The sequence below is a fragment of the Hordeum vulgare genome, chromosome 5H, assembly GCF_904849725.1.
Source record: "Hordeum vulgare subsp. vulgare chromosome 5H, MorexV3_pseudomolecules_assembly, whole genome shotgun sequence".
In the NCBI taxonomy this organism is placed as follows: domain Eukaryota; kingdom Viridiplantae; phylum Streptophyta; class Magnoliopsida; order Poales; family Poaceae; genus Hordeum; species Hordeum vulgare.
The window spans coordinates 393101770-393173858 of NC_058522.1; the positions used below are offsets into that span (position 1 = coordinate 393101770).

At 44.9% G+C, this 72089-nt stretch overlaps 2 protein-coding genes across 2 annotated transcripts; both read right to left on the bottom strand.

The window, feature by feature from the left end:
• Positions 1–12498: 12498 nt before the first annotated feature.
• Positions 12499–14160, bottom strand: LOC123396064 (UDP-glycosyltransferase 90A1-like). Its single transcript, XM_045091095.1, has one exon. The coding sequence runs from the start codon at positions 14075–14077 to the stop codon at positions 12599–12601; it is 1479 nt and encodes a 492-aa protein (XP_044947030.1). The 5' UTR covers positions 14078–14160; the 3' UTR covers positions 12499–12598.
• Positions 14161–24881: 10721 nt separating this feature from the next.
• On the bottom strand, positions 24882–54120 carry LOC123398853 (ankyrin repeat-containing protein At2g01680-like). The gene is made up of 3 exons (XM_045093301.1): positions 53374–54120; positions 25872–26416; positions 24882–25759 (listed from the first exon to the last, which is right to left on the bottom strand). The coding sequence occupies exons 1-3, from the start codon at positions 54059–54061 to the stop codon at positions 25058–25060; spliced, it is 1935 nt and encodes a 644-aa protein (XP_044949236.1). The 5' UTR covers positions 54062–54120; the 3' UTR covers positions 24882–25057.
• Between the last annotated feature and the right edge of the window lie 17969 nt (positions 54121–72089).

The window sequence follows — 72089 nt, forward strand, 5'->3', positions numbered from 1 at the left end:
TTGGTTGAGTTAGTATGGATCAAGACTGGGATTTGTCACTCCGTGTGACGGAGAGGTATCTCGGGGCCCACTCGGTAATACAACATCACACACAAGCCTTGCAAGCAATGTAACTTAGTGTAAGTTGCGGGATCTTGTATTACGGAACGAGTAAAGAGACTTGCCGGTAAACGAGATTGAAATAGGTATGCGGATACTGACGATCGAATCTCGGGCAAGTAACATACCGAAGGACAAAGGGAATGACATACGGGATTATACGAATCCTTGGCACTGAGGTTCAAACGATAAGATCTTCGTAGAATATGTAGGATCCAATATGGGCATCCAGGTCCCGCTATTGGATATTGACCGAGGAGTCTCTCGGGTAATGTCTACATAGTTCTCGAACCCGCAGGGTCTGCACACTTAAGGTTCGACGTTGTTTTGTGCGTATTTGAGTTATATGGTTGGTTACCGAATGTTGTTCGGAGTCCCGGATGAGATCACGGACGTCACGAGGGTTTCCGGAATGGTCCGGAAACGAAGATTGATATATAGGATGACCTCATTTGATTACCGGAAGGTTTTCGGAGTTACCGGGAATGTACCGGGAATGACGAATGGGTTCCGGGAGTTCACCGGGGGGGCAACCCACCCCGGGGAAGCCCATAGGCCTTGGGGGAGACACACCAGCCCTTAGTGGGCTGGTGGGACAGCCCACAAGTGCCCTATGTGCCAAGGAGAAGAAAATCAAGAGAGAAAGAAAAAAAAGGAGGAGGTGGGAAGGAAGGGGGACTCCCTCCCACCAAACCTAGTCCAACTCGGTTTGGGGGGGGGGGAGAGTCCTCCCCCTTGGACTCGGCCGACCCCCTTGGGGCTCCTTGAGCCCCAAGGCAAGGCCCCCTCCCTCCCACCTATATATACGGAGGTTTTAGGGCTGATTTGAGACGACTTTTCCACGGCAGCCCGACCACGTACCTCCATGGTTTTTCCTCTAGATCACGTTTCTGCGGAGCTCGGGCGGAGCCCTGCTGAGACAAGGTCATCACCAACCTCCGGAGCGCCGTCACGCTGCCGGAGAACTCTTCTACCTCTCCGTCTCTCTTGCTGGATCAAGAAATCCGAGATCACCGTCGAGCTGTATGTGTGTTGAACGCGGAGGTGTCGTCCGTTCGGTACTCGATCGTGGGACTAATCGCGGGATTGTTCGCGGGGCGGATCGAGGGACGTGAGGACGTTCCACTACATCAACCGCGTTATCTAACGCTTCTGCTGTACGGTCTACAAGGGTACGTAGATCACTCATCCCCTCTCGTAGATGGACATCACCATGATAGGTCTTCGTGCGCGTAGGAAATTTTTTGTTTCCCATGCGACGTTCCCCAACAGTGGCATCATGAGCTAGGTTCATGCGTAGATGTCTTCTCGAGTAGAACACAAAAGTTTTTGTGGGCGGTGATGTGCGTTTTGCTACCCTCCTTAGTCCTTTCTTGATTCCGCGGTATTGTTGGATTGAAGCGGCTTGGACCGACATTACTCGTACGCTTACGAGAGACTGGTTTCATCGTTACGAGTAACCCCCTTTGCTCAAAGATGACTGGCAAGTGTCGGTTTCTCCAACTTTAGTTGAATCGGATTTGACCGAGGAGGTCCTTGGATGAGGTTAAATAGCAACTCATATATCTCCGTTGTGGTGTTTGCGTAAGTAAGATGCGATCCTACTAGATACCCTTGGTCACCACGTAAAACATGCAACAACAAAATTAGAGGACGTCTAACTTGTTTTTGCAGGGTATGATTGTGATATGATATGGCCAACGATGTGATGTGATATATTGGATGTATGAGATGATCATGTTGTAATAGAAATATCGACTTGCACGTCGATGGTACGGCAACCGGCAGGAGCCATAGGGTTGCCTTTATACTAACGTTTGTGCTTGCAGATGCGTTTACTATTTTGCTAGGATGTAGCTTTAGTAGTAATAGCATGAGTAGCACGACAACCCCGATGGCAACACGTTGATGGATGATCATGGTGTGGCGCCGGTGACAAGAAGATCGTGCCGGTGCTTTGGTGATGGAGATCAAGAAGCATGTGATGATGGCCATATCATGTCACTTATGAATTGCATGTGATGTTAATCCTTTTATGCACCTTATTTTGCTTAGAATGACGGTAGCATTATGAGGTGATCTCTCACTAAAATTTCAAGACGAAATTGTGTTCTCCCCGACTGTGCACCGTTGCTACAGTTCGTCGTTTCGAGACACCACGTGATGATCGGGTGTGATAGACTCAACGTTCACATACAACGGGTGCAAAACAGTTGCACACGCGGAACACTCGGGTTAAGCTTGACGAGCCTAGCATGTGCAGACATGGCCTCGGAACACATGAGACCGAAAGGTCGATCATGAATCATATAGATGATATGATTAGCATAGGGATGCTTACCACTGAAACTATACTCAACTCACGTGATGATCGGACTTGGGATAGTGTAAGTGGATCATGCACCACTCAAATGACTAGAGAGATGTACTTTTTGAGTGGGAGTTTAGCATATAATTTGATTAAGTTAAACTCTAATTATCTTGAACATAGTCTAAGTCCACTTTGAATATATTTGTGTTGTAGATCATGGCTCACGCGACAGTCATCCTGAATTTTAATACGTTCCTAGAGAAAGCTAAGTTGAAAGATGATGGAAGCAACTTTGTAGACTGGGCTCGTAATCTTAAGCTAATCTTACAAGCTGGGAAGAAGGATTATGTCCTTAATGCTGCGCTAGGAGATGAACCACCCGCTACGGCTGATCAGGATGTTAAGAACGCTTGGTTAGCACGTAAGGAGGACTACTCAATAGTTCAATGTGCAGTCTTGTATGGCTTAGAACCGGGATTTCAACCTCGCTTTGAGCGTCATGGAGCATTTGAGATGTTCCAGGAGTTGGAGTTTATCTTTCAGAAGAACGCCCGGATCGAGAGGTATGAGACCTCCGATAAATTCTATGCTTGCAAGATGGAGGAAAACTCGTCTGTCAGTGAACATGTGCTCAAAATGTCTGGGTACTCAAACCGTCTAGCTGAACTGGGGATTGAACTCCCGCAAGAAGCTATCACTGACAGAATCCTTCAATCACTGCCGCCAAGCTACAAAGGCTTTGTGTTGAACTACAACATGCAAGGGATGAACAAGTCTCCCGGCGAGTTGTTTGCGATGTTGAAGGTCGCAGAGTCTGAACTCCGTAAAGAGCATCAAGTGTTGATGGTAAATAAGACCACTAGTTTCAATAGAAACGACAAAGGCAAGAAGGGCAATTCGAAGAAGAGCGGCAAGCCTGTTGCCAATCCACCGAAGAAACCCAAAGCTGGACCTAAGCCTGAAACAGAGTGTTTCTATTGCAAGGGTATGGGTCACTGGAAGCGCAATTGCCCCAAGTATCTGGTAGATAAGAAGGCGGGCAAAGAAAAATCAGGTATATTTGATATACATGTTATTGATGTGTACTTAACCGGCTCTCGTAGTAGTGCCTGGGTATTCGATACCAGTTCTGTTGCTCATATTTGCAACTCGAAGCAGGAACTGCGGAATAGACAAAGGCTGGCGAAAGACGAAGTGACGATGCGCGTAGGAAATGGTTCCAAGGTTGATGCAATCGCCGTCGGCACAGTGTCACTTCAGCTACCATCGGGATTAGTGATGAACTTAAATCATTGTTATTTAGTGCCTGCGTTGAGCATGAACATTATATCTGGATCTTGTTTATTGCGAGACGGTTACTCTTTTAAGTCTGAGAATAATGGTTGTTCTATTTCTATGAGTAACATCTTTTATGGTCATGCACCGAATGTGAGAGGATTGTTCATATTGAATCTTGATAGCGATACGCATATACATAACATTGAGACCAAAAGAGTTAGAGTAAACAATGATAGCGCCATATTTTTGTGGCACTGCCGCTTGGGTCATATTGGTGTAAAGCGCATGAAGAAACTCCATGCTGATGGACTTTTGGAGTCACTTGACTTTGATTCACTTGACACGTGCGAACCATGCCTCATGGGCAAGATGACTAAGACTCCGTTCTCCGGAACAATGGAGCGTGCAAGTGACTTATTGGAAATCATACATACCGATGTGTGTGGTCCAATGAGCGTGGAGGCACGCGGTGGATATCGTTATTTTCTCACCTTCACTGACGATTTAAGTAGATATGGTTATGTCTACTTGATGAAGCACAAGTCTGAAACATTTGAAAAGTTCAAGCAATTTCAGAGTGAAGTGGAAAATCATCGTAACAAGAAGATCAAGTTCCTACGGTCTGATCATGGGGGTGAATATCTGAGTTTCGAGTTTGGTGCTCACTTAAGACAATGTGGAATTGTTTCACAGTTAACACCGCCTGGAACACCACAGCGTAATGGTGTGTTCGAACGTCGTAATCGTACTTTGTTGGAGATGGTGCGATCTATGATGTCTCTTACTGATTTGTCGTTATCATTTTGGGGTTATGCATTAGAAACAGCTGCATTCACTTTAAATAGGGCACCATCAAAATCCGTTGAGACGACACCATACGAACTGTGGTATGGCAAGAGGCCAAAGTTGTCGTTTCTTAAAGTTTGGGGATGTGATGCTTATGTCAAAAAGCTTCAGCCTGAAAAGCTGGAACCCAAAGCGGAAATGTGCGTCTTCATAGGTTACCCAAAAGAGACAGTTGGGTACACCTTCTATCTCAAATCCGAGGGCAAAGTGTTTGTTGCTAAGAACGGAGCTTTTCTCGAGAAGGAGTTTCTCTCGAGAGAATTGAGTGGGAGGAAGATAGAACTTGACGAGGTTGTCGAACCTCTCATCCCTCTGGATGGTGGCGCAGGGCAAGGGGAAACCTCTGTCGTTGCGACGCCGGTTGAGGAGGAAGTTAATGATGATGATCATGAAACTCCAGTTCAAGTTTCTGTTGAACCACGCAGGTCGACGAGATCACGTGCTGCTCCAGAGTGGTACGGTAATCCCGTCTTATCAATCATGTTGTTAGACAACAATGAACCTGCAAGTTATGAAGAAGCAATGGTGGGCCCAGATTTCAACAAATGGCTAGAAGCCATGAAATCCGAGATAGGATCCATGTATGAGAACAAAGTGTGGACTTTGGAGATACTACCTGAGGGCCGCAAGGCTATTCAGAACAAATGGATTTTTAAGAAGAAGACGGACGCTGACGGTAATGTGACCGTTTATAAAGCTCGACTTGTGGCAAAGGGTTTTTCACAAGTTCCAGGAATTGACTACGATGAGACTTTCTCACCCGTGGCGATGCTTAAGTCCGTCAGAATCATGTTAGCAATAGCTGCATTTTTCGATTATGAAATCTGGCAGATGGATGTCAAAACGGCGTTCCTTAACGGTTTCCTTAAAGAAGAGTTGTATATGATGCAACCCGAAGGTTTTGTCGATCCTAAGAATGCTAACAAGGTGTGCAAGCTCCAGCGATCCATTTATGGACTGGTGCAAGCATCTCGGAGTTGGAACAAACGCTTTGATGAGGTGATCAAGGCATTTGGGTTTATACAAGTGGTTGGAGAATCTTGTATTTACAAGAAAGTGAGTGGGAGCTCTGTGGCGTTTCTAATATTATATGTGGATGACATATTACTGATTGGAAACAAGGTAGAGCTTTTGGAGAGCATAAAAGGTTACTTGAATAAAAGTTTCTCTATGAAGGACCTAGGAGAAGCTGCTTACATTCTAGGCATTAAGATCTATAGGGATAGATCAAAACGCCTGATAGGACTTTCACAAAGCACATACCTTGATAAAGTTTTGAAGAGGTTCAAAATGGAACAGTCCAAGAAAGGGTTCTTGCTAGTTTTACAAGGTACGAGATTGAGTAAGACTCAGTGCCCAGCAACTGATGAAGATAGAGAGCATATGCGCTCCGTCCCCTATGCTTCAGCCATAGGTTCTATCATGTATGCGATGCTGTGCACTAGACCGGATGTTAGCCTGGCCATAAGTATGGCAGGTAGGTTCCAGAGTAATCCAGGAGTGGATCACTGGACAGCGGTCAAGAATATCCTGAAGTACCTGAAAAGGACTAAGGAGATGATTCTCGTATATGGAGGTGACGAAGAGCTCGCCGTAAAAGGTTACGTCGATGCAAGCTTTGACACAGATCCGGACGACTCTAAGTCGCAAATCGGATACGTATTTATTCTTAATGGGGGTGCAGTAAGCTGGTGCAGTTCCAAGCAAAGCGTCGTAGCAGATTCTACATGTGAAGCGGAGTACATGGCTGCCTCGGAGGCGGCTAAGGAGGGTGTCTGGATGAAGCAGTTCATGACGGATCTTGGAGTGGTGCCAAGTGCACTGGATCCAATAACCTTGTTCTGTGACAACACGGGTGCCATTGCCTTAGCAAAGGAACCACGGTTTCACAAGAAGACCACACACATCAAACGACGCTTCAACCTCATCCGCGACTACGTCGAGGAAGAGGACGTAAATATATGCAAAGTGCACACGGATCTGAATGTAGCAGACCCGCTGACTAAACCTCTTCCACGGCCAAAACATGATCGACACCAGAACTGTATGGGTGTTAGATTTATTACAATGTAATTCACATGGTGATATGAGGGCTAGATTATTGACTCTAGTGCAAGTGGGAGACTGTTGGAATTATGCCCTAGAGGCAATAATAAATATAGTTATTATTATAATTCCTGTATCAAGATAATAGTTTATTATCCATGCTATAATTGTATTGAATGAAGACTCATTTACATGTGTGGATACATAGACAAAACACCATCCCTAGCATGCCTCTAGTTGGCTAGCCAGTTGATCGATGATAGTCAGTGTCTTCTGATTATGAACAAGGTGTTGTTGCTTGATAACTGGATCACGTCATTGGGAGAATCACGTGATGGACTAGACCCAAACTAATAGACGTAGCATGTTGATCGTGTCATTTTGTTGCTACTGTTTTCTGCGTGTCAAGTATTTATTCCTATGACCATGAGATCATATAACTCACTGACACCGGAGGAATGCTTTGTGTGTATCAAACATCGCCACGTAACTGGGTGACTACAAAGATGCTCTACAGGTATCTCCGAAGGTGTTGGTTGAGTTAGTATGGATCAAGACTGGGATTTGTCACTCCGTGTGACGGAGAGGTATCTCGGGGCCCACTCAGTAATACAACATCACACACAAGCCTTGCAAGCAATGTAACTCAGTGTAAGTTGCGGGATCTTGTATTACGGAACGAGTAAAGAGACTTGCCGGTAAACGAGATTGAAATAGGTATGCGGATACTGACGATCGAATCTCGGGCAAGTAACATACCGAAGGACAAAGGGAATGACATACGGGATTATACGAATCCTTGGCACTGAGGTTCAAACGATAAGATCTTCGTAGAATATGTAGGATCCAATATGGGCATCCAGGTCCCGCTATTGGATATTGACCGAGGAGTCTCTCGGGTCATGTCTACATAGTTCTCGAACCCGCAGGGTCTGCACACTTAAGGTTCGACGTTGTTTTATGCGTATTTGAGTTATATGGTTGGTTACCGAATGTTGTTCGGAGTCCCGGATGAGATCACGGACGTCACGAGGGTTTCCGGAATGGTCCGGAAACGAAGATTGATATATAGGATGACCTCATTTGATTACCGGAAGGTTTTCGGAGTTACCGGGAATGTACCGGGAATGACGAATGGGTTCCAGGAGTTCACCGGGGGGGGGCAACCCACCCCGGGGAAGCCCATAGGCCTTGGGGGAGACACACCAGCCCTTAGTGGGCTGGTGGGACAGCCCACAAGTGCCCTATGCGCCAAGGAGAAGAAAATCAAGAGAGAAAGAAAAAAAAGGAGGAGGTGGGAAGGAAGGGGGACTCCCTCCCACCAAACCTAGTCCAACTCGGTTTGGGGGGGAGAGTCCTCCCCCTTGGACTCGGCTGACCCCCTTGGGGCTCCTTGAGCCCCAAGGCAAGGCCCCCTCCCTCCCACCTATATATACGGAGGTTTTAGGGCTGATTTGAGATGACTTTTCCACGGCAGCCCGACCACATACCTCCACGGTTTTTCCTCTAGATCGCGTTTTTGCGGAGCTCGGGCGGAGCCCTGCTGAGACAAGGTCATCACCAACCTCCGGAGCGCCATCACGCTGCCGGAGAACTCTTCTACCTCTCCGTCTCTCTTGCTGGATCAAGAAGGCCGAGATCATCGTCGAGCTGTACGTGTGCTGAACGCGGAGGTGCCGTCCGTTCGGTACTCGATCGTGGGACTGATCGCGAGATTGTTCGCGGGGCGGATCGAGGGACGTGAGGACGTTCCACTACATCAACCGCGTTCTCTAACGCTTCTGCTGTACGGTCTACAAGGGTACGTGAGCATATGTAGGTTGTTTTGTTACTTGTAATTTGGTGTGCATTAAGATGTGTGAGTTTGCACTAGGGGAGCATGTGTAGCCACATCTTATGAGCTTTAGTGTGGGCTATGTTGTGCTTGTAGTTTTATTTGCATGTATAGATTTAGTGGAGTGTGATTATGTGTGTGGATGCCTCCCCCTCACCACATGTATTTGGTGTGTATGTGATGCACTAGGTTGCTAGCTATGATTAGCATGTGTAGATGGAGTTTGTTAGTTAAGCATGTGTAGATTCTTATGTGGGTTGCACCTTGTGGGTGACATGACACCAAGGGTGTTCCTTGTGGTGCATGTGAGAGTGTGCACCATCACATGCCCATATGTGAGGGTGTGCATACTCTCTTGTTAGTATAGGAGTTATATTATTTGTTGTGCTTGATGCTAGTGATGGTGTGGTGATGTGCCAAAGCACAGAGACATGAAGTCTACCCCTCATGTAACCCCCTTGATGTTGTGATCATGTGTACATGCTTGTGTAGGTAGCTCTAGTGATTTTGCACATGTGATGTAGCACTATTCACTATGTAGGAATCTATGTAGTTTCTTCCTTCCTAGTTTGAGCTCACTTGCTCCAAGAAAGTGCATGTGTTTTATATATGTTTTTGTGGTAGAAAGATCCCAGGAATCCAATGGTGAAATCATTTTTGTCATTGGAACATTTTCTGGAAAAGTCATATTTACATTTTCTTCTAAGTTTAGAGCTTGGTTCCATGAATTGTGATGTGCTCTTGTGTTTGTTTCTTGTTTGTGGTAGTAGAGGGTGACCCCCTCTACCACATGTTGGTTTCAATTCATGATTTGGAATCCATGTGTGCAAGTTGTACCCATCCAAAGTAGGCTTGTGGCTGAAATTCCAGATTAGTGAAAATCTGAGATTTTCACCAAGTCTGAGAATCTGGTTATATTTTCTACCCCTGTAAATGAGGTTGTGCTGGTCATTGTGTTGTGATCTAGCTCTAGCTTCCAACTACAAAGTTGGACCTGATATGTTTTACTAGCTCCCTGTAAACTTTCATGTCATTTGGATCCCTGTAGGTATTGTTTTGGCTGCTGTCAAAAAGCTTGAGAGCAAAGACAGAAAGTCAGGTGCAGGAATTTTCACTAAGTCCGTGAGATCTGATGGTTTTGGGAAAGTTTGCAGCCTTGTATCTTCCTGTGATTAATTCCTTTTTGTGTGATTCTTGCTTGTGCTGTTAGTATTCTTGGCTAGCTACAGCCACATATATTATTTGTCATAGTTGGGTGGTTGTAGGTGCTTTGCATGTAGCTCACAAAGTGCTAAGATGCAGATTATGGCAGATTATGTAGTTTTGTCATTTTGATGATTGTGAGTGCTTAGTTGATGTTGTGGTGTTCCTCTTTGCTCCACCCCATCCATGTTGGGTTGTTATATGTCTTGGCAACCTGGGAATACCAGATTGGTGCCATTTGAGTGTGTGGTGAAGATTTTGACACGTAGGGCTTCATATCTTGTTTCGTTCATTCCCGTTGATCCGTAGCTCCGATAGTATTGTTCTTTATATGGTTTTGCATCGATTTCTCGAGACGCATCTGATCATGTCATTCTCATGCATGTCAAAATACCTTAGGGTACAGTTCTGTCCAGGAACTTGTAGTAGCTTCTTTTGCTTATGCTAGTGATAGAAATAGTGATGCATGCTCATTTTTCATCTCATGCACCATGTGATTGTTGCATCTTGAGGTGCTGTTGTTCATTGGATGTTATTATTATGTTGGGTAGCACCGGGATCGGAGAACGAGTACGTGAATTCGGGAGAGTACGTGCAGGACGAACAAGAACCATTCCAAGCTGAGGATATCACATGCAAGATGATATGACCTTGATTCCATCTCTAGACTTGTTATGCTAGTTTGTGTTTCCATGTCATATTGCTCGCTGCCTACCACTGATTTAAATTGCCTCTTGATATGCCATGAACCCAAACACTGATCCCTTCCTAGCAAACTTGAATGGCTAAGTAGGCTTTGCTCAGCTACTAATGTTAGCGTTGCTAGATGCAGGTGCTTTGTCTCATGTGACAACATGAGCTTGATATCATTATCTTAAATTCTGTTATTTAATTAATGCACCTATATACTTGGTAAATGACGGAAGGCCTAGCCTCTTGCCGGGTGCTTTGTTCCGTTATTGCCGCCATAGTTACAGGCTACCGGTGTTTGATTCCATATTGATCGCTCCTAACACGTTCGGGGTTGTTATGGGGACCCCCTCGATAAATCGCGTAGTGTTAAGGCTTGTCCGGCAGGACCCAACATTGGTTTTATTGCTAATCACTTAATAACCTGCATAGGGAATAGCTACCCCGAGGAATTTAATCAACAACCTGGGCCAGTGCTCCGCATGAGTGTTGGTCCAAACTAGAGTCGTGTGCGGGGCCAACCCGGGGCAACTCGGGAGATGTCTATCAGGCCACTGTACGTTGTGCTCATCCGGCGTGTCGTGAGACTGAGATACGCGACTCTTATCAGGGTCGTCGACACGTCGGGAGGTCCTGCTAGCCTTGTCTTACCTTAGCGATATATCTTGTGTATAGGAATCCCATTGAAGCTTTGGTTTCCCCTAGAGTTGAGCTTTTCCTCTAAGGAATCCGACGAGATCACGAGATTCGTGATAGAGGATTACTTTGCGGCCTGTCTACGTTTGTGATGGACTAGTTGGAGCACCCCTACAGGGTTTAATCTTTCGGAAAGCCGTGCCCGCGGTTATGTGGCAACTTGGAATATTTTGTTAACATCCGGTATTAGATAACTTAAACAAAAGCTAATGAAATTGCCAACTGTGTGCGTAACCTGACTGTCCCCTCGAAGATCTCTCTTCGATCGGGAACACGGTGGGGTTATGAATGACGTAGGTAGGTGTTCAGGACCACTTAGTGATCAAGTATTCACGACCGCTAGAATAGACCACCTTCATAAAAGCTTTACGTAAGTTAGACACCAAATCAAGCTTAGGATGATGCAACCTTAAACACTTCACCTTATCCTACCTAATAACTTGACTAGTTCTGGCACCAAGGTCTTAGATTGCTGAGTCCCCGTGGCTCACGGATTCCTCCAAAATCCCAACAGGTTCAGGTACCCTAGAGACAGATGATCCCGACGGTACGCAGCTGGCGTGGCAGTACGATGAGGAGACGGACCGCCTGTACGTGAACTATCCAGAAGATTGAGGCGTGGTCGTGATCGTGGGCCTATAGGCAGGGTAGCATAGCATTTCTATGTTTTGTAGTCCGTAGCGGAACTACCTTGGTTGTATGTGTGATGTACTCTGAGATATTTATGAGAAGGCAGTTGAATCCCTAATTGTCTATCTTTATTATTATGTATGTGCTCTGTTACCTGTTTGCGAGACGCTTAGATGCGCTCCTTTCCAATTCGGGGCCTCGATCCCCAGATCGGAAAGGACCGCATCTTGGTCGTTACAGGGAGGTTGGCGTTGCGACTTGTGTGGCGACGACGATGATGGTGCGTGGAGCTGGGTCGTGGCTTGTCCTTCTGTTTGTCGACGGTCCGGTTCGCCATCGACTGTGTTTATGCTCGTTTCTCACTGTGACAGAGAAGTCGGAGATGCATGCGGCGAGGCCCGTGCGGCAAACTCCATGAGGGTGGTTTGAGCGGTTGGTGCTTTTCGGAGGTTGCGCTGGGTTATGTCAGTGCGAGGCGTGCAACTTTCTCCCGTGAAGTGCATCAGCAAAATCGAAGCTGACGGTCCTCGACGTCTTCGGTCGATTGTTTGGCTTTGGCTGGCAAGGTCGTCGTGTGTTGTTTGTTCGAAGGGGTCTTGACCGATCGTCTGCGGCGAAGTCGGAGTCGCCTGCTCGGGAAGAGGTGATGACGATGACAATGCATGCGGCCTCGACGGTGTTCTTTTCTCGATGGTGTGTGTGGCCTTGTTGGTGCCAGGTTGGCCGGTGTCCTTTGAAGGCGCGTTGTAACGGTTTTCGTTCGGGTTTGCGTAAATTAGCCAGACAATTTTCTTTTCTGCTTAATTAATGAGACGAGGCAAAAAATTTGCCTCCGTTTTAATAAATACTATTTGCGACTAAGACGTGAGAAGTAAATGCGATTGACCAACATAATTGTTTGGTGTAGCTACAGTGCACAACACCATATTATTTGTTGGAAAGGAAAACAATGGCAATTAAACATCTCAGGGCTCTTCTTTGCCTGCCTCAGCATTTGCATGCATGTGGGGTGCACACAACTCATCGATCATCTCCTCCACTGCTTTCCAAGACGATCCTCCCTCTGATACGGACTCCATAGCTAGCACCGATAACTCCGCCACATTCTTTGCGGCTTCAGTTCCGACCTCCCCGAGCATAAGCTTCCTGACCACTTTCGATATTTCCTCGCTCGTGACCAAACCCCGCATCGTTCTATCACTCGTGCGGACCCTAACTGCGATCCTGAGCTCATCGACTACAAACGTCGCATTGAAAGGTTGATCGGCATGCATGGGCCAGACTGCCAGTGGCACGCCAGCCGTGACGCTCTCCAGCACCGAGTTCCATCCGCAGTGACTGAGAAACCCTCTCACGCTCCGGTGCTGCAAAATCCCCAACTGATCCACCCACTCTCTCACCACCAAGCCCCTGTCCTTGCTACGCTCCTCGAACCCTGCACCCAGATCGATATTCTCGGGCCTCACGGCCCATATGAAATCTACCCCGGCCCGCTCCAGCCCGTCCGCAACCTCCTTCAGCTGCACCTCCGGGATCGCGGCCAGCGTCCCGAGCGCGACGTACAGCACGGCCCTGCCGGCGGCTGCCTTCTCGTCCAGCCACTCCATCCATGACGGCCGGCCGGCGTCGCCCGATGAAGAAGAAGGCGGGGGCTGCGAGAGGCAGAGCGGGCCGATGGCCCAGGCCCTTGGCCCGTAGTGCTTGTTCCAGAACTCCATGTACGGCTTCTCTAGGCCTTGGAAGGTGTTGACGATCAGGCCATGGCTTTCTTCTATGGCCTTCCCCAGCTTGCCGTCCAGCTCCATCATCGGCGCGACCGACGACGGGTCTCCGAAGGGCGCCATCAAGTCCTCGAACGTGAGCTTGATGTGCGGGAACTCAGGCACCGTGAACGTCGCTGGATTGCCGTCGTCGCCGACGTCGGCGTGCTGCAGCGCCGGGCACGGGTCATGGCTGATGCGCAGCTCCCGCATGACCTGTGCGAACGCAGAGATGCCGAAGAACGACACCTTCGGGACGCCGAGCGTGGCCGCTGTCGCGTTCGTCCAGTACAGGAACGCGTCGGCGACGAGGAGGCTGGCCGGAGGTTCCATGGCGGCGAGCGACGCCTCGAGCTGTGGCTGGAGCAGCGAAACGCCGTGTGCGAAGGCGACAAAGGAGGCCATGGACGTGAGCCCCTCGGCGCTCTCCACTCCAGGCGGGATTCCCGAAACGTCGGCGGGGAACGCGAGCTCGACGACGGCCGTGTCGTCGGCGCCGGATAGTCCCTCGCGGACGAAGTCGGCGTTGCCATGGGTTGTGAAGAAGGTGACGGTGGCGAGGCCGCGACGACGGAGGTGGTGGACAAGATGGATGAGCGGGATGGTGTGGCCCTTGGCCATGAAGGGGAAGATTGCTATGTGAGGGAGGACATGGGATTCCGTGGAGGAAGAAGCAAAAGCCATCGGAGTGGAGGATGCAGCGCGCGCTAGTCAGCGAGGTTTTCTGCGTGCGATTGATGGTTAGCAGAAAGCGCATTTTATAGGGGATAGCAAATATAAACTTTCGTCAACGGCTGCTCAATAAGTGAGCTGGGTTTTAGATATCCCCTATCCATAAACCAAATATACCAAAGAAGTGAGAGCAAAGAGCTGTATAAGCATCAATGATCCGTTCTCAATTTGTTTAGAATGGCTGCATTTCTATGATGGCCACTCCATAAATAAAAATGAGATTCGTCGTTTGTATATTATGGGCAGAATATATTCGAATGTTTTTTTTTGAACACTAATATATTCGGATGTCGGGAACACAAAGCTATCGCATCAGCTTCCAAAGAAAGTCATGGAAAATGGATTTTGGGGACAGAGGTAGCATCTTTTGTCATCTTGAGATACCAATATAAGCATGTAGATAGTTTTTTTTTTGGAACTAGAGAGTCGTATTATGGAAATAGTGAAGTAGTCTGATGATCATTCAAAAATAATACTTACCTCTTTCATAATATAATAACGCTTTTTAAGCTAAGAATAAAGGGCCAGGCAGACTACCAAAACCCTAGCTGCTGCACCATCTACTCACGTTGATGCCGCCGTTGTAGTAATTAACCTAGTTGTAGTCTAAACATACACGTGTGTTCTATTTTGGTTAGTATTGAAATCGAGTAGGATTACTAGTATTGCAAACCGAGTAGGATTAGCAGTAGCCTATGCTTAGCATATATATATATGCGCCTACCCAACTTTTGTAAGATCAGATCAAAGCAATACAAAGTATTTCGTCTATCTAGCTTAAGTCGCTGAGTTAAGTTCCAAGCCGTCGAGACGATCGATCAATTGATCGCAAGCTGTGTATACGTGTGTGTATTGCTACATCCATCAAGCTGCTTGCTTGGTTGGTTGGCTAGCTTTCCACGTTCGTGTATAGCTTCCGCGTGATTTGGTCTACGGGATCAAAAGCCAACAATTGGTATCTATAGCCTCGACGATCTACGATCTACGATGACGGACAGCGACGCTGAGTCGGTCAAGTCCGGCAGCGGCGGTGCCAAGGCGAACAAGAACGGCGACAAGGTGAAGAAGGGCGTCAAGTCAGCAACCAGTGGTGGAGGAATGAGCGGCGCCAACGTCCACGCGCATCGCAACATCCCCATCCAGTACCCGATGCTCACCGACGCCAACTACGGCGTGTGGGCGGTGAAGATGAAGATTATTCTTCGATCCCTTCGAGTGTGAGAGGCCATCACGGACGACGACGTCGACGAGGAGCGCGACGAAGGTGCCATGGCCGCCATAGCCCAGTCTGTGCCGGATTCCGTGCTGATGACATTGGCGGAGTTCGAGACGGCAAGAGAGGCGTGGAACGCACTCAAGGAGATGAGGATCGGAGAAGATCGCGTCACCAAGGTTCGGGCACAAGTGCTGAAGCGCCAATTTCGTAAGTTGCAGATGGAGGAAACTGAATCGGTGAATGACTACGCCATGCGTCTTACTACTTTGGTGGGGGAGATCCGCGCGCTTGGTGCAAAGCTCGATGAGACCGAGATCGTGGAGAAGTTTTTCAGTTCAGTCACTGATAAATTCACGTACATCATCGGCACGCTCGAGCAGCTTTACGACATCGACGACATGCCCATAACGGAGGCGATCGGACGATTGCGGACATGGGAAGAGAATGCTCGTGGCTGTCGGAAAGGCAAAGGAGGAGGTAGTGACCAACTCATGTACTCGCGCGCAGATTGGGAGGCCCTAAGTAGCAAAGGAAGGCGTGACGGTGGCGAAGGCTCAAGCAACACGAAGGGCGATGGACAAACCGGAAAAGGCAAAGGAAAAGGCAAACCACAAGGTCGTGGTAAGGCGGGCCAATCTAAAGAGCAGAAACCACAGAACTTGGACTTGTCCGAGGTCAAGTGCTATAACTGCAATAAGATGGGTCACTTTGCGAAGGATTGTCCAAAGCCTAACAAGCGGGAGATCAAGGCAAATTTGGCAAAGCAGGAAGACGAAGGTCCAGGTCTTCTGATGGCCGAAGTTTGTGATCTCGCTGAAACGGTGGTTGTGAAACCAAGCCGGAAGGTGCTACTTCATGAGGAAAAAGTGACACCAAAGTTATCCGGTGATCACAACGTGTCGTGGTATCTCGACACGGGTGCCAGTAACCACATGACGGGGTGCAAGGAGAAATTCCTCGAGCTGGAATACGATGTTGAAGGCTCGGTCAAGTTCGGTGATGGTTCAGCTGTGGAGATTTGCGGGCAAGGATCTGTCCTCTTTGAGGGTCTCACAGGCGAACATCGCATACTCACCGGAGTGTACTACATTCCACGGTTGCGCAACAACATCATCTCTATTGGGAAGCTTGACGAGAATGGATGCAAGATGAAAATAGAGAGCAGAGTGATGACGATCTTCGACAACCTCCGAAACGTGCTAGCTCGTGTTAATCGCACACAGAATAGGCTCTATATCCTCAACCTTGATCAATCTCAACCGGAGTGTTGGCTTGCCAAGAGTGATGATGATTCGTGGTTATGGCATGCTAGATTTGGACACGTTAACTTCTACGCCTTGAAGAAGATGTCAAAGATGAAGATGGTATCCGGTATGCCAGTTATCGACCATGTTGATCGAGTATGTGACGGGTGCTTGGTTGGAAAACAGCACCGCAGGCCATTCCCTGCTCAGTCTACCTATCGTGCAAGTGATGCACTCGAGCTGCTCCATGGTGATCTATGTGGCCCTATCACCCCGGCAACTCACGCTGGAAAGAAGTATTTCTTCCTTGTGGTAGACGACTACTCGAGATATATGTGGGTCATTCTCCTATGATCTAAAGATGAGGCGTTTGAAGCGTTCAAGAAGTTGAAGGCTGCAACAGAGATGGAACACAAGCTGAAGGTTCGCGCTCTACGGACAGATCGCGGCGGAGAGTTTACGTCGAATGAGTTCAACGACTACTGCGAGAAGATTGGCATAAAGAGGTTCCTCACGGCACCTTACACGCCGCAGCAGAATGGGGTCGTTGAAAGGCGCAATCGAACCGTCATTGACATGGCAAGGAGTTTACTCAAGAGCAAGAACCTGCCGGGGACTTTTTGGGGAGAAGCTGTCTCGACGGCGGTCTATCTTCTCAACCGGGCTCCAACGAAGGCGGTGGTCGGCAAGACTCCGTATGAAGCAATTTACGGACGTAAGCCGAATGTGTCTCATCTACGGATGTTCGGGTGTGTGGCACATGTGAAGACGGCGGAGCCGCATCTCTCAAAGCTTGCCGATCATAGCACCAAGATGGTGTTCATCAGATACGAGAGGAGTTCTGGCACCAAGGCATACCACTTCTATGATCCACAAACCAAGCGTCTACGGATTTCACGCGACGTCGTGTTTCAAGAAAACAAAGCGTGGAATTGGAGTGCAGCAGCCGACAATGCTCCAAACGGTAACATATTCACGGTTGAATTTCCAACTGATGATGATGCAGGGGAGGATGTCCAGGTGGTTGGCAAGACGCCCAACCATGGTGACCACAATGGTAGTGATCATCATGGTGCCGACACCGACGACGACGCGCATAGGTCGCAAGGAGATAGCGACAACGCCGCGCACGACACAGGCGGAGATCTCGACGACAACATCGACAACGAGGCACATAGTGACGACGACAATCAAGATGATGGTCACGGTCACGACGACTACGCCGACGACACGGATGTCGATGACACACCAGGGTCTCAGCCATCTTCCTCAAGTGCATCAACACCGACACAATTTGTGTCGCCACCTTCGCAAGCCACAACGGACTCCTCAGGGCCTCGTCGCTACAAGACCCTCAAGAAAGTCTACAAGTACAGAAAGCCAGTTACGCTCGAGTACTCCAGACTATGTCTGTTCGGAGTTGAGGAGCCGGCGAACTTCGTAGAGGCGAGCAAAAGTCGTAGTTGGACGCACGCCATGGATGAGGAGATGAAGGCGATTGAGAGCAATGGCACGTGGACTTTGGTAACCCGACCTCCAAACCAAAAGGCGATAGGTTTGAAGTGGGTTTACAAGTTAAAGAAGGACACGCAGGATGCCATTGTGAAGTACAAGGTAAGACTCGTTGCAAAGGGCTACGTTCAACGTCAAGGAGTTGACTATGATGAGGTGTTTGCATCGGTTGCTCGAATCGAGACGGTGAGAGTGCTCCTAGCTTTGGCAGCACAAGAGGATTGGAAGGTTCATCATATGGATGTTAAATCCGCTTTCCTCAACGGCGATCTCATAGAAGAAGTGTACGTGGAACAACCCCTCGGCTACGAGAAGAAAGGCGAAGAAGGGAAAGTTTACAAGCTCAAGAAGGCACTTTACGGGTTGAAGCAAGCGCCAAGAGCTTGGAACTCAAAGTTAGACCGAAGTCTGGTCTCGCTCGGGTTCAAGAGATGTCCTCTCAAGCACGCAGTCTATACAAACAACTCCAAAGGCTTAAACCTGCTAGTTGGAGTTTATGTCGATGATCTAATTATCACCGGAGATAGCGTACAAGAAATTGAACGTTTCAAGGCGCAAATGAAGAACAAGTTTAGCATGAGTGATCTTGGATTACTCATCTATTACTTGGGCATCGAAGTGAAGCAAAGCTCTGGAGAGATTTTCCTATGTCAATCGGCCTACGCGGTCAAGTTATTGGAAAAGTGTGGCATGTCAGATTGCTACAAGACACAAGTTCCAATGGACCAACGTCACAAGTTGAGCAAGCGTAGCTCAAATCCGCCGGTGGACACCACAATGTAACGAAGCGTTGTGGGCAGCCTAAGATATTTGGTGCATACCCGACCAGACTTGTCTTATTCAGTCGGGATCGTGAGTCGTTTCATGGAGAATCCGACAATCGAGCACATGAGCGCGGTCAATCAAATCTTGCGCTATGTGAAAGGCACCATTAATCTTGGTTGCACGTACAGAAAGGGAAACGAAGGATTGATCCTTCATGGATATTCAGATAGTGACATGGCAGGTGATGTTGATGACCGAAAGAGCACAACGGGCATGGTTTTCTACCTTGGCCCGAATCCGATTAGCTGGAATTCTCAGAAGCAAAAGGTGGTGGCACTGTCTTCATGCGAGGCAGAATACATAGCGGCAAGCACGGCAGCTTGTCAAGCAGTTTGGCTGAGAAGACTCCTAACTATTCTTGCAAAGCGGGAGGTGCAAAAGGTGTCATTGAAGATCGACAACCAAGCTGCAATCTCATTGTGCAACAATCCGGTTCATCACGAAAGGAGCAAGCACATAGATACCCGGTTCCACCACATCCGGGAATGCGTTGAGGAAGGGATGATAGAAGTTCTGCACGTGAATACGAAGGACCAGCTTGCCGATATTTTCACCAAGTCCCTCGGTCGACAGAAGTTCATCGAGATGAGGAAGAAAGTCGGAGTCCAAGCAATGAAGACACATCAACAAGGTTAAGGAGGTGAATGTAGTAATTAACCTAGTTGTAGTCTAAACGTACACGTGTGTCCTATTTTGGTTAGTATTGCAAACCGAGTAGGATTACTAGTATTACAAACCGAGTAGGATTAGCAGTAGCCTATGCTTAGCATATATATATGCGCCTACCCAGCTCTTGTAAGATCAAATCAAAGCAATACAAAGTATTTCATCTATCTAGCTTAAGTCGCTGAGTTAAGTTCCGAGCCGTCGAGACGATCGATCAATTGATCGCAAGCTGTGTATACGTGCGTGTATTCCTACATCCATCAAGCTGCTTGCTTGGTTGGTTGGCTAGCTTTCCACGTTTGTGTATAGCTTCCGCGTGATTTGGTCTACGGGATCAAAAGCCAACAGCCGTTGGGGCGTGTTGTTGGGAAAAACCCGTGCGGCACCGGCATCATCGGGGAGGTCCTGATGGGGGGACGACCTGCTTGTGGAGGAGTTGGAGGGCTGTCTATTGTGGCATAGGGAAGGAGATGTCGTCAAGCGGTGCTCCACTGTGACGTCGGCAATCAAGCACAACGATCTTCATGGGGACTTGGCCGGAGGAAGTTGATGCATGGTTGTGGATTGCGGCCAGCTCGACATTAGGCCCGGACTTGTCGTGCAATCGCATGGATTGTTTTTTAGGAAGTTTTCATGTTTAGTTGGGGCAGCAAGGGGAGGTGTTGTTCGAGTGTAGGGATAATATAGTCCTCGCTCTTTCGTGCAAAGTTGTGTCTCCGGCTATATGTCTGTGTCATCACTCGCCAATAGGCCATGCAACTATTCTCAGAAAACCAACAGACCATGCATAATTTAATACTTGTTTAGTTTCTATAGCATAAGACATATATGTCACTTATCCATCAAAGATAGTCATTTCCACATTACCGAAAAGCATTTTTTTTCTATATCTATATGAAACATGGGCGCACACCTTCGGTCCTATTCTTATCGCATTGAATTTTGCAAAACCACTTACTCAGCGCGCTACACATTTTAGGTCACCTTCATCGGTAGAATAACCTGTCGAATGATTGTGACATGAACATTTGACTTCCAGGTTCCAAATGATGCAAGTTGTCAACGAAACATTTTTTTACAGAGGATAATATATATCAATATTAAGTTGATACTAATTACACTGGTCTTTGCAACAATACAGTATCAAGACCGAGTCATGATATAGAGGATGTACACAGCTAAAAATTTCCTTGCAAAAGAAAAGAAGAATGTAAAAAGAAAGATGACGCGACCAACCACGTGCACAAACAAACAACACCTCCATCCTCTTCCTTGACAACACACAAATGGTGAGAAAGGTTTTATAAAACAACGCCACCACGAAGGAAGCGACTTGCAAGCATCGTCGGATCAAACAACTGAAGTTTGAATCTTAAGTTTTCGCTTAGAGAACACGTGTGAGCAAACTCAAATGCAATGCCTTCACTAAAGACACGACGCATACACACCACAATTGTCAGATGCAACTAACAAAGGTCGGACCTAAGAATTTTCGCCCTCGAGTTCGAGACCAGATACTCGAAAAGCACCACCTGGCTGATGGCACTTTGTGTTGCCGGCCGCTATCACTTGTCAAAGAAAGCGGTGCTGCATGGAGGATACACCCACATCAAAATCACAGGAAATTGAAATCCAAACATATTGATATCCTCAACTGACATTCCTGAAAAAACAAAATCGTCAACTAACACATAAGAAAACATGACAGAGCAGTAAGCTGGATGGACGATGTTGATGGCTCACAGTCACAGGAATATTTTTATGAATTTTTTGAACTTGGATGCACTGGGTACACCTGACCTAATATATATTCCGGGTTTGGTTATGTACCCCAAAACTCAAGCTGCAAGGGACCTCTTTTCAAACTTAGTTGAGGAGTAAATTAAACCAGTCAATGCATGAAGTCGGTGTCTTCTTCATTAACTTAAGGTTATGCAGACCTGCTATCGAGATGGCGTGTAGGGCAGAACTGGGCTGCTATCCTCGACACTTGAGGTCTTATATACATGTTTTAGTAGGTATAAATGCAAGTTGCTATTTCTATGGTACATCTGTCGGTGTCAGTGGCGAAGGCAAAAAAAAAAAAGTTAAGGTGTGGTAGAACATATAAATGGTACTCCCTCCGTTTTAAAATATAAGTCCTTTTAAAGATTACACTAAAAGGCTACATACAAAACAAAATGAGTGAATCTCTACTCTAAAATATGTCTATATACATCCGTATGTAGTTCATAGTGCAACATCTAAAAAGTCTTATATTTATGAACGGAGGAAGTACATCACTAAAGTACATAGTAGTCGACAGCATCAAGATTTCTTTCGAGCTCAAATTGCAATTTCAATTCCAAAACCTTGCACTGTATATTTCTTCTACTCGAGACCATCTCTATTCCTTTGCCGCCACTAGTGCAGAATCAGGCAATAGTCTCGGTTCGTAAGGACCTTAGTGCCAGTTGTGCAACCGGCACTAAAGGATGTGGACTAAAGGTCCCCCTAGTGCCGGTTCGTCACGAACCGGGACCAAATACCCGTCACATGGCACGAGCCCGCGTCGGGGGGTTTCCGGTTGGTTACACCAACCGGGACTACAAGGTTTAGGGGTTTGGGGTTTATGGTTTATTTTTTTTCTTTTAATTTTATGTTTTTCATTTAATTATTTTTCATTTCAAACATATTTTACGCTACTACATATTATACACGTTATGCATATATAAAAATAAAATTTCTCGTAAACCGATCATATATATATCATCGAATTTCTCGCGTGACATTCACACATACACACATATATATACAGTTTCTCCTATAATTTGCAGATGATTACATGGAGGCATTACAGCTTCTAATGATATTCTCCTTTGGGATCTATGACCTGGTTGAGAAAAATCCCGTTATTTCCTCTTGAATTGCTAGTATGTGATCCGTTGGTAGGAGCTGATCCCGCTTTTGTTTCATCTTTATTAAAAAAGAAGATCAATATGAATATATTAGTTGTGTGTATATATATTAGGTCACGATAAAAGGAATTGTAAATAGTGTTTTGGCAAACGTACCCAAAGTTGTCTATCACTTTTGGACCTTTCGGACGTTATCATGCGAATGTTCTCGCAAACGTAGTATGCACATAAATTATTCCCCGACGCGTGCCTCAGACACTTTATGAGAATAGAATTCAATAAGGTAATAATTAATCAAGTATGATAAAAGTATTGAAACTAGAATTAAAGAGATGGTAGCTAGCTAGTACTACTTAATTAATTACCTTGGATCGCACCCATTTTAGTTTTTGTTTCCATGGGCCTTCAACCTATTTGATGAACTTTTTCCAAGCCCTGCCCACCAGCAAAGAAAATGAATAAAGGATTTCTTACCAATAAGGGACGTTGTTCACTATTTTCTTTTAGACCCTGATAAGGCCACACGTGTGACATGAACACGTGACAACTTAAAACATTTTCTATGGAAAGTTTAATGACGCGAGGATGACAATTTTATAGTTATCAAGCGAGACAACTTTCTTTTCGGATGGCAAGTTTTCGCTTTTTCGGTGTTTTTTTCATATGGCAATTTTAGTTATAAAAAAGTCCTGAATGCTTCGTGCCACACATGTGGCACTTATTATTTGAGTTTTTTAAGAAAACGTTTATTTTAAGCCGGCTGATTTCTCTCTAGCGTAAACCGCCTCCTGTGCTCGTCATGTGACCTCGTGGAGCCTACCCATCGCCCATGCCTCGCTTTCTTATCCTTTCCTCCGATCTAGATTCCTTTTTCTTCTCCGTCTGCTCTCTGCCATGAACCACACTCGCATCTCTCTTCCGCCTGCTCCATCGTTGCCACGTGTAACTGCCACGGACTCGCTCGTGCTGGGTTGCAGCAGCTCACCGCCGTTGTGCTGCATCCCATGGTCGTCGTGTTGCATCCCCGTCGCAACACTGTCGCCATCGCGTCGCTGCATGCTTCACCACAACACCATCGCAGCATCTTGTCGCTTGCCGTGATGCATCTCGTCGCCGCCGTGCTGCATCCCTGCCGCTGCTTTTCACCCCCTACCTTTCTCCAACCCGTGGATCTCGACCACGGTACTCATGTATTTCTGTGCTCCAGTAGCTCATGCCCCACCATCACGTAAAAAAATCAGGCCGATCGCTGCAGTGAAGCCAGCGACTCATCGTGCGTGCGGTGATGGAGCTGTGACGGGGGTCAGTCGGTGTTGAGCTAGAGTATTGTTGCTCTGGTGGTGGCGTTATAGTGTAGCTTCATCGGTGGCCATCGGGGTGCTACGATGAAGGTGCGATGGTAGCCGGTGATTAGCTAGTGCACCGTTGCGTGGTGGCGGTGCTGTAGTGAAGCATGTGGCGGCCATCGAGGTGCTGCGATGGAGCATCGCCGCGTCGGCGTCGGTGCTAGAGTGAAGCATGCGGCGACCGTCGAAGTGCTGAAATGGAGAACCTGCTGCAGTGAACCATGCGGCAACTGTCGGTGTCAAAACCGGCAGATCTCAAGTAGGGGGTCCCGAATAGTAGACCTGGAATCGATGGGTTGCAGGAGTGAAGGGAGATAATGTTACCCGGGTTCGGGCCCTCTTGAAGAGGTAAAACCCTACGTCCTGCTCGATTATATTGATGGAGAATGATGGTTTCAGAGTTGATCTACCTCGAGATAATATGAGCTAAACCCTAGATGAGATAACCTGCCTCTAGGCATAAGAATCTATGATTTATATAGACATGAGGGATCCTAGGGTTACATGTTACCGACCTTAGTCGGGGATGGATGGGCCGAACTGGTCCTCTTGACTTGGAGTGCACGCATAGTCTTCGGAGCTTTCCATCTTGATCACGTCATCGTCAGATAATCCGATCTTCAATGACGCAGCCCATATGGTCGACACATAAGGGACAACCCTACCGCCCGAGGACCCCTTAATCCGGAACTCCCTCAGCAACCGTCAACATGCTACAATGAAGAACCACCGCGCCGACGTTTTGTGCTGCAGTGAAATAGCATCGGCGGACAGCGATGAGAGAAGGGGTCAACCCGCGCAACGACGTTGACGGAATCCAATGGATGGCATGCGATGGATCCAACTGCTATGAAAGGAATGATCCAACGGCCCGCGACCCGGTCGGCTGATTTGTTGCAACCGCCTTCTTTTTATTTCTCGTATGTATTACGAGCGCAGTAACCATGCCCAACTCCACTGCAAACTCAAGAATAAAACAAGAAAATGCATCAAATCATGCTGTACTGGTTTTCCTCATTAACAAGTCAATGTCGTGAGCGTTGTCCTTGTTTGTCTTGCTAGATCACGGCGCCATTGCACACTAGCTCTACTAGAACAACAAAGGGCTCTTCTTCTATATGAAAAAGGCAGATGTCTTGCCGATTGCTCGAAAAAGAAATGAAGAGTTGAAATAAGGCTTTAGGCCAATGGTATAGCACGTCCACGATGTCATTGCAATTTACAAGTCAATGCACTCTATCAACCTTGTAAAATATCAGCACGCCGACGATCACAATGTAAGGCCAGAACTGCACCAGAAAGGTGAGCAGAATCGCCCACGGCAGCCTCCACCATGCCCGAACTCCAAGCCTCTTGAGCAGCATCAGCTCCCCGTTGACCACCATCGAGAAGACCCAAACGGCGTCGACCAAGGCGAGACCCGTGATGGCGCAAGACGCAATGGCCGTGGTGCGCGCGACCGCGGCCAGCACCACGTACAGCCCGAACACAAAGGCGGCGCCGAGGCTCCTCGCCGAGCCGGCCATGAACGTGACCGAGATTACGAAGGAGATCATGCGGGTGCGGATGTCCACGGTGGTGACCCCCGCGTACATGAGGCTGGTGATAGACAGGCACGCGCAGATGAAGGCCAGCGTGTTGGCGATGATGAACACGTCGAAGGCGTAGTGCCCGGCGAGCGTCGGCGTGCCGCCGTTCGGGTGGTCGTCGGCTCGGTAGCCACCGGGCAGGGCGAAGGCTGCGGTGAAGGCCACCGTTGCGATCAGCACGGAGGCGATGCCGATGGTCTGCGTGGAGTCGGTGATCTTCTGTGCTTCTTCCTTGGGGTCTAGCGTAGCAATATGCTCTTTGTGGAAGTGGTCGCATCTGAAAGTGCCATTCTTTGCGCCGGCATCCTGAAGCAACCTGTGTATCCTGATCCTTGGGTTCTGCAGAAATGCATTCCAAGTAGGAACACAAAACAAATCATTCTACTTTAGTGCAAGTTCGTGGAACTGCACACTTGAACCGACCAACAAACAAGACAATTGCGTTGCTTACCAATCCGTAATGAACCCCTGCAGGTGTCGCGATCCACGAGAGATCGAGCGGCGTTTGGCCCTTGTTGTTTCTCAGATTCAGCTTAACCTCGCGGTTCTTCATCAGAGGACTGAAGATCCATAGGTTCCCCACCTGGACCGCGAGATGCAAAGCGGTGTTGCCGTCCTTGTCCTGCATGTTCATCACCGACGACGCAAATTTCTTGCTCTGCAGGTTGGAGGCGTATGTCACCACGGACTGGCTCTCCTCGAGGACGGCCACGTGGAGGAAGCTCCTGCCATTGGCGTCGCGTAGCTCGGCGCTGTCAGGGCGGCCGTCGAGCAAGACAGAGACCGCCTTGACTTTGTTCGCGTACGCCGCCACGTGTATGGGAAACGATCCGTCGACGTCTGCCTGATACGCCGCGGATTGGTCAGCATCCAGCAGCAAGCTGATCACCTCGTGCTCCCCCCATGACGCCGCGAAGTGGAGAGGCGTGCTTCCAGTGGATCGGTCTGCTTGTCTGATGAGATCCTTGTTCCATTCCAGTAGCATTTTCATTGTCTCTGCAATTGCTAGCTCTCAGTGGAATTGCAATGCTAGTAAGATTTAGAGTCAACTACACCGATGGTGCTTGAACTTGACGGAAATGATCACTTTGATACTAGAACTTATAACATACATTGAATTGGTGCAAAAACTTGATTCAGTACGGTGCAAATCATGAGTTTGCATATGAAACTGATGCTGACTTGACACCCCAACATGGCATGGCCCCGCTGTCAGTGACCAGAGGCTGTGAGGAGTACGTGCGGCCTATTTTTGCAACAAAAAATATCAAAAACTCGAATTGGGATTCCTTGAACCCACAACCATGCCTTGTAGAGAGTAAGGATGTAGAAACTTCATCCTTGTGGTATTCACGTCAGAAACACGTATCTACTCTTAACGTAGCATACCAGACCGGATTGTGCAGCTGAAATGGACTGTGTGATCAATGTGCCCATTTGCACCTATTCTTTTTCAGAAATTTGTAAAAGATATGTAAATTCTAATCTCAATAATAAAAATAACATTTAATTTTTTATGGGGCATACATATTATACATCTGTACAAACTAAATAATTACGTTTCATAATTGTTCACACATTATGATATTCATATACTTCAAATAATTTTTATGAAGCATAAAAATGAATGGACAATTGAAAGTAATACAAATATTTTTAACATTAAAATTCCAAAATTCTTTTAGTGATAGAAATATTTCCATAATTATACGCACAATTTTATACTTCAATGTTTGTATAGTTAAATATTTTAAATATTATATGATTATTCATTGGTTGCTAATATTTAAATTACATTTTTTGAATATATGTTGTAAGTGTATATTTTAGTTGCAAGTGAAAATTATACAAATGTTTGTATTCATCAATTTGGGAACTTAAATATATGTTGCAAGTGTATATTTTAGTACTCATTTTTATTTAATAAACATTTCAATGTCCGTACTTAGCAAACATATTTATATAATACATAAGTGTATATTTAAATGTTTTAATTTACTAATCATAGTTTGTATGTATATTATTTATAACGCATGAGTATTTAAAATTTATTTTTATTATTTATGTTTTAGAAATGTATTAAAAAACTAGTGTGCGCAAAATGCGTCCTCGTCAATTCGTCATAGTACATTAAGAACTGTTATCAATTTTAGTCATTGCAACGTGAATGGTGGAGTGGCTTGGACGGCTTGCTATACAACAGTTTGTTTCGTTTTTATTTTTCGGGTATAGACATGCGGGCCTCACGTGTTGGTAAAAAATAAAATAACATACGCCGTGTTGATATGAGAAGCAACTTTTTTGACGTGTTGTCCACAAAACATTGGCCACACGCACGGTCCTTTCCGCCTTCCATTTACTAACAGTGCCCCTGTGCCACGTTGGTGAGCCAAGTCAGCATTAATTTTATATCCAAACACGATTAGCTTGGTATGTGCACATCCGAGCTAAGTTTCTACACTAGTTTAATGTATGACATATGTTCTAGCACCAAAGTGACCGTTTGCGTCAAGTTTAAACACCGCCGATGTAATTGACTCTAAGATTTATATTGGTATGCAGTATGTTTGGACACTGGTTGATATTATGAACACCCTCTATTCATAATAAACTGTCGAAACGTCTTATATTTATGACGAAGATAATATTTTTAAGTTAATGCAGAAAACCACCACATCAAAGAACAACTTTGCACAAAGAACGATTTTACATTTTTTGCCAAAAACACTACATATGTGAGATATGTTTTGCATGAACCACTCATCGGTGGATTGGAGCATGTTGATGACGTTTCCCATAGATGCGTCCCGCTTTTTGATGGTGTGGTGTAGTGGTTCATGTTAGAGTTGTGTGATCAAAATTTACAAACTAGTCCCTTGAATTCTACGTAGACAACCCTCATGGTTGGTGATGTTTGTAAGTTTAGACAGCGACTTCAGTTCATGTTCTATGGTGTCAAGTCTAGTTGCCTAGGTGACACAGTAGTCGGCTCGCTTGGAACGCATCCTCTGGGGCTGGTGTGTCGGTGGCTCAGTTGTATCGATTTTGGGTCAGTTTTCCCTATTTATAGTGCTTTTGCAATAGTAGAAATGAGGCTATCCAATTTATAGTGATTTTGAGTGGCATTACCCATCTTCAATACGTGGACGATACCATCATCCTGGTTGAGTATGACGAACTCCAGCACGCCAATTTTAAATTCATTTTGCTTTGGTTCGAGCAACTCTGCGGTCTTAAGATCAATCTTTCTAAGAGCGAGGCTTTTGTTCCGGTTCTTCTACGGAAGAGTCTACCCGTGCTGCTAACATGCTTAATTGTAAATTGGGATCCTTTCATACTACATATCTTGGTGGCCCGATTTCTCCCCGTGGCCTAAAAACGAATGCCTTTAGACCTACTGGGAAAAAATTGTGAACCGGGTTGCGCCCTCGTGTCGTAGGCACCGTACTTCGACCGGGAAGGTGGTTCTCACCAACCTGAGCCTCTCCAGTCTACCTACATTCCTTATGGGCTTTTATCACCTTTTTTGCTTCCAACCATAAAGCCTTTGATAAAGATAGGTGCTTTTTACTCAACACGACGGATAATAAGAAGAACTACAGGATGGTAAGATAGAAACTGATGTGCAAACCCCCAAAACCTTCGGGCGTTAGGGATCACTAGTACAACCATCATGAACAAGTGCCTCATCATGAAGTGGTGGCGACTCATCTTTAGCGAGTCTCCGGAATCCCTATGGATCTCCATTTTAAAAGCTAAGAGCATCTCTAGTTGAACCGTCAAACCCTTAAATCTAAAACCAATTTTAAGGGTTGAGAATTGGCCATTTTTGACACTTTTAAGGGTTGAAAAACAGAGGCAAAGACTAGAACCCTCAAACCCAACCCTTATAACGGAATATTCCGTTATAAGGGTTGGGTTTGAGGGTTCTAGTCTTTGCCCCAACCCCAACCCTTAAAAGTGTCATTTTGCATATCACAATTTTCACTAGAAAAACACAATAAACCTTCAAACAAACACGGAAACAAAGATCATTGATGCATGGTTTAATAGTTTTTACATCACACAATCGTCATCTTCCCCCTCTCATCGGCACCATCACCAAAAAGTTGCACTTGGCGCCATTTCCTAGACCACTTCCACGTCCATCAAGCACCTCCATTTCCACCAACCCTAAAGGGTTCTAGAGGCGGAGCCCCGAGGTCCACCTCCGCGTCTTGGAGGAGGTCCATGAACGAGGATGGGGTTGCCATTTCCTCGAACAGCTCGTGCGTGGCGGGAGGAGGTTCGGTGACGGCGGCGGGCGGGGCCGCGGGCTTCTTCCGTGCCGCGACCTTCTTCCGCTTCGGGGACGCGCCGGCGACCTTGGAGGAAGCCCCTCGCGGCCCACGGGAGGACACCTTCGGCCGGCTCTTCTTGGGGGCGGGCGCCGGGGCCGGGACGGTGGCCGGGGCGGGAGCCGGGGAGGCGGTGCGAGGCCCGCCCGCCGCCGCTTGGCCCCGACGTGGGTCGCCGCCACCACGTCGGCCACGTTCGGTTGTAGTCCGGGGGCGGGCGCGGCGGCGGGCGGGGGCGCGGCGGCGGGGGAAGCCTCCATGGCGGCGAGGCGGCGGGAGGACGCGGTGGGAGGAGCTGGGGAGGCGGGGGGAATTCCCTCCCGCGCAATCTGGGAAGAGGAGTGCGGGTTGGGGGGAGTTTTTCCTCCCAACCCTCACTTCTACAGGCTGGGAAGGCGTTTGAGGGTTGGACCTCTAATTTTTTTACGGGTTTAAGGGTTTAAGTGTTCTAGTCTACGTCATTTTTTCGACGAAAACTGTAAAAAACGGTTATTTTTAAGGGTTTGAGGGTTTGAGGGCTCTACTAGAGATGCTCTAAGTACTTCCCGAATACCTCCCCTTTCTTTGCTTCTTTCTCTAGTTGGACTCAGTCCTAGCAGTCCCTTGAGAGGGTCCGCGATGAATTTAGAAGCTTAATCAAATTTGTTGCTGGTGATGGCAATTCTATCAGATTTTGGCTAGACTAATGGGTTGGTGATGGCCCACTCGCTAATTCATTCACTACTCTCTTTTCGTATGTGGTTGACCTTATCGTTCCTATTGCAGTTCTCGCTTTTCGTAATTGGGACTTGGGTTTTAGAAGGGCTCTCTCTCCTGAAGAGTTGGACAACTGCCAAGAACTCTCTCTCTCCTGAAGAGTTGGACAACTGTCAAGAACTCTCTGCCTACTTCCCTGTGCTCTCACAGACTCCAAATTCCATCTCTTGACCCCACACTCCATCGGATCGTTTCTCTGTTAAGTCCCTTTGATCTCGTCTTTGTGCTGGGCGTCTCGACAATCATTTTAAGGCTATTTGATGCTCCCGAATCCCCTTGAAAATTAGAATCTTTCCCCCACAAGCTATGAAACGTAAACTTCCGGCTAGTGACCAAATCATCAGGAGGCATGGCAATGCCAATGCGGCATGCGCCTCTTTGTGGAGAGACCGAAGAGACTGAGCATATCTTTTTTATCCGCTCCTAGTTTAATATTGTAACTAGGCCCCAAAAGGTTGTAACTAGGCACATGTCTTCTCGTTCAGGTGTGCTGCTTTTGCTTTGTATTTTTGTACTACTAGGAACATGTTTACTATTGAGCTTATTTTTCCATGTATTCGGCTAACTGTCTTTGCAAAATGGACGCACTTTTACAGTAGTGGAAGCCGCTGTCTAAGACGACGGACAATGATATGCTCAACGACGATATTGCCAAGATTCGTGTGTCCGCCTACAATCTTCATCCTGCCGCCCGGCCAAGCCACCCCCATGGAATGTGATCCTTAGTCGTTGCTCCTTTTTCTTTCATTTTGGCCTGCGTGCCTATTGCCATGGTTGGTTAGGCTGGTCATAATGGGGAGTATCATATAGTAGTATCATGCTTATGATACTTGTATGATACCATCTTCATAGTGCATAGTATCATAGATGACCTCATTTATTGACATGCATGACACGTAGTAGCATAGCATTTAACATGTTACGGTATCTACCTATGTTACTCTAACCCTCTATCTCTTCTTTAATTGTCTGCCACATCAGCATATTTGCTAGTCCCAAGTACATGATACTACCTTACTTACTCCCACTATGGCCAGCCTTATACTTAGACTTTCGTTTCGCCGTTGGGAAAATCCTATTTGCCGCTCTATGCGAAGCGGTGTCGAGGCTTCGCATAGAGCTGACGGGGTATCGGCTGGCCCACGTAGCGAGGGTGCCGTGCCCGGTTTTGGGAACCTTCTAGAGGTTCCAACCGGTTTTTTCGGTTTTGGAAAACTTCTAGAAGATTCTCAGAACCGGTTTTTTCTTTTTCATTTTTCTGTTTTTTTGTTTCTGTTTTAAAATTGTTCTGCATTCTGAAAAAATGTTCTAGAATTTGAAAAAATGTTCCAGAATTTAAAAAAAGTTTAAGATTTTCAAAAAATGTTTCGGATATTAAAAAGTATTACGGAATTTTAAAAATATTCTGGAATTTGAGAAATGTTCCGCAATTTTAAAAAATGTTTCGGAATTTGAGAAAATGTTCAGGAATTTGAAAAAATGTTCCAGAATTTCAAAAAATGTTCTGAAATTTAGGAAAATGTCCTAGAATTTGAAAAAATGTTTCAGAATTTTGTAAAATGTTCTCGAATTTGAAAACCTGTTCCGAAATATGAAAAAAATGTTCTGGATTTTTTATCTAAATGTTTCAGATTTTTCATAAAAATGTTCCAAAATTTTACAAAATGTTACGGAGTTCAAAAACATGTAGAATTTTAGAAATTGTGAAAACCGTTCTGAAATATACAAATAAGTTTTAAAAACAGAACATTTTTCAATTTGTGAATAAATTGAATTATCGTTAACAGTTCAAAACGGCAGACGAAACTGCAGAAACGCGTGTGCGGCCCATAAAGCCCGCCAGGGACACGCCTCTGTGCGAAAGGGCAGCAACTTGACGCACAACACGTCATATAGGAGCTCCCTCGCCGTTGTGCTACACGTGCTTTCGTGTTGCTATTTTGTTACTTGGCTTGTTGGACTTTGTCTATAAATTCAGGCGTTATGCCTTTCTCTAAAGAAAAGAAAATCATAGTGCTTTTGCAGTAGTCAATACGACGATTGGAAGTTTTGTACACTTTATGTAGTTTTTAGCGTTCCACTCTCATCCAGTAATTGTGTAGCAAAAGTGTTTGTTGCGTGCCAGGCAATTTAAAGAATTTAGATATTGAAATGCTCAGAATTGGAAATCTAAATTTTTGACTTTTATAATGATGATTTTTGAAATCAAGCTCCAATATGAACTCAATTTCAAATATTAAGATTTAATTTTTTGGAATATTATTAAGATATTTAATTTCTTAGTATCAATATATCAAAATTTAAACATCTTAAACTAAATTTTTAAAATTTTAAAATTCATGAAGTATGGAAGTTCAAACTATAAGATATAAAACTCAGAATATAAACTTGGAACTAATAAATTTGTTGAAATAAATGTTCGGTATTCAAACACTTGAAGTTGGGCCTCTTAAATTTAGTAATTTGCAAGTCATGCCCTAACTAAGAAAAAGTGGAAGTGAAGAATGGTACAGGGAATTAAACGAAAATCTATTTATGAGTCCAGGCTCATCTGCATACGTGTAGAATAAAAAAACAAAACAAATATTAAATAAGATAATTTAATGCATAAGGTCCGTTCCAATTTTAAATCATTTGGACATATGAGCACCTCTAGGCAAAAAAGATAAACCAGGGGTCTATAAAATAGTTTACTGTTCATGCACTGTTTTTTTACCGAGAGCCGTTCAAATGTTCAAATGATTTAAAAATTGGAGCAGGTCTCACGCAAGAACTTTTATATTACGAAAAAACATTTGGATTTTTTTGATTTTTTAGTATTTGTTTTGGTTTTTTCTTGACCGGACACAAATGAGCCTCGGCACCGAAACGCTACACTTGCAATTAAACCCATATCATCAATCATCAAAATAGGGTGAACAAAGAATTTGCTTGTCACGTAGTGTGGAGACAACGTAATGACAGTGAAAAAGTACTCTTTATGTTCGGGTTTTTAAGACATACATGTATTTTTAGGCCAGCTTATTTGACCTCTATTTTGACATTAAAAAGAGCTCTTCATATGTCCCAAAAATATGACTATTTTTGCGGGGACCCAAAAAACATAACACTGAATTTGTAATCCAAAGAAGTTTCTGGTCATATATTTTTTTTGCACAAGTCTCATGTATTTTTCATCTAATTAATATTCAAATAAATCTCTAAATATGTGCAGACCACGTAAACCCAAACTGGTGTACTTGGTATGCAAATAATCATTTCACCGTTTATTTTATTTTTGCATAAATTAACTTACATTCATGAATTATTTCGTTGGAAATTTCAAGAGTTTTTTGAGTTAAGAGCATCTCCAACACCAACCCTTAAATAGCCCGCATGCGTCTGGATCGTCTCGTGCGGACTATAAAATCATCCAACATGGACCTGTATCGATCCGTTTGGCAGTTTGGTCACACTTTTTTCCGTAAATCGGAGACAAAGAGGGAGCTTTGCGGGCGTCCGGGCCACTACCACATCCTTTTCTAATTGACCTGGCACACCATTAACCCCCTCCCCTCGCTTGTGCGCGCTTCCCGCTCGGAACAGTCAGCGCCACTGTAGAGCGTCGGTGTGGCATTTATGCCCGGCCAGAGTGGACGTGACCCCGTACTGTTATCAGCAACGAAGCGACGCGTCAGCTGAGAGAGTGTCTCATGCGCCGCTTCCTCATGTAGGCGACTGTTCCGCATTTAAACGACGTCGATCCGTCGCCCTACAATAATGATATGTGCGGTTGGAGAGGAAACTACTTCAACGCCACTTGTGTGTCCATCCGCTGCCCATCAATAACTACACCGCCGTTACCCATTGCCATCTGCCCGCTATACAAACACCATCCCAAGCCAAAGCCGCAGTCATCCTCGTTAAGTTCCTTTGTCCTTGCCGTACCACGTAGGCCATGGCCTTCTCACGCTCCAAAGCCCTCTAGCATAGCCTCTCGTCCGAGCAGAAGAGGGAGATGGTAGTCATTGCTGCCAGCCGACAGGCAGATGGAGGCCAACGACGTCCCAATGGAGGACGTGGTCGAGGATGTACCAACACCACCCTCCTCGTCGGTGCATGCCGGCCTCACCATCGGCGAGGACCGTGCGCAGTACACAGAGATGCTGCAGGAGGAGGAGGCCAAGTTCCGCCATGTGCAGGCCGACCGGGCCTACAATCTCGGCCTCCTCGAGGAGCATCGATGCGTGAAGGAGCAGCTCCCCACCGGCACGTCCGTGGGCGCGGCCATCTTGCCGGTTGTGCCAGACGTGGACGTGCCCAAGCAAGAGTTGTTGCTCGAGTCCTAGAGCTCCCCCGACGAGATACCTTTCGGCCACTGGCGATACCACAAACGCCAACCATATTTACAAACCGCCTACAGGAAGTACGACAAGGCGGCGGATGAGGCATGGGCAAGGGTGAGAATAAGGAGGGCATCGCTAGCTCCGCCGTGGTCATGCCTCGCCACCATGATCACAAAGCCGACACGTCCGCGGACGCTGCCGTCAACAGGAAAGAATAGTCCATGATGGGTCGTCGACGCTTGGGTCCCAAGTGTTGGAAATATGCACTAGAGGCAATAATAAATTAGTTACTATTATATTACTTTGTTCATGATAATCGTTTATTATCCATGCTATAATTGTATTGATTGGAAACACAATACTTGTGTGGATACATAGACAAAACACTTTCCTCAGTAATCCTCTAGTTGACTAACTCGTTGATCAAAGATGGTCAAGGTTTCCTGACCATAGGCAAGTGTTGTCACTTAATAACGGGATCACATCATTAGGAGAATCATGTGATGGACTAGACCCAAACTAATGAACGTAGCATGTTGATCGTGTCATTTTGTTGCTACTGTTTTTCTGCGTGTCAAGTATTTGTTCCTATGACCATGAGATCATATAACTCACTGGCACCGGAGGAATACCTTGTGTGTATCAAACGTCACAACGTAACTGGGTGGCTATAAATATGCTCTACAGGTATCTCCGAAGGTGTCCGTTGAGTTAGTATGGATCAAGACTGGGATTTGTCACTCCCTGTGACGGAGAGGTATCTCGGGGCCCACTCGGTAATACAACATCACACACAAGCCTTGCAAGCAATGTCACTTATTGTAAGTTGCGGGATATTGTATTACGGAACGAGTAAAGAGACTTGCGAGTAAACGAGATTGAAATAGGTATTTGGATACTGACGATTGAATCTCGGGGAAGTAACATACCGAAGGACAAAGGGAATGACATACGGGATTATATGAATCCTTGGCACTGAGGTTCAAACGATAAGATCTTCGTAGAATATGTAGGATCCAATATGGGCATCCAGGTCCCGCTATTGGATATTGACCGAGGAGTCCCTCGGGTCATGTCTACATAGTTCTCGAACCCGCAGGGTCTGCACACTTAAGATTCGACGTTGTTTTATGCGTATTTGAGTTATATGGTTGGTTACCGAATGTTGTTCGGAGTCCTGGATGAGATCACAGACGTCACGAGGGTTTCCGGAATGGTCCGGAGACGAAGATTGATATATAGGATGACCTCATTTGATTAGCCAAAGGTTTTCGGAGTTACCGGGAATGTACCGGGAATGACGAATGGGTTCCGGATGTTCACCGGGGGGGGGGGGGGGGGAGCCCACCCGGGGGAAGCCCATAGGCCTTAGGGGTGCCACACCAGCCCTTAGTGGGCTGGTGGGACAGCCCAAGAATCCCTATGCGCAGGAGAAAGAAAAATCAAAGAGAAAAAAAAGGGGAAGTGGGAAAGTGGAGAAGGACTCCACCTTCCAATCCTAGTTGGACTAGGATTGGAAGGGGAGGACTTCCCCCCTTGCTTCGGCCGAACCCCTTGGGGCTCCTTAAGCCCCAAGGCAAGGCCCCTCCCCTCCCACCTATATATACGGAGGTTTTAGGGCTGATTTGAGAGAACTTTGCCACGGCAGCCCGACCACATACCTCCACGGGTTTTCCTCTAGATCGCGTTTCTGCGGAGCTCGGGCGGAGCCCTGCTGAGATTAGAGCACCACCAACCTTCGGAGCGCCGTCACGCTGCCGGAGAACTCATCTACCTCTCCGTCTCTCTTGCTGGATCAAGAAGGCCGAGATCATTGTCGAGCTGTACGTGTGCTGAACGCGGAGGTGCCGTCCGTTCGGCACTAGATCGGAGCGGATCGTGGGACGGATCGTGGACGGTTCGTGGGATGGTTTGCGGGGCGGATCGAGGGACATGAGGATGTTCCACTACATCAGCCACGTTTATTAACGCTTCTGCTGTGCGATCTACAACGGTACGTAGATCGGAAATCCCCTCTCGTAGATGGACATCACCATGATAGGTCTTCGTGCGCGTAGGAAATTTTTTGTTTCCCATGCGACGTTCTCCAACAGTGGCATCATGAGCTAGGTTCATGTGTAGATGTTATCTCGAGTAGAACACAAATTTTTTTGTGGGCGGTGATGTGCGATTTGCTGCCCTCCTTAGCCTTTTCTTGATTTCGCCGTATTGTTGGATCGAAGCGGCTCGGACTGACAATACTCGTACGCTTACAAGAGACTGGTTTCATCGCTACGAGTAACTCCATTGCTCAAAGATGACTGGCGAGTGTCGGTTTCTCCAACTTTAGTTGAATCGAATTTGACCGAGGAGGTCCTTGGATGAGGTTAAATAGCAATTCATATATCTCCGCTGTGGTGTTTGCGTAAGTAAGATGCGATCCTACTAGATACCCATGGTCACCACGTAAAACATGCAACAACAATTAGAGGACGTCTAACTTGTTTTTGCAGGGTGTGCTTGTGATGTGATATGGCCAACGATGTGATGTGATATATTGGATGTATGAGATGGTCATGTTGTAATAGTTAATATCGACTTGCACATCGATGGTACGACAACCGGCAGGAGCCATAGGGTTGTCTTTAAACTAACGTTTGTGCTTGCAGATGCGTTTACTATATTGCTAGGACGTAGCTTTAGTAGTAATAGCATGATATCACGACAACCCCGATGGCGACACGTTGATGGAGATCATGATGATGGAGATCATGGTGTGGCGCCGGTGACAAGAAGATCGTGCCGGTGCTTTGGTGATGGAGATCAAGAAGCACATGATGATGGCCATATCATGTCACTTATGAATTGCATGTGATGTTAATCCTTTATGCACCTTATTATGCTTAGAACGACGGTAGCATTATGAGGTGATCTCTCACTAAAATTTCAAGCTCAAATTGTGTTCTCCCCGACTGTGCACCGTTGCGACAGTTCGTCGTTTTGAGACACCACGTGATGATCGGGTGTGATAGACTCAACGTTCACATACAACGGGTGCAAAACAGTTGCACATGCAGAACACTCGGGTTAAGCTTGACGAGCCTAGCATGTGCAAACATGGCCTCGGAACACATGAGACCGAAAGGTCGAGCATGAATCATATAGTTGATATGATTAGCATAGAGATGCTTACCACTGAAACTACTCTCGACTCACGTGATGATCGGACTTGAGATAGTGGATTTGGATCATGTACCACTCAAATGACTAGAGAGATGTACTTTTTGAGTGTGAGTTCTTAAGTAATATGATTAATTGAACTAATTCTCATGAACATAGTCTAATGGTCTTTGCGAATTATGATGTAGCTTGCGCTATAGCTCTACTATTTTTATATGTTCCTAGAGAAAATTTAGTTGAAAGTTAATAGTAGCAAACTTTGCGGATTGAGTCTGTAAAACAGAGGATTGTCTTCGTTGCTGCGCAGAAGGCATATGTCCTTAATGCACCACTCGGTGTGCTGCACCTCGAGCGTCGTCTGTGGATGTTGTGAACATCCGACATACACGTTTCTGATGACTACGCAATAGTTCAGTGCAAAATACTTAATGGCTTAGAAGCAAGGCACTGAAGACGTTTTGAAACGTCACGGAACATAAGAGATGTTCTAAAGAAATGAAATTGTGATTTCATGCTTGTGCCCTTGTTAAGAGGTATGAGACCTCTGACAAGATTTTTTGTCCATGAAGTAAAGGAGAAAAGCTCAATCGTTGAGCGTGTGCTCAGATTGTCTGAGGATGGCAATCTCTTGAATCAAGTGGGAGTTAATCTTCCAGATGAGATAGTGATGGTTCTCCAAAGTCACTGCCACCAAGCTGTGAGAGCTTCGTGATGAACTATAACATATCAAGGATAGATACAATGATCGAGCGATTCGCGATGTTTGACACTGTGAGAGTAGAAATCAAGAAGGAGCATCAATAGTTGATGGTTAGTAAAACCACTAAGTTTCAAGAAAGGCAAGGGCTAGAAGGGATGCTTCGTGAAACGGCAAAACAGTTGCTGCACTAATGAAGAGACCCAAGATTAAACCCAAACCCGAGACTAAGTGCTTCTGTTATGAGGGGAACGGTCACTGAGGCGGAGCTACCCTAGATGCTTGGTAGATAAGAAGGCTGGCAAAGTCGAAAGAAGTATGTTTGATATACATGATGTTGATGTGTACTTTACTAGTACTCCTAGTAGCGCGAGGGTATTGGATACCGGTTCGGTTGCTAGGTGATTAGTAACACGAAATGAGAGCTACGGTATAAACGGAGACTAGCTAAAGGCGAGGTGACGATAAGTGTTGGAAGCGTTTCAAAGGTTGATGTGATCAAACGTCGCACGCTCCCTCTATCATCGGGATTGGTGGTAAAACCTAAATAATTGTTATTTGGTGTTTGCGTTGAGCATGAACATGATTGGATCATGTTTATTGCAATACGATTATTCATTTAAAGAGAATAATAGTTATTCTATTTGCTTGAATAATTACCCTCAATGGTTTATTGAATCTCGATCGTAGTGTTACACATGTTCATAATATTAGTGCCAAAGATACAAAGTAATAATGATAGTATCACTTAGTTGTGGCACTGCCACTTGAGTCATGTTGGTATAAAATGCATGTAGAAGCTCCATGCTGATGGATCTTTGTACTCGCTCATTTTTGAAACGTTTGAGACATGCAAACCATACCTGTTGGTATAAATGCATGAAGAAACTCCATGAGAGATGGATCGTTTGGACTCGCTTGATTTTGAATCACTTGATACATGCAAAACATGCCACATGAAACAAGCGAGTAACTTGTTGGGAATAATACATTTTTGATGTGTGCAGTCCAATGAGTGCTAAGGCACGCATTGGATATCGTTATGTTCTTACTTCACTGATGATTTGAGTAGATACAGGAGTATTTACTTGATGAATCACAAAGTCTGAAATATTGAAAAGTTCAATTCTGTTTCAGAGTGAAGTTCTTCGTAACAAGAGGATAAACTGTCTACGATATGATCATAGAAATGAATATCTGAGTTACGAGTTTTGGTACACAGTTAAGACAATGTGGAAATTGTTTCGCAGTTCATGCCACCTGGAACACCATAGTGTGATGATGTGTGTGAACGTCATAGCCACGCCCTATTTGATATGGTGCATACTATGATGTCTCTTATCGAATTACCACTATCGATTATGGGTTATGCATTAGAGACAACCACATTCACTTTAAATAGGGCACCGCGTATTTCCGTTGAGATGACACAGTATAGACTGAGGTTTAGAGAAATCTAAGCTGTCGTTTCTTGAAAGTTTGGGGCTGCGATGCTTATGTGAAAAATGTTTCAGTCTGATAAGCTCGAACCCAAAGCGGATGAAAGCATCTTCATAGGATATCCAAAACAGTCGGATACGTCTCCTATCTCAGATCCGGAAGCGAAGTGTTTGTTTCTAGAAACGGATCCTTTCTCAAGGAAAGGTTTCTCTCAAAAGAGTTGAGTGGGAGCGTGGTGGAACTTGATGAGGTTATTGAACCGTCACTTCAACCAGTGTGTAGCAGGGTGCAGGAAGTTGTTCCTGTGGCGCCTACACCAATTGAAGTGGAAGCTAATGATAGTGATCATTAGAGCTTCGGATCAAGTTACTACAAACCTCGTAGGTCGACAAAGGTCGCGTACTGCTACAAAGTGGTATGGTAACCCTGGCTTGGAGGTCATGTTCTTGAGCAACAATGAACCTACGAGTTATGGAGAAGCAATGGTGGGCCCGGATTCCGACAAATGGCTGGAGGCCATGAAATCCAAGAGAGAATCCATATGTGAGAACAAAGTGTAGACTTTGGAGGAACTGCTTAATGGTAGTAAGACTATTAAGTAAAGATGGATCTTTAAAAGGAAGAAAGACGATGATGGTGATAAGTCACTATTAAGAAAAGCTCGACTTGTCACAAAGATATTTTCGACAAGATCAAAGAGTTGACTATGATGTGACTTTCTCACTCATAGCGATGCTAAAAAGTCTGTTGGAATTATGTTAGTAGTTGCTGCATTATTTGTGAAATATTGCACATAGGAAGTCAAAACATTGTTTCCTCGACGATTTCCTTGAGGAAAGATTGTATGAGATACAATCAGAATGTTTTGCCGATCCTAAGGATACTAACAAGTATGCAAGCTCCAGCGATCCTTCAACGGACTGGTGCAAGCATCTCGGAGTTGCAAAATACACTTTGATGAGATGATCAAAGATTTTGGGTTTGTACAAGGTTTATGAGAAACTTGTATTTCCAAATAAGTGAGTGGGAGCACTATAGAATTTCTGATAAGTACATGTGGTTGACATATTGTTGATCAGAAGTAATGTAGAATTTCTGTGAAGCATAAAAGGTTGTTTGAAAGGAGTTTTTCAAAGGAATACCTGGATTAAGCTACTTGAACATTGAGCATCAAGATCTATGGAGATAGATCGAAACGCTTAATAGAAGTTTCAACAAGATGCATGCCTTGACAAGTTTTTGAAGGAGTTCAAAATAGATCAGCAAAGAAGGAGTTCTTGGTTGTGTTGTAAGGTGTGAATTTGAGTAAGACTCAAAACCTGACCCCGGCAGAATAAAGAGAATAGACGAAGGTCGTCTTCTATTCCTTGGCCGTAGAATCTAAAGTATGCCATGCTGAGTACCGCACTTGATGTGTGCCTTGCTACAAGTATGTTAAGAGGTACATAGAGTGATCCAGGATTGAATCACTAAACAACGGTCAAAGTTATCCTTAGTAACTAATGGACTAAGGAATTTTTCTCTATTATGGAGGTGGTTAAAAGAGTTCGTCGTAAAGGGTTACGTCGATGCAAACTTTGACACTAATCCGAATAACTATGAGTACTGAAACGGATTCGTATAGTAGAGTAGATATTTGGAGTATTCTCGAATAGCACGTAGTGTTGGAAATATGCCCTAGAGGCAATAATAATATGGTTATTATCATATTTCCTTGTTCATGATAATCGTCTATTGTTCATGCTATAATTGTATTAACAGGAAACAGTAATACATGTGTGAGTAAATAGATCACAATGTGTCCCTAGCAAGCCTCTAGTTCGCTAGCTCGTTAGTCAATAGATGATCATGGTTTCCTGATCATGGGCATTAGATGTCATTGATAACGGGATCACATCATTGGGAGAATGATGTGATGGACAAGACCCAATCCTAAGCCTAGCACTAGATCGTATTGTTCGTATGCTAATGCTTTTCTAATGTCAAGTATCTTTTCCTTCGACCGTGAGATTGTGCAACTCCCGGATACTGTAGGAGTGCTTTGGGTGTATCAAATGTCACAACGTAACTGGGTGACTATAAAGGTGCACTACGGGTACCTCCGAAAGTGTCTGTTGGGTTGGTACGAATCGAGATCGGGATTTGTCACTCCGTGTGACGGAGAGGTATCTCTGGGCCCACTCGTTAGAACATCATCATGAGCTCAATGTGACTAAGGAGTTAGTCACATGATGACGTGCTATGGAACGAGTAAAGAGATTTACCGGTAACGAGATTGAACAAGGTATAGGTATACCGACGATCGAATCTCGGGCAAGTTCTATACCGACAGACAAAGGGAATCGTATACGGGATTGATTGAATCCTTGACATCGTGGTTCATCCGATGAGATCATCGTGGAGCAAGTGGGAGCCACCATGGGTATCCAGACCCCGCTGATGGTTATTGGCCAGAGAGGTGTCTCGGTCATGTCTGCCTGTCTCCCGAACCCGTAGGGTCTACACACTTAAGGTTCGATGACGCTAGGGTTATAGGGAATTATTATACGAGGTTACCCAAAGTTGTTCGGAGTCCCGGATGAGATCCCGGACGTCACGAGGAGCTCCGGAATGGTCCGGAGATAAAGATTGATATATAGGACGGATGGTTTCGGATACCGGAAGTGTTTCGGGCATCACCGGTAACGTACCGGGACCACCGGGACCACCGGAGGTGGCCCCGGGGGACCACCGAAGGGGGGCAACGACCCCTGGAGGTAAGGTGGGCCAAGTGGGGGTGGGAACCAGCCCCTAGGTGGGCTGGTGCGCCTCCCCACTCAGCCCATTGCGCAAGGGAAGGAAAAGGGGGGGGGGGGAAACCCTAAGCCAGGTGGGCCTAAGGCCCACCAGTTGGTGCGCCACCCCCTCCTCCCCCTTCTGGCCGCCACACCTCCCATCTGGGGGGGCTGCCACACCCCCTAGGGTGGGAACCCTAGGGGTGGCACCCCCTCTCCCCTCCCCCTATATATAGTGGGCACTTTTGTCCATTGGAGACCAGACTTTTCCCTCTCCCTCGGCGCAGCCCTGCTCTTCTTTCTCCTCCTCTCTGCCGGTGCTTGGCGAAGCCTTGCCGGGAGACCTCGTCTCTCCATCGACACCATGCCGTCGTGCTGCTGGAGTTCTTCCCCAACCTCTCCCTCCTCCTTGCTGGATCAAGGTGCGGGAGACGTCACCGGGCTGCACGTGTGTTGAACGCGGAGGTGCCGTAGTTCGGCACTAGATCGGAATCGCTGCGAGTACGACTCCATCAACCGCGTTCTAGCAACGCTTCCGCTTAGCGATCTTCAAAGGTATTAATATGCTCTTACCCCTCTCTCGTTGCTGGTCTCTCCATAGGAAGATCTGAATATGCGTAGGAAAATTTTGAATTTATGCTACGTTACCCTACAGTGGCATCCGAGGCAGGTTTTCTATGCGTAGATTCTATGCACGAGTAGAACACAAAAGTTGTGGGCGATGATTTGTCAATTTGCTTGCCTCTACTAGTCTTATTCTTTTCCGGCGGTATTGTGGGATGAAGCGGCCCGGACCGACTTTACACGTACGCTTACGTGAGACTGGTTCCACCGACAGACATGCACACCGTGCATAAAGGTGGCCAGCGGGTGTCTGTCTCTCCTACTCTAGTCGGATTGGATTTGATGAAAAGGGTCCTTATGAAGGGTAAATAGCTTTGGCATATCATCATTGTGGCTGTCACGTAGGTAAGAAGGCGTTCTTGCTAGAAACCCAAATCAACCACGTAAAACTTGCAACAACAATTAGAGGACGTCTAACTTGTTTTTGGAGGGTTTGACATGTGATGTGATATGGCGAAAGTTGTGATGTTGCATGTATGATGTATGAGATGATCATGTTATTGTAAAAGGTTTCACGACTTGCATGTCGATGAGTATGACAACCGGCAGGAGCCATAGGAGTTGTCTTAATTTATTGTATGAGATGCAACGCCATGTGCTTACTACTTTTACTTCAATGCTAACGGTTAGCTATAGTAGTAGTGATAGTAGTAGTTGGCGTGACGACTTCACGGAGACACGATGATGGAGATCATGATGATGGAGATCATGGTGTCACGCCGGTGACGATGATGATCATGCGATGCTTGAAGATGGAGATCGAAAGAGCAAAGATGATAATGGCCATATCATGTCACTATATGATTGCATTGTGATGTTTGTCATGTTTTACATCTTATTGCTTAGAACGACGGTAGCATAATAAGATGATCCCTCTTATAATTTCGAGAACGTATTCCCCTAAGTGTGCCCCGTTGCAAAGGTTCGTTGTCTCGAAGCACCATGTGATGATCGGGTGTGATAGATTCTAACGTTCGCATACAACGGCTGTAAGCCAGATTTACACACGCGAAACACCTAGGTTGACTCGACGAGCTTAGCATGTACATACATGACCTCGAATACAAGAGACCGAAAGGTCGAACATGAGTCGTATGGTTGAATACGATCAGCATGGAGTTGCTCACCATGGTGACTAGTCCGTCTCACGTGATGATCGGACACGGGTTAGTCAACATGGATCATGTATCACTTAGATGACTAGAGGGATGTCGATTTAAGTGGGAGTTCATACTTAATTTGATTAAATGAACTTAATTGTCATGAACTTAGTCTAAAAGTTGTCTTTATAAATATTGTAGATGTCCAACATCAACCTCAATTTCAACGCATTCCTAGAGAAAAGCAAGCTGAAAGATGATGGTAGCAACTATGCGGACTGGGTTCGCAACTTGAAGCTCATCCTTGAAGCAGCTAAAAAGGCTTATGTCCTTGATGCGCCGCTAGGTGACCCTCCCGCTCCCGCAGCAGCCCAGGAGATTCTGAACGTCTGGCAAACGCGGAGTGATGACTACTCTCTGGTTAGGTGTGGCATGTTATACAGTTTAGAAACGGGGCTCCAAAGGCGTTTTGAGCAACACGAGGCATATGAGATGTTCCAGGAGCTGAAGCTGGTTTTTCAAGCTCATGCCCGTGTTGAGAGATATGAAGTCTCTGACAAGTTCTTTAGCTGTAAGATGGAGGAGAACAGTTCTGTCAGTGAGCACATACTCAAAATGTCTGGGTTACACGGTCGTTTGACTTCACTTGGAGTCGAACTTCCGGATGATGCTATAATTGACAGAATCCTCCAGTCTCTCCCACCAAGCTACAAAGGCTTTGTGCTTAACTACAACATGCAAGGGATGGAGAAGACCATTCCCGAGTTGTACTCGATGCTCAAGTCTGCAGAAGTAGAAATCAAGAAAGAGCATCAAGTGTTGATGGTCAACAAGACCACTAGTTTCAAGAAAGGCAAGGGTAAGAAGAACTTCAAGAAAGACGGCAAAGCTGTTGCCGCGCCCGGTAAGCCAGATGCCGGGAAGAAGAAAAAGAACGGACCCAAGCCTGAGACTGAGTGCTTCTATTGCAAGGGAAAGGGTCACTCGAAGCGGAACTGCCCCAAATACTTAGCGGACAAGAAGGCCGGCAACGTTAAAGGTATATGTGATATACATGTTATTGATGTGTACCTTACCAGCACTCGTAGTAGCTCCTGGGTATTTGATACCGGTGCTGTTGCTCACATTTGCAACTCAAAGCAGGAACTGCGGAATAAGCGGAGACTGGCCAAGGACGAGGTGACGATGCGCGTCGGGAATGGTTCAAAGGTCGATGTGATCGCCGTCGGCACGCTACCTCTACATCTACCATCGGGATTAGTTTTAAACCTTAATAATTGTTATTTAGTACCAGCTTTAAGCATGACCATTGTATCAGGGTCTTGCTTAATGCGAGACGGCTACTCATTTAAGTCAGAGAATAATGGTTGTTCTATTTATATGAGTGATATGTTTTATGGTCATGCTCCGCTGGTGAATGGTTTATTCTTGATGAATCTCGATCGTGATGTTACACATATTCATAGTGTGAGTACCAAAAGATGTAAAGTTGATAATAATAGTCCCACATACTTGTGGCACTGCCGCCTTGGTCACATCGGCGTTAAGCGCATGAAGAAGCTCCATACTGATGGACTGTTAGAGTCTCTTGATTTTGAATCATTTGACACATGCAAACTGTGCCTCATGGGCAAGATGACTAAGACTCCATTCTCAGGAATAATGGAGAGAGCAACCGACTTATTGGAAATAATACATACTGATGTGTGTGGTCCAATGAACGTTGAAGCTCGCGGTGGTTATCGTTATGTTCTTACTCTCACCGATGATTTGAGTAGGTATGGGTATATCTACTTGATGAAGCACAAATCTGAGACGTTTGAAAAGTTCAAGGAATTTCAGAGTGAGGTTGAGAATCAACGTGACAGAAAAATTAAATGTCTACGATCTGATCGTGGAGGAGAATATTTGAGTCACGAGTTTGGCACACACCTAAGGAAGTGTGGAATCGTTTCACAACTGACGCCGCCTGGCACACCGCAACGCAACGGAGTGTCTGAACGTCGTAATCGCACTTTATTAGATATGGTATGATCTATGATGTCTCTTACCGACTTACCGCTATCATTTTGGGGATACGCATTAGAAACTGCAGCATTCACTTTAAATAGGGCACCGTCTAAATCCGTTGAGACGACACCGTATGAACTATGGTTTGGCAAAAAACCTAAGTTGTCGTTTCTTAAAGTTTGGGGCTGTGATGCTTATGCGAAGAAACTTCAACCAGAAAAGCTCGAACCCAAAGCGGAGAAATGCGTATTCATAGGATACCCTAAGGAAACTATTGGGTATACCTTCTATCTTAGATCCGAAGGTAAAACCTTTGTTGCCAAGAACGGATCCTTTCTAGAGAAAGAGTTTCTCTCGAAAGAAGTAAGTGGGAGGAAGGTAGAACTTGATGAGGTAATTACACCCCCTCTCGAACAGGATAGTAGCGCAGCGCGGGAAGTTGTTCATGTGGCGCCTACACCGACTGAAGAGGAAGTTAATGATGATAATCATGAAGCTTCGGATCAAGTTACTACTGAACCGCGAAGGTCCACAAGGGCACGCTCCGCACCAGAGTGGTACGGCAACCCTGTGATGGAAATCATGTTGTTAGACAACGGTGAACCTTCGAACTATGAAGAAGCGATGGCGGGCCCGGATTCCAACAAATGGCTTGAGGCTATGAAATCCGAGATAGGATCCATGTATGAGAACAAAGTATGGACTTTGGTGGACTTGCCCGATGACCGGCGAGCCATAGAAAATAAATGGATCTTCAAGAAGAAGACTGATGCAAACGGTAATGTAACCGTTTAAAAAGCTCGACTTGTCGCAAAGGGTTTTCGACAAATTCAAGGAGTTGACTACGAAGAGACTTTCTCTCCCGTAGCGAAGCTGAAATCAGTCCGAATCATGTTAGCAATTGCCGCCTTTTATGATTATGAAATTTGGCAAATGGACGTCAAAACAACGTTCCTTAACGGGAACCTTAAGGAAGAGTTGTATATGATGCAACCAGAAGGTTTTGTCGATCCTAAGGGTGCTAACAAAGTGTGCAAGCTCCAGCGCTCGATCTATGGGCTGGTGCAAGCATCTCGGAGTTGGAACATTCGCTTTAATGAGGTGATTAAAGTGTTTGGGTTCATACAGGTTTACGGAGAAGCCTGTCTGTACAAGAAAGTGAGTGGGAGCTCTGTAGCTTTCCTCATACTGTATGTGGATGACATATTATTGATGGGGAATAATATAGAGATGTTGAAGAGCATAAAGGCCTACTTGAACAAGAGTTTTTCAATGAAGGACCTTGGAGAAGCTGCATACATATTAGGCATCAAGATCTATAGAGATAGATCGAGACGCCTCATAGGTCTTCGCAAAGTACATACCTTGACAAGATATTGAAGAAGTTCAATATGGAAAACTCAAAGAAAGGGTTCTTGCCAGTTTTGCAAGGTATGAGATTGAGTAAGACTCAGTCGCCGACCACGGCAGCAGATAGAGAGAAGATGAGTTCTGTCCCCTACGCTTCAGCCGTGGGCTCTCTAATGTATGCCATGCTGTGTACCAGACCTGATATAAACCTTGCCATAAGTTTGGTAGGGAGGTACCAAAGTGATCCCGGTATGGAACACTCGACAGCGGTCAAGAATATCCTTAAGTACCTGAAAAGGACTAAGGAAATGTTTCTCGTTTATGAAGGTAACGAAGAGCTCGTCATAAAGGGTTACGTCGACGCTAGCTCCGACACAGATCCGGATGACTCTAAGTCACAGACCGGATACATATATGTGTTGAATGGTGGGGCAGTGAGCTGGTGCAGCAGCAAGCAAGAAGTCGTGGCAGCATCTACATGTGAAGCGGAGTAGATAGCTGCTTCAGAAGCAACTCATGAAGGAATTTGGATGAAGGAGCTCATCACCGACCTTGGAGTGGTTCCAAGCGCGTCGGGTCCAATGACACTCTTGTGTGATAACACTCGGGCCATTGCCATAGCCAAGGAGCCCAGGTTTCACCGGAAGACGAAGCACATCAAACGCCGCTACAACTCCATCCAGGACCATGTCCAGAGTGAGTGATAGATATTTGTAAAGTACACACGGATCTGAATATTGCAGACCCATTGACTAAACCTCTTCCACGAGCAAAACATGATCAACACCATAATGCTATGGGTGTTCGATACATCACAATGTAACTAGATTATTGACTCTAGTGCAAGTGGGAGACTGTTTTGAAATATGCCCTAGAGGCAATAATAATATGGTTATTATCATATTTCCTTCTTCATGATAATCGTCTATTGTTCATGCTATAATTGTATTAACAGGAAACAGTAATACATGTGTGAATAAATAGATCACAATGTGTCCCTAGCAAGCCTCTAGTTGGCTAGCTCGTTAGTCAATAGATGATCATGGTTTCCTGATCATGGGCATTAGATGTCATTGATAACGGGATCACATCATTGGGATAATGATGTGATGGACAAGACCCAATCCTAAGCCTAGCACTAGATCGTATTGTTCGTATGCTAATGCTTTTCTAATGTCAAGTATCTTTTCCTTCGACCGTGAGATTGTGCAACTCCCTGATACCGTAGGAGTGCTTTGGGTGTATCAAACGTCACAAAGTAACTTGGTGACTATAAAGGTGCACTACGGGTACCTCCGAAAGTGTCTGTTGGGTTGGTACGAATCGAGATCGGGATTTGTCACTCCGTGTGACAGAGAGGTATCTCTGGGCCCACTCGGTAGAACATCATCATGAGCTCAATGTGACTAAGGAGTTAGTCACACGATGACGTGCTACGGAACGAGTAAAGAGACTTACCGGTAACGAGATTGAACAAGGTATAGGTATACCGACGATCGAATCTCGGGCAAGTTCTATACCGACAGACAAAGGGAATCGTATACGGGATTGATTGAATCCTTGACATCGTGGTTCATCCGATGAGATCATCGTGGAGCAAGTGGGAGCCATCATGGGTATCCAGACCCCGCTGATGGTTATTGGCCAGATAGGTGTCTCGGTCATGTCTGCCTGTCTCCCGAACCCGTAGGGTCTACACACTTAAGGTTCGATGACGCTAGGGTTATAGGGAATTATTATACGAGGTTACCGAAAGTTGTTCGGAGTCCCGGATGAGATCCCAGACGTCACGAGGAGCTCCGGAATGGTCCGGAGATAAAGATTGATATATAGGACGGATGGTTTCGGATACCGGAAGTGTTTCGGGCATCACCGGTAACGTACCGGGACCACCGGGACCACCGGAGGTGGCCCCGGGGGACCACCGAAGGGGGGCAACGACCCCGGGAGGTAAGGTGGGCCAAGTGGGGGTGGGAACCAGCCCCTAGGTGGGCTGGTGCGCCTCCCCACTCAGCCCATTGCGCAAGGGAAGGAAAAGGGGGGCAAACCCTAAGCCAGGTGGGCCTAAGGCCCACCAGTTGGTGCGCCACCCCCTCCTCCCCCTTCTGGCCGCCGCACCTCCCATCTGGGGGGGCTGCCGCACCCCCTAGGGTGGGAACCCTAGGGGTGGCACCCCCTCTCCCCTCCCCTATATATAGTGGGCACTTTTGGCCATTGGAGACCAGACTTTTCCCTCTCCCTCGGCGCAGCCCTGCTCTTCTTTCTCCTCCTCTCTGCCGGTGCTTGGTGAAGCCCTGCCGGGAGACCTCGTCTCTCCATCGACACCACGCCGTCGTGCTGCTGGAGTTCTTCCCCAACCTCTCCCTCCTCCTTGCTGGATCAAGGTGTGGGAGACGTCACCGGGCTGCACGTGTGTTGAACGCGGAGGTGCCGTAGTTCGGCACTAGATCGGAATCGCTGCGAGTATGACTCCATCAACCGCGTTCTAGCAACGCTTTCGCTTAGGGATCTTCAAAGGTATGAAGATCCTCTTACCCCTCTCTCGTTGCTGGTCTCTCCATAGGAAGATCTGAATATGCGTAGGAAAATTTTGAATTTATGCTACGTTACCCAACACGTAGTAGCAACATCTATAAGATGACATAAAGATTTGTAAAGAACACACGGATCTGAAAGTTTTCAGAACCGCTGACTAAAACCTCTCTCACGAGAAAGACGTGATCAGACCCCAGAACTATATGGGTGTTGGATTCGTTAGAATCACATGGTGATGAGAACTAGATTATTGACTCTAGTGCAAGTGGGAGACTGTTGGAAATATGCCCTAGAGGCAATAATAAATTAGTTCTTATTATATTTCTTTATTCATGATAATCGTTTATTATCCATGCTATAATTGTATTGATTGGAAACACAATACTTGTGTGGATACATAGACAAAATACTGTCCCTAGTAATCCTCTAGTTGACTAGCTCGTTGATCAAAGATGGTCAAGGTTTCCTGACCATAGGCAAGTGTTGTCACTTGATAACGGGATCACATCATTAGGAGAATCATGTGATGGACTAGACCCAAACTAATGAACGTAGCATGTTGATCGTGTCATTTTGTTGCTACTGTTTTTCTGCGTGTCAAGTATTTGTTCCTATGACCATGAGATCATATAACTCACTGGCACCGGAGGAATACCTTGTGTGTATCAAACGTCACAACGTAACTGGGTGGCTATAAAGATGCTCTACAGGTATCTCCGAAGGTGTCCGTTGAGTTAGTATGGATCAAGACTGGGATTTGTCACTCCCTGTGACGGAGAGGTATCTCGGGGCCCACTCGGTAATACAACATCACACACAAGCCTTGCAAGCAATGTCACTTAGTGTAAGTTGTGGGATCTTGTATTACGGAACGAGTAAAGATACTTGCCGGTAAACGAGATTGAAATAGGTATGCGGATACTGAAGATCGAATCTCGGGCAAGTAACATACCGAAGGACAAAGGGAATGACATACGGGATTATATGAATCCTTGGCACTGAGGTTCAAACGTTAAGATCTTCGTAGAATATGGAGGATCCAATATGGGCATCCAGGTCCTGCTATTGGATATTGACCGAGGAGTCCCTCGGGTCATGTCTACATAGTTCTCGAACCCGCAGGGTCTGCACACTTAAGGTTCGACGTTGTTTTATGCGTATTTGAGTTATATGGTTGGTTACCGAATGTTGTTCAGAGTCTCGGATGAGATCACGGACATCACGAGGGTTTCTGGAATGGTCCGGAGACGAAGATTGATATATAGGATGACCTCATTTGATTACCGGAAGGTTTTCGGAGTTACCGGGAATGTACCGGGAATGACGAATGAGTTCCGGATGTTCACCGGGGGGGGGGGGGGCAAGCCCACCCGGGAGAATCCCATAGGCCTTAGGGGTGCCACACCAGCCCTTAGTGGGCTGGTGGGACAGCCCAAGAAGCCCTATGCGCAGGAGAAAGTAAAATCAAAGAGAAAAAAGGGGGAGTGGGAAAGTGGAGAAGGACTCCACCTTCCAATCCTAGTTGGACTAGGATTGGAAGGGGAGGATTTCCCCCTTGCTTCGGCCGAATCCCTTGGGGATCCTTGAGTCCCAAGGCAAGGCCCCTCCCCTCCCACATATATATACGGAGGTTTTAAGGCTGATTTGAGACAACTTTACCACGGCAGCCCGACCACATACCTCCACGGTTTTTCCTCTAGATCGCGTTTCTGCGGAGCTCGGGCGAAGCCCTGCTGAGATTAGATCACCACCAACCTCCGGAGAGCCGTCACGCTGCCGGAGAACTGATCTACCTCTCCGTCTCTCTTGCTGGATCAAGAAGGCCGAGATCATCGTCGAGTTGTACGTGTGCTGAACGCGGAGGTGCTGTCTGTTCGACACTAGATCGGAGCGGATCGTGCGACGGATCGCGGGACGGTTCGTGGGACGGTTCGCGGGGCGGATCGAGGGACGTGAGGACGTTGCACTACATCAACCGCGTTTATTAACGCTTCTGCTATGCGATCTACAAGGGTACGTAGATCGGAAATCACCTCTCGTAGATGGACATCACCATGATAGGTCTTCGTGCGTGTAGGAAATTTTCTGTTTTCCATGCAACGTTCTCCAACACCAAGATGGCCACTGCTCCACCCTCTCCCGTTGAAGCCTAGCTAGCGGGCTCGACCTATTGGCCGCTTGACGACGACATGGAGGCAGATAGCTTCACTTCCCGGTGCTTCAGAGGCATGGATTATGAAGGTGGAGCTAAAGAGTCGAGGTGGAACTGAAGAAGACTTCTCGGGGCTCATGGTTGGACATGGAAAACCGACATCATTTAGTTTATAATATAGTGTATTTAAAATTATTCTAAATGTAATGAATTTTGTCATGTCTATGTAAAAAAAATCTCCGAATTGCAATGAATGTGCTTTGTTTTTTTATAGTAAAATGACATCCAATTTATATGAAAATCCGTTGTGTTTGCATAATGTCGTCTGATTCATTGAATTGTGTTTAAAATATATGCACGCAGCGTTAGATGACTGTCTCTTACATTAACATTTGCGGACTAATCCTATACATGGATGCCGTAGCAAATTTGTGGGTCCATGTTAAAGATGTCCGGACTAAAACACGTTGCGATTGTGCGCATTTTTTTAAACCGGCTGTCAATGTATTCTTATCCGGCGGTATGAATTATTTTGCAGCTTTTTATGAACTTGTTTTGAAGCACAGACATTTTATTATTATTTTCATTAATAAAGGGCCTGCATTTATCTTTTTAATGCAGAGAGTTCGTATGTATTTCTTCTTTTTCTAAAAAGAAAATGAATGAGATAATAAAATAGGGAGAAAAGTTTCACCTTTGCCCTTGAGAGCGGCTTCATGCAAGGCATTTCGCCCGTCCGGTCCAGAGTACGACAGCCCTGTGTCCTTCTGATAGAGCTGCCTTGCAATGTCGTCGTGATCCAGCGAGACAGCCACGTACAGCGGCGAGGCGCCATCGGCCGGCGGAACTCGAGCTAGCTGTGGATCCTCCGACATCAGCTGGGCGACCATGTCCCTGCTGCCCAGACGGACCGCCTCGTGTAGCACCGTCTCTCCCTGCTCGTTCTGCATCCTGAGCATCGCCTTCACCCTCTCGTCGTCGCTGCCGCCGCCGCCATTGTCGGCTCCTCTCGCGAGAGCCACGAGATGAGCGACCATCCCGCCCCACCCTGCGCGGACGGCGCAGTGCAGTGGCGTGTCGCCGGCGCTGTTCCGGGCGTCGAACAGGTGACGGGCCCTGTCGTAGATCACCGTCGCGCTCTTGAGGAATCGATCGGCCTCCCCCCGCAACGCGACCACGTGGAGGACGGAGTCCCGCGCCACGGTGACCGCGTCGACCGAGGTCACAGTGGATGCCGATTCGACATCGACCACTCTGTCGATGCGGACGATGACATGACGACGTGCCGGTGGGGGTGGCGCCGGCTGGGGCGGCGCTGCCGCGTCGTGTTTTTGGCTAAGGAGACGCTCGAGCTGCTCCCAGTCGCCGCGGCGCGCGGCCATGAGCAGCTCCGGATGTGGCTCGAAGTCGACCCCCTCATTTGGCTCCGTGTTCTCTGGAGCCATTCTTGGAGGCAGGTGCACTCTTTGGTACGTAGTAGATCCTAGCGCTCGAACCTACTATTTCTAGATCGATGACCGTATCAGGGAAGCTACTTGGTGGACTCAAACATCACGTAATGGCGCTGGTGAGAACAGTAGAGATGCGATTCTTCCTCAAACAACACGTAATGGCGCTTGAGAGCGAACAGTAGAGAACTAGAGATGCGTTTGCTAATCATTGTGGCCTTGAGAGCGAACAGTACAGATGCGATTCTTCCTCAAACATCACGTAATGGCGCTGGGGAGAACCAGTAGGATCACTCCGCATGTATCCCTCCCTCACTCAGTGCAGCCCACACGCCGTTTTTGTCACCAGCGCACAAGTCACGTCTCCGGACCCTTGTCTTCTGCTGGATTTGGCCAAAAAAAGGGTTAGCGAACGAAGGCCGAACCCAGCCCCTCGGGAGCACCTGGGGGCGTCGGCGGTACTCTTTTGCATGGCTAACCGTGGGCTTATTGAATCTCCCTCTCCTTTCTCCTTTTTTTTTTCCGCATGTACATGCGATGGGACCATAAATGAAACAGTGGCTTGCATCAACTAGAAGCAAGGAAACAACATGGCATGGAGGAGCGGCTAGGAATAAACAAGCCCCCGACCCAAAAATTTCCGCCAGCTCATCTCTCGCCGGTTAAAAAAATGACATTGGGGAGACGAAATCACTATGAGGATGTAAGGTACATTCAAAGTGATGCTTCAGGGGTGTAGTAATGCAAGATTGTTTTGTAATGTGAGTAACTTCTGCATTAATATGTTACTAGATATTAAGGATGATGCGTAGATCCCTAACATTGTCTAGTGTAATGCTATATGTACCTCTAGATACTGGAAATGACTAATGTGGACAACAACATGTGTCAATTTTGATACAATCAGGTGATAAGCAAAGGGTTACAACTTAATCCCCTCCCTGATTACCTACAAAATTATCATAGTACATTCACCTCTTTCTATGTCATTGGAATTGACATTTTTCACACATTTGTATGAAAATTTCTTATCATGTTAACCTTCTTGTCTGGGCTGAATGTTGGCAGTGGCCCACCAATGAGGTGGTTGTTGTTAAGCATGATTTCCAAAAGCCTGGTCAAATTACCTAGCCTCTACCTGATTGTGACATTGAACGCAAAACCCGATAAGTTGAACAAGGATATGTTCCCTCGAATGCAAGTAAGCCAATCCAAGCCTTACATGGGTCATTGCCGATCCAAGAAGTGACAAGAATCATGGAGTAATGAACGTCAATTAGTAAACAGAGCAAAGCCCTTATCGCGGGAACAAACATGTGCGAGCATTATTAATGAGTTACATAGTATGTTATGTATGTGCTTGAACAAATTACTGAAGAAATATAGTGTGATGTCGTGAGATGAGGGAGGGGGCTAGAGCCCCCCCCACTCACCACCACATATATGGGGGCAGGGGGCTAGGCCCCTTTCCTAATAACTAGTTTTTCATAGTTAACACGATCCCTTATATGGACCCAAATCCACCCCTTACGGAATAACGCATAGTCTAGGGTTTAAACTTTTGTTACTCTAGCAATTCATCATCCACTTATTACTTCACAATGCCTTCCCTTAGGCCCAAATATGGTGAAGTGTCACGTAGTCGATGTTCACGTAACACCACTAAAGGAAGCAACAACATACATATCATCAAAATATCAAACGAATACCAACTTCACGTGATTACTTATAAGAAGACTTCTCCCATGTCCTCAGGAACATAAGGAACTACTCACAAAGCATATTCATGTTCAACATCAGAGGGGTATCAAATATCATTAAGGATCTGAACATATAATCTTCCACCAAATAAACCAACTAGCATCAACTACAAGATGTAATCAACACTACTAGCAACCCATAGGTACCAATCTGGGATTTTGAGACAAAGATATAATACAAGATATGAACTAGGGTTTGAGATGAGATGGTGCCGATGAAGTTGTTGATGAATATTGGTCCTCTCATGAAGGAGGAAGCACTAGTGATGACGATGGCTTCGATTTCCCCCTCCCGGAGGGAAGTTTCCCCGACGGAATTGCTCTGTCGGAGAGCAAAAGTGTTCGTGCGGTTCCGCCTCGAGACAACGGGCTTCATCCCAAAAGTATCATTCTTATTTTTTCTAGGTCCAAACCCTTTATATACCGGAAGATAGGCATCATAGGCCGCCTTTTGGACCCACAAGGCATCAGGGCACGTCGAGGGGGGGGGGGGGGGCGGTCGCGCCCTGTTGCCTTGTCGGAAGATGGTGGCCCCCCTATGGTATTTCTTTGTTCCATTATTTTTCATATATACAATAAAATTCTCCGTGAAGTTTCAGGTAATTTGGAGTCCAAAAAATTTCTGGTTTTTCCATAGCCCATTCAGGTCCAAAATTCCAGCTGTTGGTAATTTCCCTTTTTGTATAAACCTTGTAAAATAAGAGAGAAAAGGTATAAGGATTGCATCATAAAGTGAAATAGTGCCTCAAAGTATTATAAATTTCAATAGGAAATCATGATGCATTGTGGATGTACCAGTATCCATTAGCAGAATCCATTTTTTACTTTTAATAGTGTTGGTGTTACATTTCACAAGACATTTTGAAGTTGCATATATTCATAATAACTCATGAATTTAAAATCTTCCCGCCTTTACATGAGGCACATGAAGAGACAAAAAAGAAGAGCACATTGCTGAGGTGTTAGACACCAAGAATGCTTGAAACTGTAACCTTTCTAGTCAGGATCGAAAGTCCAGCGCTTCCAGCATCACCGTTATATCCTCCCAACAGAATAAAAGCAGCGGTGAAGGTGATTGTCACAAGGAGAATTGCCACTAATATGTGTTTCTTATATATATTTTTAGTTAGAGACTTTAATGATGTGTTGATTTTTTGAGTTGGTGACTTTCTGTGCCTCCTTGATTCAATATATTACTGTTGCTTGGACCCCTTGGAAATATTATACACAGAAATGTCATAACCTTCGGTATCCATTTTGAGTTAGTTACTTTGAGTAGGTTTCAAGATAAGCGTGTGCACTACGTTGGACAAGGATTAAATTGGGAAAAAATGAGCATTCAAATAATGAGGACATTGTAATATAATAACAACAATTATATATGGTTACATATATTCTATAACACTATTTTTTACCCATACTAAAGTCTCGTCATCATCAGTGTTTTTCATAGTTCTGAAGCCATTGACGTACCATGGTTGTTGAAAAATTTCGTGTCTATATCTACTCGAGAAAATTAGATGCCAAGAGGTCTAGGATCACACTATTGGACCGCGTAATATACATAGAGAGGTTTTACTTTCATGTTTTGCACAATAATGAGTTTCCAAAGTTGTGGTGTCCTCATGATAAATCCAACGAGCTTCGGATGACCGTTATGTACAGCCATTTGAAGGCATGTCAAACTCATCTCTCAAAGTGCCCAACACTCCCAAATTACTAGGCAAACATCTTGACATCAACAAGACACGACCGAGAAAAATGGGTGAGATGGTAACCACTCCTATCAATCTTATACAATGAGAAGCACCATGTTCCAGCAATAGTGATACCATATCAATCTTGTCATAAGATAGAACTATTCTTATTGGAGTAATCCCACTCGCGTAGCCAGGCAAGGACGCCCCCTATAATTTCATGAGCAATACCTTTTTTAGATTAGTTCCATGAGCAATATGTGAAGACCACGTTTACAGTATGTTGATCCTCCTAAAAATGGACTAGAGTACTAGCGAGATCTAGACATCTAATTTTGAAGGTATTTTTGACATTTGTTTTGTTGACGGTCAAACTTTCATGTTAGTAGTCTTGGCCCTCTGTTGTCTATCAAGATCTTTCTAGTTTACTACTTACTAGAAGGGTTCGACGCGCTTTGCTGCATCATTGATGTTGTTAGATTTTCATATTTCTTTACACCATCTATTTCAAAATATAAGATGTATTAGTTTTTTTAAAAGTCAAACATCTTCAAGTTTGACGACAATTTTATAGAAATGTATCAATATGCATAATATCAAATCAGAATTTTAGATTCATCACGAAATGAATTTTCATATTTTGTTTATTTAGTATCTTGGATTTGGCTTTGAACTTCGTCGAAGTTAAAGAAATTTGACTTTTGAATAAACTAATACACCTTGTACTATGGAATGTAGTGAGTACTTGGTTTGGTTAGTGGGGAAGACGATGTAGTGTTTTTCCTCTTTCATATAATGTGGTGTTTTGGTGCACCTTTTGCGGTGTTATTTTGTGTTGTCTACTAATCATATCATACTTATCATGGGAATTTTTCTGCAGCTCCATGTACTATATTGGTTCTACACTATCACATTATCTCACGGTTCTTTTTTCTAAATGATGAGAGGGCACCTGGGATTGATATGTTTTTGTAGGTGTGTTGCTTGTGATTGATTTGAAAAATCGTTGACGCTGTCAAAATCATGAGCCAAATCTAATACTGAATTTCTCAATTGGATAAAAGAGGTCCAAAATCAGAGAGCATAGTTAATTAAAATAACTTAGTGAGAGATTGTTGACCGGGTAAAAGAAGTGACCTAATTTTAAATTAGTGGACTCAATTGAACGAGAGGCCTCCAATTCTAGGAAGCTTATTGATATAGTAATTTTTTTATCGTCAAAACTAATACGGTCATTTGAGAGATCTATCAAGAGAGGCAAAAGTATTTACGTTAATCCTGTCACATTGTCTAAAGGCCTATGAAAGTGCTCATAGAGATTTTGGCATGGAGCCATGGTGTCACTCAAAATGAAGATTGCTGTTTTGAAGGAAAATATAAAATTTATATAATCTAGATTAGCATACATCTATGGTGCACATGCGACTGAAGGTGCTCTAGTGTACAAACAACATTCTATGCTAGAAAAAACGATTCAATCCAGTATGAGTGTATAACAACAAATCATACAAAAAGGGTTGGTGTGTATTTACCTCATTGGAAAAAAGTATAGTTACTAATCTAGCACTGCTAGCTCCTAGCTGCAAGTCAATTTGGAAGTTATAAAGATAAGTCCCTTGATAGTCCGTGGAAGTATTTAAAGAACCGGAGTTGAATTCAAGCATGCATCCAATATACTGGAATAAGATAATCGCTATGCTTTATTTGCATGAAAATGCATGAACAAATGAGAAAAAATAATAATATGAATGCATAGTTAGGAAGCACGTCCATAAGAAAATAGGATGACTCATGCCTGCATCTATTACTATTACTCAACCCATCGACCGTTATCGAGCATGCACCTAGAGTATTAAGTATAACAGAGTAGCTTGGAGAACAATGACATGGTGTAAACAAGGAGAACTCAATTAATATGAATTAACCCCATCGTTTTATCCTTAGTGGCAACAATACAAAGATGTGTCTTGTCGCCTACATGTTACTGGGATATAGAGCACCATCAGATTAAACCCACTATAACACACACCTCCAACTGAAGAAAGATTAACCTATTTGGCGAAACCAAGTCAATAGATCAAAGAGACTTACGAAGCTGTAATAATCATTCAAATAAGAATCAAATATAGAATTCAGAGAGGAACAAATCTTTGATCATGAATAATCTGAACATAAACCCACAATTCATCAGATTCCGACAAACGCACCACACAAAAGAATTACATCAGATAGACCAAAGCGAAGATGCAATGATCATTGTATGGAAGTTCAAGAGAGAGAGAGATATCCATCTAGGTAGTAAGTATGGACTCGTAGGTTTGTGGTGAACTACTCACACATCACCATTGGAGCAGCAAGGTTGATGTAGAGGCCCTCCATGATCTATCCCCCGCTGGCAGGGCACCGGAACAGAACTTTAGATGGGCACATGGAGGAACAAAGACTTGCGGCCTCGATAAAGGTCTTCTAGGAGTCTCCTTAGGGTTTTTGGGATATTTAGGGATTTATAGGCCAAAGAAGGACGTCGGGAGACAACAGGAGGGGCCAGCACACATCAGGGTGCACCACCTAGGCGCACCATGTTGTGTGCTGCCTCTATCGCGCAGCATCCGGTCTCCTCCTCAAGCTTCCACGTCTTCGGTTCATTCCTTCTCTGGGCACTTGGTTAATAGGTTAGTGTTCAAATTTTTCGTGGCAATTGGACATAATTTGGTACTGTAAATCTGAAAAGCCAAATACATACAGAAAAAACAACTAGCACTCGGCACTCGGTTAGTAGGTTAGTGTTCAAAAATAATATTAATTAGTAAATAAATGCCGAAAAAATATCCTAGAATGATATAATATTATAGCATGGAACAATAAAAAATTATAGATATGTTGGAGATGTATCATCATCCCCAAGATTAATTCCTGCTCATTCTCGAGTAGATAAATGATAAAAATAGAATTTTCAATGTGACATGCTACCCAACATGTAATCTATTGCAGGTTTGATCACTGAGAAACGATGAATTAATAAACATCAATATGTAATATTTATAAACATAAATAACATAATCACCAAGTTCCAAAATATATGATCCTTAAATAATGTTGACTCCCTATTAATTTTATCATATTAGCATGGCATGGATCCGTCTTCACCACATAAATACAAATGTCAAGCACCACGATGTCACGTGAGGCAATTGGATCATACTTTTTAATGTGCTTCAGCTTTTATTACTAACGCAATATATGATCGCCAACCATGGATATAGCATAAAGGTGGAACAGAATATGGTGGTAGGTTTCAAAGGGGTAAAAGTGGATAAGAATGTCTACGATCAACTAGGCGTATCAACATGCGTGGAGATTTCCATCAATAGAAATCAATGCAAGGAGTAGGGATTGCCATGCAACGGATGCACTAGAGCTATAAGTGGATGAAAGCTTAACTGAAGCTAATTGGGTGTGCATATAACTTGCTTGCTCATGAAGATCTCGAGCATTTGAGGAAGCCCGTCATTGAAATATACAAAAAAAGTTCTATAATGAAAAATTCCCACTAGCATATGGAAGTGACAAAACATGAGACTCTTTATATGAAGAACATGGTGCAACTTTGAGGCACAAGTGTGGGAAAAGAGGTAGTAGAACTGTCCCTTCTCTCTTTTCTCTAATTTATTTATTTTCTTTTTCTATTTTTCCCATTTTCCCTTTTTCATCTTCTTTTTTTATCTTTTTTTGGGGTTTCATCCCGACTTGTGGGAGAATCATTGTCTCCATCATCTTTTCCTCACTAAGGCAGTGCCTTAATTATGATGATCATCACACTTTTATTTGTTTACAACTCAATATGAAGAACTGTAGCATGATTGTATATGAATGCCTCTGGCAATGTACCAGGGGTGCAATGATCAAGCGTAACATGTATCAAAAATGATGAACGATGGATTTGCCACAAATACTATGTCAGCTTATATGATCATGCAAAGCAATGTGACAATGGAAATACTAGTCATATGATGTGACGGTCGAAGTTGGGCAATATATCTCGGAATGGCTATGGAAATGCCATTATATGTAGGTATGGTGGATGTTTTGATGAAGATATAATGAGGCTTATCTGCAACAGAGCATATCATGTCGCAGGGTTTGGATGCTCCGGCGAAGCTTGTAGTGATCCTCGAGGTGAGAATGGGCAATGCACGGTACCGAAGAGGCTAGAAAATATGTGAAGGTGAGAGTGTGTATATCCATGGATTCACATTAGTGAGAAAGAACTCACATACCAAGATTTTATTAGCTTTCTCGAAGCAAAGTAGTACTCGCATGCCCCTAGGGAGGAGGTTGATAGGAGTTAACCATCACACGCCCCCGTCCTAAACAACACTAGGATTTCAACAAGGAATAAGAATGCCCAAACATCGTCACCATGCCATAAAAATATTTAGATGAACAGTAAGTTAACAACCTATAATTTACGATATTCTTATTAACGAATGATCATGCATTCAAGCTCTTTCACATTACCACATTAATATCATTAACTCCAAGTTTTTATTTTATGTGCTACATGAAGGTTTTGATTATGCACTGATTGAATACCTATTATTTTTGGACTAGTATTAGAACCCATGCAAATTACCATCAGTATTTATTAACTCTCAAACAAATATAAGTGAAGAATTAGAGTGCAATTATTTATTCAAAATCTATATGCCAACGTCCTCTAAAAGATATAAGTGAAGTACTAGAGCAACTTCTAAGCTCAAAAGATATAAGTGAAGCACAAAGAGTATTCTAATAATCATGGTGATATTTTGTCTCTCTAAACTGGATGTGTCCAGCAAACAATGATTGTGGGAAACTAAAGCAAGAGCAAACTAAAGCAAACGATGCTCCAAGGAAAACTCATATCATGTGATGAATAAATATATAACTTCAAGTGACATACCAAAGGATTGATATGAAAGAGGGCATGCGTTCCGGGGCATCCCTAAGCTTAGACGCTTGAGTATTCCTAGAATTTTACCTTGGGGTTCCTTGGGCATCCCCAATCTTAGGCTATTGCCACTCCTTATTCCTTCATCCATGGTGATAGCACCCAAAACTTGAAAACTTTAGCACACAAAACTCAACAGAAACTTTGTGAGATCCGTTAGTATAATAAACATATCAAATACTTTAGGTATTGTTACAAATTGGTTCATATTCTATTATTCCATGAGGTACCGTATTCTGAGTTCTCCATGACTTATACCCCTGATATAATCCACGACATCATCAAGACAAGCAAACTATGCAGCAAAAATAGAATATGTCTAAAACAGAACAATCTGTAATGATATAATTAAGTAGCATACTTCTATAACTCCAAAATTCTGAAAGATTAGGAGAACCGAGGAATTTTTGTAGCAATACTATGTAAGAAATTTAGATCAAAATACGTTCCAGTAAAACCAGAGAAATTTTGCACTCGATGTTAAAGTTTCTGTTTTTGCACCGTATCAATTATACTTATCATGCAAGTGATCCCAAAGGCTTTACTTGCCACAAACACTAAGTAAAACATAAAAATGCAACCATAACAGAGGCAATAATCCTGTTAATTAAAAATAACAGGAAGTATTGTGTTGTCTCCCAACAAGCTCTTTCTTTATAGCCATTAACACAGGCTTCTAATGATAATGATGCTCACAAGAAAGACAACAATTGGAACATAAAGAGGGCATCATGTAGCATGTAAAAACACATTTAAGTCTAACATACTTCCTATGCATAGGCATTTTATAAGAGCATGTCTAACAGACGCGCGCTAAAAAAATTATATAGCGCCAAAATAGTGTTTTTATCGCACCGGAGGGCATTTGCTCCAATAGGCGCTGCAAAATATGGCACCTAATCCGACGGCCCCACTGAGGGAGTCCGGGACTAGGGGGTCCTCTAGGAGTCGGCATGTCTCTACGGGCTAGACTCATGGGCCGCTCTATGATTATCATTGAAGGGTCGGACTATAAGACAATGCCATGTTCATGATGGAGACTTTTGAAGCCTTGGTGTGTGCTCCAAGTCAATATTATAACATCAGTATGTTTATTGCCTGATATAGCCGACCATATGTAACCCTAGGTACCCCTGGTGTCTATATAAATCATAGGGTTTTATGTTGTAGACAATATCATAGAACCATCATATAGGGTTTAGTCCAACTGATCTCGTGGTAGATCGACTATGTAACTATCATACATTCATCAACATAATCGAGAAGGACGTAGGGTTTTATTTATTCGAGAGGGTCTGAACCTGGGTAAACATTTCCCCCTGTTTCCTATTACCCATTGATTCAAGATCCACAGCTCGGGACCCCCTACTCGAGATCCACCAGTTTTGACACCGACATTGGTGCTTTCATTGAGAGTCCTGATGTGGGATCGTCAAAGGATCGGTGGCTCGCCTAATCAGCAGCAGCGAGTGATACGTCTCCAACGTATCTATAATTTTTGATTGTTCCATGCTGATATATTATCATTCTAGAATACTTTTGGGGTATTTATTTACCAATTTATATTATTTTTGAACACCAACCTATTGACCGTGTGCCCAATGGCAGTTGTTGTTTTCTCCATGTTTTTCACTTTTCAGGTTTTCTATACCAAACTAAGTCCAATTGTTGTGAATTTTTTTGGTGATTTTTTCTGGACCAAAAGAAGACCAACGAGCATGGGAAGAAGGTTGGAGGCGTCACGAGGGGCCCACAAGCCAATACGACACGGCCTAGGGGCGCCCTGTTGGTTATGCCTCCCTCGTGGCCCTCCCAACTCTGTTCTTTGGCTTATAAATTCTCATCTACCCTAAAAACACCAAAGGGAGCCCCGAAACACTTTCTACACCGCTGCAAGTCTCTATTACAATGGGAGGCCATCTAGAGCTCCGTTCCGGCACCCTACGAGAGGGAGGGGGGTCCATCACGGAGGGCCTCTTCATCAACCTTGTTTCCTTCATGATGATGTGTGAGTAGTTCACCATAGGCCTATGGGTCCATGGCCGGTACCTAGATAGCAATATCTCTCTTTGATCTTCAATACAATGATCATCACATCTTCACTTTGATCCATATGATGTCATTCCTTTTGTGTGGTGCATTTGTTGGGGTCCGATGAATTATAGGTTTATGTTCAGATTATTCATGATAAATATTTGAGTCTCCTCTAGGTAGTTATATGATTCTTATGTTCATGATTATGATAGCCTCATAATTCTATCCAATCTATTGAAATAGTTTGGCCAACTAGATCGATATATCTTCGGTGAGAGAGGTGCATTGTGGTAGGTTCAATCTGACGAATTTCTATATCCGAGCGACACAAGGGGACAATATGAGTCTTTGTGTTACTTCTACTAAGGATAAGATGATGGGTTCATTCCTATTGCTTGATTTTACTTTGTCTACACCATGTCATTTTTCTCCATGCATTACTTTTTTTAGTTAATACTCTAGATGCATGCTGGATAGGGGTCGATGAGTGAAGTAGTAGTAATAGATGTAGGCATGAGTCGGTCTATTTCTTTGTGGACGTGATTCCTATATACACATGATCATTGCCGTGAATATCTCATAACTATCCGCTTTTCTGTCACTTGCCCAACAGTAATGTGTTTATCCACCGTATGCTATTTTTCATGAGAGATGACATTAGGGAAAGCTATGGCTCTCGGGTCTATTCACAACATTTTTATAAAGCCTTCATTACCTTTCTTCCATCTACTTGTTTTTATTTTATCTTGCTATCTACAATTATCTACACACCTCATTTGCTTGCAAATAGCAAGACAAGAGGATTGACAACCCTCTTGCCCGCGTTGGGTGCAAGTTGTTTGTTCTTTTGTGTGCAGCCACTGAAGATGGTTGTGATTGATGTTCCTATTGGTTCTAGAAACTTTTATTTCAAAACTGAGGAAATACTTACCCACATTGTGCTGCGATAACCCGTTCCTCTTCACGAAAAACCCAACGCAGATCACAAGTATCAAGAAGGATTTTTGCGCCGTTACTGGGCAATATCATCACCAACTACCAAGTAACTCCACACAAAATTTCATTCACATGTACATATTTGTATTTGTTGGTATATTTAGTTTATCTCATAAAAAATAAAAATACAAAAATATTTACCTTAGCTTGCTCTGCTTGTGACTAGTTTAGATCTTTGCTCTCTAGTTTACTTGCCTAGCTATGCTATCTTTATCTTTGTCACACCAAAATAGAAAGTGAAATGTAAAGATAAATATAAATGGATCCTCATCCATTAGATAATAATTTAAAAAGACCCATTGATGTTGAAACAATTGCGAGTGAGAGTGCACTAGATGATCATTATGAAGTTTTGCTTGAAAATCATGAATCTAAAAATTGTGAAATTTATAAAGTGATTCATGATAGTTCCTTGAATGAAAACCATGATTGCTATATTTTTGAATCTGAATATGATCCTACATGTAATCAAATATGGTTGAAGAAATTTTCATGTTACACACTTACCTATGTTGATATTCAATTTGTTAATGCTTCATTCTTCCTAGTTGGTTATGCTAGACACTTCTTGCCTTGATAAATTGTTTGATTATAAAATTCCTATGCATAGGAAGTATGTTAGCCTTAAATTTTCTTGTCACGTGTTTTATTATGCTATATTTGTGATTCAACACTTGTCTTTTATGTGAACATCATTGAAATTTCAAGCCTATCTTAATGGCTATAAAGGAAGAGCTTGTTGGGAGACAACCAAATAGTTATCATTTATATTCTGTTAGTTTGTGATAACATGATTATTGCCTGTGTAATGATTGTGTTTTTATGTTTCAATTATTGTTTGTTCCAAGTAAAGCCTTTGCCATGACTTTCATGATGAGTAGAATTGATACGGTGCAAAAACAGAAACTTTGACGTCCAGTGCAGAATTTTTATGATTTTACAGAAACGAATATTTAAGCTGAATAGTTTACACAATATTTCTATACAAATTCCTCGGGTCGTCCTAATTTTTTGGAATTTTTGGAGTTACAGAAGTATAGGTTCATTACATATTACTTCAAATTGTTCAGTTTCAGCCAGATTCTATTTTTGCATCTGTAGATTGCTTGTTTTGGTAATGCTATGGATTGTATTGGGGGTGATAAGCCATGCAGGAGTTAAACTACAATACCCTATGCTAAAATAAAATAATAATCAACTTGTAAAAGTACCTAAAAGTATATGATTTATTGCTTTTACTAACGGATCTCAAGAAGTTTTGTCGAGTTTTATGTGATTGAAGTTTTCAAGTTTTGGGTATTTTCCTGATGGACAAAGGATTGAGGAGCAGCAAAAGCCTAAGCTTGGGGATGCCCACGCACCCCAAGGTAATATTCTAGGAAGACTCAACCGTCTAAGCTTGGGAATGCCCTGGAAGGCATCCCCTCTTTTCGTCTCAATCCATTGGTATGTTACTTGCGGCTATATTTTTATTCATCACATGATATGAGTTTTTCTTGAAGCATCAATTTATTTTGTTTTCTTTTACCTTCAGTTTACCACAATCATTGTTTTCTGGACACACCAATTTGAGTGAGATACCACATCATACAATTTGTTCGAATACTATATGTGCTTCACTTATATCTTTTGAGCTTGGAAATTTCTCTAGTACTTCACTTATATCTTTTGGAGCATGGTTGCATGTAGATTTCATAGATATATCATGCTCTCATTCTTCACTGATATTTTTTTGAGAGCTGGACAAATAGTGATGGTAATTTGCATGGGTCATAAGATTAGATAAAAAATAATGAGTATTCAATGAGTGATAATAAAAACCATCATGTAGCACATATAGAGAAATTGTGGGTTAATGATATTGATGTGGTGATATGAAAAAGGTGTGAGAGCATTATTATTAATTCAGATAGGTGTCGATAGTAAGGGATGTTAAACTTCTTGTTCATCTAAGAAATAAAAAAGGCATGGTGATGAGTGTGAGCATTTCTATTCCTCGTTGAAATCCTAACGTTGTTTTGAATGGGATGTAACACCCTGGATTTTGCCCATTTCTTTTTTATTTTGATTTTGGTTTGGATTTGCTTTTCTGTGGCATGGTAGTTTTGGAACCTAAAGGGATCACCCTTGTTTTCTCTTCCCTAGTGACTTGCCAACCTCCAAACCCTACCAAGACCTTGTCATTTCCATCTTGAGCCAATCCCAATAATCTTTTCTCTGGGAATATTCCTTTTTCTATTAAAGGAATAACCAGGTTGCTCTGGGTTGTGAAGGAACCCACATTTCTATCATTCCAAAGATTCCCAAATAATTCTTATAAATTTCCTGGGTCATATCTTACTCAGATACGAAAAAAAATCCTTGCTTGTCATGTTCAAAAATATTCCTCAAATATTCCTTTTTCTGATTCTACCCTAGCTGTCAAGTTGTGAAGCAAGTACTCTTTTTATCTGCTTGCTTGCTCTCAATTTTTTTGGAACTCTTTCCTATCCATATCATTGCCTCAGGACAAAATTCAACTCAATTTGGCTAGTAAATATTTCTTGGCAAATTTCCAAAGTTCCCGACCCACAGAAAGCTTTGTGAAGCAAGTGCTAGCTAAGAGTATTCAAATGGGTTGAAATTTTGCCATGATCTCAATAGGCCCAAATCATGCCTCTCCACCAAATTTGAGCATCACCCCATCAACTATCTGAGCACAACATCAAATCTTTGTCTGTGGTCATTATTTTGGATTGTGAAGCAACTATACTTTATGTTGCTCCATAATTTCTCAAATTTTACCAGGACATTATCCTACCTATACAACATCTATCCACCAAATTTCAGCTCATTTTATCTAGCCATTTCTGCTCAGCTATTTCCCTAATATTCTGATCAGTGGGATGCTGTGTGAAGGAAGTACCACTTTGGTTTATCCAGATGGTATGAAATTTATACAGTGTCTTAATATGCCAAAATAACTAGCCTCCTCCAAATTTCAGCTCCATCCTTGTGGATATGTGAGTGTCACATCAATATTTGCGTTCTCGACCAGATTGGTGAGTTGCAAAACAACTATATTGAATCTTGGTCCTTTACTTCTCAAACTTCCCAGGATTGTAGTCCTTCCTACCCTAAACCTCCCACACATCATATTTTGCCCTTATCTCTTCTCTGTTTATCACAGTGATATGGCCAAGTTTGTTGCAGCAAACTTCCAATGAAGCCTCCCATCCCCTCTTAGTTTATTTTGTGTATCTATCACCTCAGAGGGACTAGTCCTTGGAAGGACTCGCTGCTAGACAACACGCTGCATGCAAGGGTGCATCGCGTGCGCCAGTTCATGCGGTGACCATGCCTTTTGCATGCCATATGCGTGCTCTGGTAGTGGAGCCCTCGGCCTCGTCGGTTTCCTCCTCTCCCTCGACACCTAGCCATGTCTAGGGGCTTCCCCTCGACGTCATATTCCTCCTAGAACCCTCTCCCCCTGTAGTTTCTTCCTCGCTGCGCCGCGACGAGCTCCGCCCTGTTCTGCCCGTGCCCGCCATCGTCGTCTTCCTTGGTCTTCTTCTTTCCCGAGTCTTTCGAAGCGCACCCGAGGCCTCCCCACTCCTCTGAGAAGCTGCTCGATGCCGCTACCGGCCAACCACGTCGCACCGGAGCTCCAGTGCGTGGCTAGGATCGCCACTGCGGTTTTCCTCATCTCCTCTCGTCGCCGCAGCTATACAATCCGTCCCGAGGTTCCTCGACCTCAGCAAGCTCTCCACCTCACCTCACTAGTCCTCCCCAACCTCTCCATCTCTCTCGAGGAGCTCCCCTGCCCTCGCATTGCCGCCATTGCCGCCCTCGGCCTGCTCCTAAATTGGGGCGAGCCCGAGCTTCCCCCTCTGTTTTGGCCTCACCCCTCTCTTCCCTAAGCCCATGTGCTCCTCCCCCACCCTTTCCCAGCCTCCTCGGTCGCCGGAACACCTCCCTCGCCACGGAGCCGCCGCCTTCGGCTGTCGTTGCCACGGCTGACTCCGGCCATTCCCAACGCCTTCTCAACCACCTAGGGTCGCTGGGTGGAGTGGAGAATCCATAGCCGGCGGCGCCCCGACTCGCCGTGGCCTCCAATCGCCAGCACCGGCGAGGCGAAAGCCCTTTGTGGGTGCATGGGAGAGAAGGGAGGAGGAGGAAGAAGAAGATAGATGGAGGAGAGAGAAGGGGTGCGGTACCCAGCTATCGGTCAGAGAAGGCTCGGCTAGCTGGGATAAGTGGAAGCGCCCTACTCAGAATACGTCTTCCCCGTGGGGAAGCGTATTTACCTGAGTGCGCGACCGACCGTGCTGTCAAGGGCCTATCTATGATTATCTTTCTTACAGATTAGTCCCTAACAGAGAAACCCTTGTATCTCCTTCCTCACGACTCCGATCGAGGTGATTCCAATGCTCACGTCTTCGTATCGTCGAGCCCATCATGATGGTATCATTTTACTATGCGTTGCCACTGTGAAAATAACCATTTTCCCTTGCCCATAAACACCCCCCTCCGAGAGAGAATTGTGTCCGACAATCAATTCCGTGGACTCTCCGCACTTCTTTCCGATGGTTCCTTCACCCCCACGCAAGACACAACCCTCATTTGCATAATTACGTTGCAATATCATAGTTTAACCAACTACTTTAAATGCAAGTATAATTGTTTGTAGTATGGATTAGGTTATGCAATGTTTGAACAAATTCTTGAATAGGTGACTACCATGTTGAGTATGGAATTGTTAGTAGCTAGTATTTTACCCACTAGCTAATGCCATGCCGTTGAAGATTATTGTCTATGATTATTTTGGGTTTCATCCGGCAGTTGGTGGATATGAATCAAAAGCAGAGGCTTGATCTTATTGGTTATTGGATTACTATGATATCAGAGTCCGATCTATGACAGAAATATTATTCGGGGATAAGATACTTAGTTGGTTGATCGAGAGTCACCTGTCCGGGCTTATCCGTGCAGCCACATTTGCCATTATGGGAGGGCCTTTACTTGGTCTGATCACATGCTCTTTCACCGATACCTCCAGATAGGGAAGGTTATGCGCGTGCGCTACCCTGGCCCGGTAGGCGGCGATAACCTTGTGAGCCTAGTTGAGTTGTATGGGCCCGTCCTCGTTTGGGACAGTTTAGTTTGGCCACGACGGTGGCAGGTGTCACGAGGACACAGGGGCCACCGAGGACAGGACTCCGAGGGAGGATGAATGCCGGTGGTACGGTGGGAGAGTCACGGGTCAGGAAGGTTTCGTTGGAACAACGCTGGTCCACCCGAATGGGATCACGAGGCTAGGTGCTTCATGGTGTGGGTAAAGTGCGCAACCTCTGCAGAGTGAAAAATCTATTCAAATAGCCACGTCCACGGAATTGGACAGCCCGTCCAGACCTCACTAGATGATCAATCATGACCATAATAGTGATAATAATGATGGAAGAACTCGTTTGAGTTTGGTAGCACTTGGGAATCATGCCGGTGAAAATTCTTGCTGTCTGTCTTGAGGATATACGCTGAAGGTTCTTGGTGAGATCACGAGTTTGTCACCAGAGTATGATGAGAGTAGCCCGATATAGTTATTTTCAACTATCCCTTCGATGATGATAAATCTTTACCTAATCTTGATTGCTATGATGTTGTCTTGCCTTAATGCTGATGTTTGTTGTGAGCTTGCGAGTACATTCAAAGTACTCACCTGGCGTGTCATGCCAGTTTGTAGGTCATGCCATGATTGTGTGCTTGTCGAGGATCCTGAGTTGCGAGCTAGGATACGCATTCCAGCCAGAGACCCTGCGGGGTGGAGTCCATCACCACCGTTATTGTTCCGTTGCTAGCGTAGAATTGCCCTAGACAGGCGTAGTATCGCCGTGGCGATGTAATCCAAGTACCCTTGTAACCTTTTCCGTAGTAATAAAGAGCTGATTTGTTCTATGCTAACGGTGCCATATTCCAGAAGACTTGTTCCTGGGCTGGAGTAAGGGGCGTTTCGGTTTCCTCTGAGCCAGGGTGCCACAAGCATTGGTATCAGAGCAGATCTGGCTATAGGACGCCCTAGACCGCGCGAGCATTAGTATCCGGTAGTATAGGGTCTAGTTGGATTGCTGCACTTGTTTGTTGCTTTTGTTTATGCATAACATGCATATAGACTAGATATTTTACCACTAATGATTGATCTGATGAGTGCAGGTGGCAAGGTGCCTGGTTGTGTCGATCCCTCGTCGGATTGATGCACCAGTACTACACTAATGTATTCTCTTCAGCCACCCTATTGTCTTGGTGATAGATATGCTTTTATCCTGGATCTTGCCCATCTCTCTAGCCGCGTTGGCAACCCTTACTGATCTTGCTTATCAGAAAAGTGCAATGCCCGCAAGCCTTATTTTCATCGTTATCTCACCCTGCCCTCCATCCTCTGGACGAGTACGGTTTTTCTCCGTACGCTTGATGATGATGCGGTCGTGACCCGTGTGTTCCGACCCACGATT

Excerpts from the sequence above, each read along its gene's own strand:
- LOC123396064 (XM_045091095.1), bottom strand. The coding sequence starts at position 14,077 with ATGGCTTTTGCTTCTTCCTCCACGGAATCCCATGTCCTCCCTCACATA.
- LOC123398853 (XM_045093301.1), bottom strand. The coding sequence starts at position 54,061 with ATGGCCGCGCGCCGCGGCGACTGGGAGCAGCTCGAGCGTCTCCTTAGC. Across the intron at positions 26,417-53,373 it reads AGCCGCTCTCAAGGGCAAAG|AGACAATGAAAATGCTACTG; the intron begins GTGAAACTTTTC and ends TAGCAATTGCAG. Across the intron at positions 25,760-25,871 it reads CAGGGGTTCATTACGGATTG|AACCCAAGGATCAGGATACA; the intron begins GTAAGCAACGCA and ends GCATTTCTGCAG.